This window comes from Manis javanica, chromosome 11 (assembly GCF_040802235.1).
Source record: "Manis javanica isolate MJ-LG chromosome 11, MJ_LKY, whole genome shotgun sequence".
NCBI classification, from domain to species: Eukaryota; Metazoa; Chordata; class Mammalia; order Pholidota; family Manidae; genus Manis; species Manis javanica.
The window spans coordinates 31609756-31681844 of record NC_133166.1 but is presented as its reverse complement, the minus strand read 5'-3'; the positions used below and the strand labels follow the sequence as shown (position 1 = coordinate 31681844).

Here is a 72089-nt window from a genome sequence, read left to right as displayed (position 1 = left end):
AGTCAAGGTTCCCTGAGGGCGCCGGGAAATTCAGTGCTCTTCACACGCTACGGACAAGAATCAGGCAGGGTAGAAAAAAGGCGAATTTCTTCCCCAGAGTCCTGGTGACAAAACCACGTAGAAGGGAAGGAGGGTAGTATATATCGGGTGCGGGATAGGGAGTCAGGGAACAAAGAGACAGGAGGAAGGGGAGACAGTCACACCAACGCAGGCTCAGAAGGGCGCTCCGACTTTACGCAAGTGTCCCGCATTTCCACCGTGCTCAGGTCCCGTTACGCCACTGGCTTGGCCTCAGAGCCTTCACGAATATGGCTTTGCGCACTGCGGCGAGGCTGCGCCGCAACCAAACTTGCCCGGTGCCTCTTCCCCGCCTCCCTGCGCGGATTGGTGGCAGGCGGCACCCAGACTACTGATTGGGTAGTGAAGGAGCCATTCGGGACGGCTCTGGTGGGTTCGCCTGCCCCGGAGTGATAAGTTCGGCTTCAGACACGCCTTAGCGCCAGCAGCGAGCCGGAGCTCTATGGAGGTGGCGGCGAGTACCGGGTGGTGGCTGCAGCAGCGACTCCTCTGAGCTGAAAGTTTCAAGTCGTTCCCGACTCCTTCCTCCCCTTCCCTCCCCCTTTTTTGTTTTCCGTTCCCCTCCCCTCCCTCCCCGTCCCCGACGACCGGATCCTGAGGAGGCAGCTGCTGTGGCAGCTGCTGAGTTCTTGGTGAAGGTGAGTGGAGCCACCGCCGCCGAGTAGTGTGTTCCAAAATGGCCGCCGTGCCCCGGCCGCTTCTTCTTGAGCGGCACAAAATGGCGGCCGCAGGCGGAGCCGGGCGGGGCGACCCTTTCTAACGTTTCCACTGCACAGTGGGCACAGTGGGCGAACAATTCCTGTTCGCTTTTATTCTCCCTTTCCCGTTGTTGACGGAATAGAAGGAATCCGACAGATCTGGCTTGTTGCAGTTGGGGGCCGTCCCGTGCGGAGCCGAGCCTGGGGTCGGGGCGGGCCGAGGCGCGGGTGTGCTGCGACGGCAGGGAGCGTGGCGGGGCAGCGCGCGCCGCGACGGGGAGGGACGCGGGCCGGCGGAGAAGGCCCGGCCGTTGGCGCGGGACCAGCCGAGGCACAGGAGTCCCGGGGCCTGGCCTCCCTATGGGGAGGTATGTGGAGCCTCTGTGTCGGCCGGGAGCGAAGGGCCCTCCCAGCGGGCCCCGCCTGGGACGGGAGAGGGAGAACAAGGACTTAGGTCCTTCCGTCCGGAGGCAAGGGAACGGAGAGGCGTCTGTCAGTCCCTTGGGGGTTTACGGGGCGGGAGGGAGCCGGCTTGGAGGCGGCTGGTGGGCAGGAGGCCGCCCTCCTGCCTGGAGAACAAAGAGCCGGGCGTGGGGGCGGCCTCCGCTCCCCCCCACCCCCGACCGAGGCTTGTTCCCGGCGGCTTCGCAGGAAGGTTGTCGGAAGCACTTCCCTAAGTCAAGCTTGGGTGGGAGGAATCCGCTGCTCTTTTGTTCCAGGAAGGGAAAAAGCGGGCCGGAGGTTCCTGTTGCCATGTTGTAGCCCTCGTCTTCGCCTGCTTAGTGCCAGCCACTGTCCACCCCGTCCCTCTCGCAACTTCGCGGATGCCCTCCGTGCGGGGGAGTTTAAAGAATGGACAGTGAAGAAGACTGCTAAGCAGTCTTCACCTAACTCTGAACCAGTCTGTGGGCTCATCTCAGATTCAGTAAAAACTACTGCATTTTCCACATAATATTTAATAAGTCTGCGTTGATAAGAGAATTTTCTGTTGGGTTTCTGTTTCTGTACTCACTTTTAAGGGAAGTACAGTGGATTTTTCAGAGATTAGTCCTTAGCTGAGATGTTCTTGGTTCTATGAAGGTTCTTTGCATTTTTGAACACAAGGAAATTTTCAGGTGGCCAAACAAAATTAAATTTCAATGTCTATTTTTCTTTGAGTGCATTCTATTTTTAGTCTTGTGAGATCTGCAATGCAGTGAAAGTTAAATTAACTGCAGTGCTAGGATCTGAAATAAGTCATAACTGAAGGAGGATTTATAGAATTGTATGTTAACAATATCTAATTTTGGTACTCTTTCTCTCATTCTAGGTTTTTCGTTTCTCCCATCCTCTTCCCTCCCCACCCCAATCCATTAATATTATTCTTTTGAAGATTCTTCGTTGTTAAGCCGCCAAAGTGGAGAGTGCGATTGCAGAAGGGGGTGCTTCTCGTTTCAGGTGTGTGTAGATTTAGTTTTGGCAGTTGCTAGGGAGAAAAACCAAAAGAATGGCCACCCTAAATAATTCTAAGTTAGTGTGCTGCAAGTTTAATTCGTAATGTGTACATTTTTAAAAAGTACTTGAAGTTTCCCTGCCTTCTACTAACTGCCATCTGAAGAATGAATGTCAATTACTTGGTGTTCCATTAGTCCCAAGTTCAGTCTTCATCTGTGGTGTAATTTCTGAAATACAAAATAATTAAAAGACCCACTAGCTTTTAAGTGAGACAAGACGTAATTGGGGTATGTGTATATATATATTTTTTATGTTTTTTCTTTTAAACAGTGCTTCTTCGGGCGGAGGAGGAAGTAGGGGTGCACCTCAGCACTATCCCAAGACTGCTGGCAACAGGTATGTATAAAAAGCATGCAAAAACAGTATTTTATAAAAATCAGATTCACAGATTAATAGTTTTTTGCTAGCAGTATAGTTATGGCAGCAGATGTCAGGAGTCCTAATCTTACGCATGGCATGGTTCTGTTACATATCCTAAAATTAGAGTACCAGTTCTTGATTATTCTTTAGCCAAATCATTTGATGTGAGTTAAAGCTCTCAAACTATTTTATCTTCTTACTCTTTGGATTATTGTTTTCACTGATGTTATTTCTGAAACCAGTTTATTTTCCATACTGACTGGGTACAGCAAGGCAGTGTGAATGCATCATGGTCATAGACATTAGAAAATACTGGTTCTAGAGGTGTGGCTTCTGGACCGGCAACATTGGCATCACTTGGGAGCTTATTAGGAATGCATATTATCAGGCCCTATACGCAGACCCCCTAAAGCAGAAATTGGGAGTAGGCCTAGCAGTCTGTTCACTCAGCCCATCAGATGTTTATGGTACACACTGTTGTTTAAGAATCACTGATGGTGAGTTACTTAGTTGTTAGCAAAGTCGAGAAGAACTTAATTGCCTTTTCTATTTAGAAGAATTTCTTAGTGGTAAGGTATTTGATAGATGTGCCTGGATTCTGTTTAAATTATCTTAATTATAAATGTCAATTTTCACTAGCGAGTTCCTGGGGAAAACCCCAGGGCAAAACGCTCAGAAATGGATTCCTGCACGAAGCACTAGACGAGATGACAACTCCGCAGCAAACAACTCCGCAAATGAAAAAGAACGACATGATGCAATCTTCAGGAAAGTAAGAGGGTAAGTTTATAGGTCTATCCTTTTACTAAAAGGGAAGCAGAATGGTTTGGCTGTATTACTTTTGTGTGTGGTGCTATATCACTCAGAAGGTATTGTCAATGCCCAAAGTACCTATTTAATGAATGTCAGTGTTGACAGTTTTATCTTGATGAGCAGCATATCAGTATTTTGGGACTTAGAGTTGGTTTTGGACATTGAGCTAAAATCCAGAAGCCTTTTATGCTGCCACTTCATGTGCCTGCTGTGGCACAGAACATAATGGTCTTAACTCCTGGAGCTAGCTTTGAATAATAAGGCTCTTGCTCTCGGTTTTGAGGATTTGAGAAAGATTTCTTGAACAGCTGGGGACCCCAGTAGGGTAACGAAGTTTGCTTCAACATCATCTTGGTTGGATGGGTTAGAAAATGAGTCTTTATTAAAGAGCTAATGTAATTAAAAAGATTAACATAATTTAAAAAGCTGTTTCTCAATTCAGTGCTTCGAGTATTAGCTGACACAGTGTCGTCGTTTTTTTCCCAGCATACTAAATAAGCTTACTCCTGAAAAGTTTGACAAGCTATGCCTTGAGCTCCTCAATGTGGGTGTAGAGTCTAAACTCATCCTTAAAGGGGTCATACTGCTGGTAAGTGAAATGTTGGCTTTGACTGAAAGAGAGAGGAAAATACTAAGCAAACCCAAGCTTTTCCTTGGTATCATTGCTTAACAATGAGGTGTGAGCTAGATAAATGGACTTTTAAGTAATGATGGTGTTAAAAAAAACTACCAACTTAATGGCATCAGATTTAAGAGGTGAATTTTAAATTGTTCAGCCACGCTGGAAGAATGAAATAGGGGCTTACCAGCTGACTCTCCCAGGGTTTTTTGTTCTTCCCTCTGGAAAACATCATTTTGGTCTTGGAAATGAAATTGTATGATAGTTGGTATAAGATTAGATTCTGGTGTCTATAGTTTTGATATCCAAGATATTTTCAAATCCTGAGCAGGAGGGGTGTGGCTAATATGAGATCTGTATAAATTGGACCTTTCTGGTACACTGTAATAGTCAACATGTAAGTGCCTCTTATTTTCGGCTGTATGCAAAGCACTTCATATGCATTGTCTAATCTAGTTCATGTAGTAACTCTTACGGAAGAGGTGCTCTTATTCCCAAATTGTAAATGGGTCATTGACAATTGGTCAGTAAGGAATTTATTGAGAGATTTAAGACTCTCAATAAGACTCTCTTAAGACTGCAGGGGGAAGTATTACAAAGGAAGGGTTCTTCCCAAAAATTGTCATATTGAGTAAAAAACTTGTTTTTTACATTGTCCTTCAGATTGTGGACAAAGCCCTAGAAGAGCCAAAGTATAGCTCATTGTATGCTCAGCTATGTCTGCGGTTGGCAGAAGATGCACCAAACTTTGATGGCCCAGCAGCAGAGGGTCAGCCAGGACAGAAGCAAAGCACAGTAAGCGGTAGTGTTTGCTTGCTTATTTTAAAGTTGGTTTGGAAGATTTCATTAACAAAACCTGCCAAATGTCTTTATTATTTCCATTAGACATTCAGACGCCTCCTAATTTCCAAATTACAAGATGAATTTGAAAATCGAACCAGAAATGTTGATGGTGAGAATTTATTATGTTTAATGCTAAGTAGTACTTTGTATTTTCAACTTGATACTGAATGTTGACTTTTTTTCTTTTGTATTTTCTTCAGTCTATGATAAGCGTGAAAATCCCCTCCTCCCTGAGGAGGAGGAACAGAGAGCTATTGCTAAGATCAAGATGTTGGGGAACATCAAATTCATTGGAGAACTTGGAAAGCTTGATCTTATTCATGAATCTATCCTTCATAAGTGCATCAAAACAGTAAGTTTCACTGGGAATTTAGACTTAATCACTGTGTGCATCATTATTAAGGGGAAATTGTGATTGCTTTGTACCATCTGAGTATGTTGGTAGGCTAGTTAACAATTTTGCTGGCCATGTAAAACATTTATTTACATGTTGTAAATGTTGGGAGTATGTAGTGTTTTGCATGGAAGGGTAGAAGTTACCTACATTGAAATTGCTTATTTGGAGGGATTTCTTCATAGAAAAAAAAAAAGAAAGTACTATACTCCTCCCTACTGTAGGAATTACTAAGTCAGTGCAAACATGAGGGAAAGTACTTCATCTAAACCAAGTAAGATATTGTCAACATCTGGCATTTTACTTCTTTTGGTAGCTTTTGGAAAAGAAGAAGAGAGTCCAACTCAAAGATATGGGAGAGGATTTGGAGTGCCTCTGTCAGATAATGAGGACAGTGGGACCTAGATTAGACCATGAACGAGCCAAGGTATGTGTGTTGCTGACAGAAACGGTGTGAGTAGCTTGTCTTACTTATACTCAGCTTCCTTGTGGTATTATAGGGCATAGCTATATTTAGTCATTAACCTTGATTGTAATTCAGAAGTCTTAAAAGCCCTTATATATACATTTGCCATAGTTCTTTTCTTCCTAATCAATGTATTTTTCTTTTATTAGTCCTTAATGGATCAGTACTTTGCCCGAATGTGTTCCTTGATGTTAAGTAAGGAATTGCCAGCGAGGATTCGTTTCCTGCTGCAGGTAAAACTGGTTTCTTTAAATGTGTTGTTCGTAAAGCTGAGTTTCCATTCAGGAATACTGAAACGAAACTATTCTTAAATTAAAGGACACCGTAGAGTTGCGAGAACACCACTGGGTTCCTCGCAAGGCTTTTCTTGACAATGGACCAAAGACGATCAATCAAATCCGTCAAGATGCAGTAAAAGTAAGATAGTTACTGTTTTCTTCTTGAAATCACTGGGTTAAATAACTTCATAGTAGCACAAGGATCCTTAATGCTTATTTGAGACTTACTGGTAGAGCTTAATGTATTTAGTGTCTTGAATGCCATTTTTAGAGAAAGCTCTACAGAAATTATATAAATAGCACTCTAATAGTCTAGAAGTTCGTGTTTTCCCTAGTGTAAGAATTTTAGTTTTTTGCAGAAGTGTCCAGAATCAAATGTTTATTCCCTTTATTTCAAAAGGATTTAGGGGTGTTTATTCCTGCTCCTATGGCTCAAGGGATGAGAAGTGACTTCTTTCTGGAGGGGCCGTTCATGCCGCCCAGGATGAAAATGGATAGGGACCCACTTGGAGGACTTGCTGATATGTTTGGACAAATGCCAGGTGATTATGAACAAAACTGTGGTTTGGTTAAGTTAAAATTCAGTTTAGTATTTTTTATAATAATAGAGTTGTAAAGAATTGTCCATGAATGTATTTTAAGGTAGCGGAATTGGTACTGGTCCAGGAGTTATCCAGGATAGATTTTCACCCACCATGGGGCGTCATCGTTCAAATCAACTCTTCAATGGCCACGGGGGACACATCATGCCTCCCACCCAGTCGCAGTTTGGAGAGATGGGAGGCAAGTTTATGAAAAGCCAGGTGAGAAAACATTTAAGAATGTTAAGGCAACAAGTGTTAGATCATGAAATGTGTGTGATTTTGGCTTTTTTAAAGTGTGGGTGTTTTAGTGTCTTTTTTTCCTAAACCGTATTTACCCCCGTGATGGTTACTTCAAGCTGGGCAAAATGCTTATCTTTTAAGATGAGTAAAATATTAGTAAAATCACATCACTTTATTTGACAGGTTAGTTGGGTTTGGTTTTTGTTTTGTTTTGTTTTTTTAATTCTTCCCTGTTGAATCTTTTACTTTCTCTGGAGAAAATTCAATTTAGTTCTCCTTATGGCTTATGGAACCCTTATTATCTAGACTTTCTTTCTTCTTTTCTGTAATAGGGGCTAAGCCAGCTCTACCATAACCAGAGTCAGGGACTCTTATCCCAGCTGCAAGGACAGTCGAAGGATATGCCACCTCGGTTTTCTAAGAAAGGACAGCTTAATGCAGATGAGGTACATTTGCCTATGTTACTTATATGCCGTAGTCTGTCGATTCAGAAATCTATTGCCCGATGATTATAAAAAGACGCGTTATTAAGAGGACTTAATGCTGGAGTTCTTTAAACTTTCATTCTTTTCTGTACTTCTTTTTCTTTTCTTTGGCTGTCCAGCGTCCTATGAGTGAAGATTATGAGATATGAGGGCAAGCCTCTTAAAAGTATTCAGTTAGAGCAAGGGAAACGATTGTCAAGATTTTGATTGTGATTTCTCTGTACATTACTTAAATACATCTTCCAAACTAATTAGAATTTTCTGGTTTTTAATATTTTGGTGATGCTTATCCAAGGAGAATTCTGTACAAATATAAATAGTATCTTACTCTTGAGTGGGTCAGATCTTTTTAAGTTTTCTTGCCAGAAATGAAACATGTTAACTGGAGTGAAGCCTTCCCAGTTACTTGAGAAACTGACATTTGTACCCTAGATTCTATAGTGTTTTCTACATACTGCATTAATTTAGAATTTGGAATGAAGTGTATTTAGTTTGCTAACTGCATGTTGTTAATTTGGGTATCTGTTCTGATTTGTTTTTAATTCTAGATTAGCCTGAGGCCTGCTCAGTCATTCCTAATGAATAAAAATCAAGTGCCAAAGCTTCAGCCCCAGATAACTATGATTCCTCCTAGTGCACAACCACCACGCACTCAAACACCACCTCTGGGACAGGTATGAACTGTGGTGTGGCAACATTTCTAAAGGTTTTTTTGGTGTTTTGTGTATTCTATGGGCTTTTTTTTTAAAAAAAGTTCACTAAACATTTTTTCCTATTACACTGTTGGTTTTAGACACCTCAGCTCGGTCTCAAAACTAATCCACCACTTATCCAGGAAAAGCCTGCCAAGACTAGTAAAAAGCCACCACCATCAAAGGAAGAACTACTTAAACTAACTGTAAGTGTTCAATAATCCCACAGTCTAATTCATGGAGTAAATTTGAGGTAAGAAGACATTGTAAAAGATACTTGGGTTGTGTTTTCAGGAAACTGTTGTGACAGAATATCTGAATAGTGGAAACACAAATGAAGCTGTCAATGGTGTGAGAGAAATGAGGGCTCCTAAACATTTTCTTCCTGAGATGTTAAGCAAAGTAATCATCCTGTCACTGGATAGAAGCGATGAAGATAAAGAAAAAGCAAGTTCTTTGATCAGTTTACTCAAGCAGGAAGGGATAGCCACAAGTGACAACTTCATGCAGGTGGGGCACTTCTCGGATTCTGTAAGAGTTCTCCTTCAATTTGAATTTGAGAACTAAGCTGTGTTCTGTATTTCTTCTAAGGCTTTCCTGAATGTACTGGACCAGTGCCCTAAACTAGAGGTTGACATCCCCTTGGTGAAATCATACTTAGCACAGTTTGCAGCTCGTGCCATCATTTCAGAGCTGGTGAGCATTTCAGAACTAGCTCAACCACTGGAAAGTGGCACCCATTTTCCTCTCTTCTTACTTTGTCTTCAGCAATTAGCTAAGTTACAAGATCGAGAATGGTTAACCGAACTTTTTCAACAAAGCAAGGTCAATATGCAGAAAATGCTCCCAGGTAAGAGAATGCCAGGGAATTTTTTATATATACATTATGTATATACATACACATACCACACACACACATAAACTGATTCTAGAGATTTCTTAGTCCCATGATTGGATTTATGTAGGTCAGACATGTAATTATCCTCTCCAGATAAGCATGACCATTACCACAGGTAGACTTCATCTTTATTTTAAAAAGAGAGGTTATTATGATTTAACTACTTCCCTTTGGTCTATAGTTTTTGCTGGGTTCTTTATTCTATATGAATCTTACACATTTGGGAAATCATTTGTAAAGCTCTTTTCTAGACCAGTCACATAAAATGAACTAGCTGATGATGGAAATGCCTTTGTCTCTTCAGAAATTGATCAGAATAAGGACCGCATGTTGGAGATTTTGGAAGGAAAGGGACTGAGTTTCTTATTCCCACTTCTCAAATTGGAGAAGGAACTGTTGAAGCAAATAAAGTTGGATCCATCCCCTCAAACCATATATAAATGGATTAAAGATAACATCTCTCCCAGACTTCATGTAGATAAAGGATTTGTGAACATCTTAATGACTAGGTAAGATAAAGTTGTGGTCATCTACCTACAATACAAAGTTAGGCCTTATTTACTAGAGAAAGGTCCACAGTGCAAGGGACTAAGAATTGTCTGTTTCAAAGTTTTTGGGTTCTTAAAAGATCTCTTTCTGTTATGCAGCTTCTTACAGTATATTTCTAGTGAAGTAAACCCACCCAGTGATGAAACAGATTCTTCCTCTGCTCCTTCCAAAGAACAGTTAGAGCAAGAGAAACAACTGCTGCTTTCTTTCAAGCCAGTAATGCAGAAATTCCTTCATGATCACGTTGATCTGCAAGTCAGTGCCCTATATGCCCTTCAGGTGCACTGCTACAACAGCAACTTCCCAAAAGGTGAGGGGACAGATACCAGAAGACTGGTGAGTACAGGGCACTTCAACAGCACACTGAATTGATGGGGTTATGTTTTCTCTTCTAGGCATGTTACTCCGTTTTTTTGTTCACTTCTATGACATGGAAATTATTGAAGAAGAAGCCTTCTTGGCTTGGAAAGAAGATATAACCCAAGAGTTTCCGGGGAAAGGCAAGGCTTTGTTCCAGGTAAATAATTTGTTAGAAATTTGGCCATTTCTTTGCTTTTTAAACTTTAATGATCATTTAAAACTCGAATACAGGCAAAATAGTCCTAGTAGTTTGTATATACATACCATTCTGCACTGTATAAGCTTTTTTAAGGTAGGCATGAAAGGCTTTAATCCTAATGTTGGGTAAGATGTTAAAAGTAGCTGACTTTATTTTAGAAGTAAAGGTACTTGAAAGATTGAGTTTAAGCTTTTAAAATGTTAGAGGAGATAAGAAAAATCAGAAGTGATCTCCCCTTTACCATCTTACTAAGTGGAATTCTGGCCTAGGGGCAGAACTTTATACCTTGGGGTTTTAAACTCAGTGCACATTAATAATCTGAAGAGTGGTTTGGGATAAGTCCTGGAACCTGCCTTTAGAGATTCTGATTTATTGGGTCTGTGTGTGGTACACAACCCAGATGATTTCGTACACTAGTGTCCCTGGAGACCAGAGAACAATGGTTTTATGGTATCTAGGTTCACATTAGCTTTATGAGGATCATCCTGTAGCAAGTTAGTCTTTGCCCTGTTCTTAAGGTATCTGATCCAGCAGTTCTGGGGTGGGGCTTGAAGTGTGTTTGGGAATCTTCCTTACTCCGCAGTACTGCTGACAAGCAGGCTCAGCAAGAGCCACTCCCACACTGAAATCTGAAATTGTAATTAGAGCAGTGTCAAAAATGACACTTCACTAGCCGTAAATGACTTACATGTTACCCAGGTACAAATAAACCACTTCTCAAATACTAATATACAATTAATTTATTTGTAGTATGTTCTAGAGGCTATTTTTGCGATTGTGAAAGGAGTCCTATCTGTTATTGGGTGGGTTGCTAGTTTGATCCTGAAGACTATTTGAAGTTTTCATCTTTTAATTAAGTACTACTAATTTTGTTAAATTCTAAATTAAATCACAGGTGAATCAGTGGTTAACCTGGCTAGAAACTGCTGAAGAAGAAGAATCAGAGGAAGAAGCTGACTAAAGAACCAGCCAAAGCCTTAAATTGTGCAAAACATACTGTTGCTATGATGTAACTGCATTTGACCTAACCACTGCGAAAATTCATTCCGCTGTAATGTTTTCACAATATTTAAAGCAGAAGCACGTCAGTTAGGATTTCCTTCTGCGTAAGGTTTTTTTGTAGTGTATGTCTTAATCATAGTCTACCATCAAATATTTTAGGAGTATCTTTAATGTTTAGATAGTATATTAGCAGCATGCAATAATTACATCATAAGTTCTCAAGCAGAGGCAGTCTATTGCAAGGACCTTCTTTGCTGCCAGTTATCATAGGCTGTTTTAAGTTAGAAAACTGAATAGCAACACTGAATACTGTAGAAATGCACTTTGCTCAGTAATACTTGAGTTGTTGCAATATTTGATTATCCATTTGGTTGTTACAGAAAAATTCTTAACTGTAATTGATGGTTGTTGCCGTAATAGTATATTGCCTGTATTTCTACCTCTAGTAATGGGCTTTATGTGCTAGATTTTAATATCCTTGAGCCTGGGCAAGTGCACAAGTCTTTTTAAAAGAAACATGGTTTACTTGCACAAAACTGATCAGTTTTGAGAGATCGTTAATGCCCTTGAAGTGGTTTTTGTGGGTGTGAAACAAATGGTGAGAATTTGAATTGGTCCCTCTTATTATAGTATTGAAATTAAGTCTACTTAATTTATCAAGTCATGTTCATGCCCTGATTTTATATACTTGTATCTATCAATAAACATTGTGATACTTGATGCAGTTGCACAATATGTGATTTTTAAGTAAGACCCACATATTTATGAGGAATTGTTTGCTTTGTAGGTTAGGAGACCAGTTTTAGCTTGAAGATTTACAGAACTTTAAACTTCATGAGACACAAAATTCAAGGTGGTTATTCAAGGATCAGATTACTTACTAGAAGACCTCAGTCAGTAACTGCTGTTAAGGAAGGCAGTGCTGAGGTCAGGTCTCCTGAATTCTGGGCACTACTACTACATAGCAACAAACTTGCTGAAACACACTGATCTCTGAGACGCAGACCACCCTCATGGCCAAGACAAGCACAGGTATTCTGCAGGTGGAGCTGCCAGGAATGGCCCCTGCCTGGGAAGTTTTCTAGAAGCCCTGTGCTAGCCCAGTGAAGTTTGCTGCTGCCTAATCCAACTGAAGCTCTACATGGAAGTTGAAGATGTGTTTTTAGGAACCACTAAAACATGTTTATGCACCCAACTAATTGCTGATGAGCCCTAGTAGGAACGTGACTATTCTGGGCTTGCTTTGGCTTGGATAGAGGCTCTTGAAGTACTACTGGAGACCAGTTGCTGTCTTACTGCCTATGAACAAGCAGTACTTGGCTTGGGGAGAGCCCCTAGGCAGACAATAATAAACATGCTGCTGACCCTGATAGAACCTTCACTGTCTAATGTGCTACCTGTTTATTCTTCAAGAGGGTTGTGGATAGAACCAGTTTTCTATTTGAGTGAGAAAAGTGAGCCAAGCCCTTCCTGTATTCTCACAGTTTCTTCAGTGACACAACAGATGTGTAGCTTTTAGTAGGTAACTGAGTATCATGGAATTCAGGCTAAGCATAAACTAATGTAAACTAAAGAACTTGAAACTTACTGTGTGAGTCTGTATAAATAAATATTCCTGGCCCTCTGCCCAACCCTCCTCACCAAGGGGGAAATTGATTTCTTTTAACCCAGCAAATAACAGTTTGTGGTTAGGGAGGTAGGTCTTGAGTTTACAGACAGAATTCTCCCAATGAGCTGAGGAATTGAGCCAAAGGAAGTCAGACCTGTTGTGCAGTGGTTTTTCATTGGTCACAGTAGTAGGGCTTTCATCCACCCCCATTCTTCCAAGAACAATTCAGATACCCCTTAAAAGAGAGTTCATCTGTTCCAAAGACACTGAATGGCATATTTTATAATGTGCCATACCATAGAAAACTATTTGGATGTATTAAGCATGTACTTTCTATGAATGACTATGCTACTAGTATTAGCATACAAATATGCACTGAGTTGCCTTAAATAGGAGCTTCCATGTATTTTTATATCTGTTATAATTACTGCCCCAGACTTCTGCTTTTGTTTTATATATATGTCAGAGCTGTTTGAAAGGGTTGTCTATTCACTTGACCAGTTCCTTTTCTTCCCTTTCTCAAACAGGCTGCACTCTACTCCTACAGCACTTTATCAACAACAATGCCAGTGTTAGGTTCAGCCGGTGGCCATCATCTTGTAGACAGCACGTGACTTAAGTCATTCCTTGAGACTCCTTTCTAGGACACCACATTCTTAAGTTTTCTTTCTACCTCGCTGGCTGTTCTCCATCTTCAGTGGCTAATATCTGATCTCAAAAAGACAAAACACCTTTTCAGTTGCTTGACTGTCAAACCCTTCCTCCAGTTTATCATAAAATCTTGCTGGTTCTCCCTTCAAAACACTAGAAATCAGACTTCTCTTCAGCTGCCACTCTCACTTCTCACCTAGATAGCACAATAGCCTTAACTGGACTCATTTCATCCATGTGCTCCTTCAGCTGCCAGGGGAAGAGGAATCCTTTAAAAATAAATAGAAATAAGCCCTGCTTGGTAACAAACCCACCAAATAGCTTTCCACCTAGTTAGATTTTTAAGTCAAAAATACTAAATGTTGTCTACACAGCCCTACATCTGATCTAGTCCCCCCTCCTCCCTGACTTTACACATACTCTTACTTTTCTGATCTAATTTCTTGTGCCTGGCCCTTGCTCATTGTCCCACCACACTGCCCCCTTGCAGCTCCTGGGACATGCCAAGTGTTGGAGATTTTCTGTTCCTACTTTCCCCCAGATAACTGGCTGGCTAGCTCTCTCCCCTTCATCAGGTCTTGGCCCAAATGTCACTTTCATAGTGAGGCCTCCACTGCCCACCCTATTTAAAAAATGTAACCCTGGACACATACTCCCCTACTCCTCTTTCCTGCTTTAAATATCTCCATGTCTACTATTAGTATATGACTACTGCATTTAAGTCTGACTCCTTCCTGAATGTGAGACTGAGATTTTGGACTGGACTACTTATTCACTCACTGCTGTATCCCTTGAACAGTGCCTAGCACACAGTAAGCACTCAAACATTTGTTGAACTAGATAAAAAATACAGCTATCCTACATTGCAGGATCTGGACACAGAAGGATGAAGTAATGGAAAGGACTCCGACTTGATTTCTAGATAGATGCAGGGTTCATTCCTACTACTTAGTAGCAGTGTGACTTTAGGCACTAAATTTTACCATTCTGAGTCTTGATTTCTTTTGAAAATGGGGCTAATGCTTAAGGATTCCCACGAGAACTGAATAATGTAGCACGTGGAAGTCACTAGCAGACAGCCTCGCACACAGTCCTGCAATATGTGAATCCACGTCTCAATGTTCGCCGTAGCTTTTCCAACCAAGACTTATCCCTTGAACTGCCCTGAGCTTGCAGTCACCAGCTAAGTCTAATAGGCATTTCTCAGTCTTCTTATTTGACATATAGAAAGTATAAGACAGCTGACCACTCTGTGTCCTCCTTTGCTTCCCTCTCAGGCTTCTCAGTCTCCTCTGAGGCTCTCTTCTAGTCTGGTGCATGAATGTTACTGTCCAGCTTTCCCCCCTCAATACCACCACTCACTCCCGTAGCTTCAGTGACCGTCTGTGTGCTGCTGATGACCATCTATAGCTTGAGTCCAAACCTCTTTCCAAAATATCATACTTGGGCTCCTAACCAGCTCCTGACTTTTCGAAAACTCTGAGTGTTCTACAAGCAGTTCAAACCCATCATGCCCATCGCTAACTCTCCTGAAAAACCAGCACTTCCCCTCTCCTGGCTCTGAATACTCCCATCCAAGCCCAAAACATGAGTCATTGTTGGCCCCTCCTTCCTCTCAAAAAATCCATTTTACTCCCATTATAGCTACTGAGACCATTCGCCTCTCCCCATCTGCACCACCCAGGTCCAAGTGCCATCTTACGTCTGAGCAGCAATCCCTGCTTCTCAGCTTACTCTCCTAGTCCATTCTCCACACTGAAGTCAGGAGTCTTTCTTAAAGTCGGGCCCTTACTTTGCGCTTCAGTGGCTCCTAGTAGTCCTCAGAATAAATTTCAAATTCCTTAGTCTAACAAGGCATCTACTGAGTCATCTGCTGTTTGCCCACTTGTACATTTTTTTTGCCATGTTGTTTTTGGACCTTTGCACAGGCTGTTCCCTCTGCCTGGAAATTGTTCTCTTTACTATTACCACTTCTTTTCTCCCCTTCCTCTAGGTTATTCTTATTCATCCTTCAGGTATTAGCATAAATGCCCCATGTTTGGAAAATGCCTTCCTCTGCCAAAGGCTGAGTTAGGAGTTGGTGCTCATCAGGGTTCTTGGTTGCAAAGAAGAGAAACCCTTCTGGACAAACTAAGTAAAAAGGGAATTTATTGGAACTCCACTTAATTTACTGGTCCATAGGAAGCCCAGAGAACCAGGCTTCAAAGTAAGGGAGGCTGGGTAGCCTGAACCACAGCAGTAGCCTGCCTAGGACAGCTGCAGCCCCCATCAAACCCTGGGGCCTCCCCTGTCAGTATCTGAATGAATTCCCCAGTGACACTGTCCTGGTTCAGCGCCCCGGGCAGAAGCCCACAGGTGACAGCTGGATCATGTGTCTCTGCCTTGCTGCCCCGGTTTCCTTTAGCAGAGCAAGGGTCATGCTTTCTTGGGCCCCTGTGGTATCAAGCATGCCCTGACTCCCACCAAGATGTACAGTGTGGGGGCAAAAAACAGAACTTTGGAAGGAATTTGGGTACAGCCAACAAGAAAAGGTAACTGTCTACCATAGGCCTCTGTATGCCACTTCCCCAGCCAGCACTTATTACGCTTCAGCTTCACTGTGACCACCTGCTGACTGCCTGTCTTCCCACCGTATTGAGAAGACAGCCATGGGAAGGCTCTCCTACTGCTCTGTTCCTGGTGCGAGCACAGTGCTGAGCACGTATTAGGGGTCAGTTAATGGACACCGAATGCAACAAGGAATCAGGTTGTGTGGAACTGACTTGTATGCAGTTGGGGTGTGGGGGAGAAGGTGTGGCTCTTAAAGAATACAAAATCCAGGGTCCAGAGAGAGTCCTGTGTAAGAGGAAGGCCTTGAAATTTAAGCTTTACTGACTACAGGGTAACTGAATAAGTAACTATTTATTATATAATTCTAACTACAGTCATTCATTCAGAATTATATATACCTATATGTATTCCTATATTCATCTCATAAGTATATATGTGTGTGTGTGTGCATACATAGGTAATTATTACAGTAATTTTTGTACCTATCTACACCAGCCCACTAGACAGAAACTAAAAACAGGGTAGTTATAAGTAAACGCTTGCTGGAGTGACAGTTTTTTCTCATAGCTGCCCTTCCCTTACCATTTCCCAGTGCTCCCACTCCAATGACAAGGCACCCAGTTCCCCACTTGAAGTTAACCCAGTCATCTGTACCCGTGGAAGGGAAGGTCTCAGAGCTGTAAAGGCACTGGGACCTGGCCAGGAGCCCCTTGTCAAGTGGGGAAGACAGATGCAGATCGTGTGGCCTGGGGGTAGGTGAGATGTGAGTAAACGGCTACCTGAGCTGAGAGAAGGAAACATCCAGGAGACTGAGCACAGGGCAAAGGGGGGCAGAAATAGGACACTGGAGTCACACACGCTGCCCAGACCCACAGAATGTCCTGGTGCCCTACCTCACTTGGAGTTTAGTCGAGAATGGCAGAGCCAGACCACCAAGCAAGATGCTGTCTCTGTAGCGCCCTCTGCTGGGCTGCCAGGAGAAGACACCCTTCCCCCCTTGGCAGGCGGATACCAGAGTATTAATCCTGTACATCCCAAGGGAAAGAAGACCAAGACCTATTGGACATCCTTATAATGCAGGGTGGGGTGAGGATTTTGGCCTCAGCTCTGTCCTCTGTCAACTGTGGGTAATGCAATGATTTGATTGATAAGCAGTGAATCCTTGAAGGCTGCTTAGGTCTGCATGGGACATGCAGTCAGAGCAGTGCCTGAATCCCAGCTTCCCCATTCATTAATTCCATAAGTTAGGCCAACCACTTCAGTTCTTCGGGCTTTGTTTTCCTTATCTGTCAAACAATCCTGGGTTTGCCCACCTCCTAGGGTCACTGCAAGGAGCCATATAGACAGGTAAAGAAAGTCAGTACCAGACAGTGTGGGAATGCTCTGTAAGACCATTCAACTCATAAACACTGACTGAGTGCCAACTGGATGCCAAACACACTTCTAGGGCTAGGGACAGAACAGTGAAAGACAGAGCCTTACAGAGCAAACGTTCTTGGGATGGGAGAGAGGGAATAAACAAATACACTGTATTAGCAAAATGCAGTGGATGTGGGGAAAGGGATGAGAGTAAGTGAGAGCGAGGGCTGAAGGGCTACCTGAAAGAGGGTGCTCAGGGACGGCCTTAAGAGGCAGTGACCAAGAAGCTGATAACCAAAGAAAGCGAAGGAGTGAACTCTGCAAAGCTCTCAGGAAAGAACCTGCCCTGCAGCGGGAAGCAAAGCCGCAGGGCCTGCAGGAGGAACTCAGAGGAGCGCCTGAGAACAGGAGGTGGCCAGGGCGGCCGAGCAGAGAGCAGGAACTCCAGGCTGGGGAGGAGCAGGGGCGGCACACGGCACTAGCCAGACACAGGGAGGACCTCGCCTTTTAGTCTAAGTGGAATTGACTGTCTTGAAGGATTACTCTTATTGTTTATTAATAATATAAACCCCTCATTGATATTATCCATGGCTATTCTATGGCATATTATTATGATTATTCTAGCTGACATTTCTTAAACATTTAGTATACGCCAGGCTGGACTGGACATATTAGATTACTCATTCCATTTAATCTTTCCAGCCCTCCTGATGCAGGTATTTTTCTATCTCTATAGACTTATGAGAAAACTGAGGCTTGGAGAAGTTAAGCACCTTGCCCGAGATCTTCAATTTACTCAACAAGTAGTTATGAGCGCCTCCTGCAAGTTCTTTCCACACACCTCAAAGTCACAGGGTTGTGCTTTGAACCTGCACCGCATCACAGAGGCCAGCCCTCGTCACCGCTATGCTGAATTGCATGTTGGGAGACAGAGGAAGAGGAAAGAAAGGAAGAGACTCACCCCAGAGGGTGATCTCCTCCTTGCGGAAGTGTGTAGTGAGCCGGGTGAGCACATGCAGGAGCCTCTGAGGGCTGGGCCATAGGACCTGATGTGAGGAACAGTCAGCTTCCAAATCCCCCCATTATAGGTTGAGTCATGTCCCCCACTCCCAAAAGATATGTTGAAGTCCTAATTTCAGGTTCCTGTGAATGTGATCTTATTTGGAAATCAGTCTTTGCGGATGTAATCAAGTTAAGGTGAGGTCATTAGGGTGGGCCCTAATATGATAGTGTCCTTATAAGGGGGAAGATGAGATACTACAGATACACAGGGGGAACAGCACATGATGACAAAGCAGAGACTGGGGTCATGTCTCTAGAAGGCCTTGGAAGAGGCCCCATGCAGGTAGGGGTCCCTGAAGCATAAGCTTCTTTAACTTTATGGAACCTCTGCCTGAAAAAAAAGTCCAGAAACCGTAAAGGAAAATGTTGAATTTGTCTATTAATCTGTGTGCCTCAATATAAAGGACAAACTAAGACAAATAGTTGCAATACTCACAATAAAAGATTAACCACCAAAAACTCCTAAATAGGAAAAAAGGCTTTCTTGAGCTCTGTGTGCCTGGCCCACAGTATACATTACTGCATTCGATTATCAGAACAATCCTGAGATGGAGACATTGTCATCCCAATTTAAACAGTAGAAAACTGAGGCTAAGGAGATGAAAATTGCATTCAAATAAAACTACCATCCAAAGTCACAGAGTCTGCATTGGAAGAGCTAGAATTCAGTTTGCTGACTCTAGAGCCCTGTAGGGACCCAGAGCAGGCCTCTCCAAGATGTGCCACTTAGGTATGCAGACTATTTTGAGCTGAAAACCACCGCTCAAAAGATTCAGGAAGATACTTTGACTTCCTTTCCCCACCCACCATAACTGAATAAAAAGAATTTAAATGGAGGAACTGCTACAGGAGGAGAGCTGTCACCATAGAGAACTACATTATAATATAAACTAAGGGTGACAGACAGGAAGGAATGTGACATAGACTTAAAATTCCTCCCTGTGCCCCCCTGTTTCTGTGTGGCCCATTGTAGCTCCAGGCCAGAGGGGGTTCCCGGCTCCAGGAAAGTTCACTCTGGATTCAGTGAGATTGAAAAATGACAACAAAAATTTGGGAGTAACAGGGTTTATACTAAGCTTTATTCTCGTGGACAGGGTAAGTGCTAAAATCATGTCCACATCTGGCAAGCCTGCAATTCCCCTCAGCCTCCACCTGTGCCAGCCAGGCCTCTCCACTGGCTAGAGCACAGGTGGAGCTCTTTATACAGCAACACAGGCAATAATGGCTGACTGCCAACATGTGGGCAAGCATGCACATACACTGTAGGCCAAGTATTACATCATTGCACGTGCACAGGGGGTGAGGAGATTAGGATCAGGTGAGGATCCTGGCCATGGAACTTCCATTTTCCTATACCCATCAAGTATTTGTTTACCAAACATTTATTCTTTTCATATTCCTTTTCCTTTGAAGTCTCAGACCCCTACCAGCTTCTCCTTGGTTCAGATGACATATATACCTCATTCTCCCTGACTGTCTTTGGAACCCATCCCTATGGCTTTCCCACTGGTATGCAATTAAGCTTTGCTATTCCTCCTGTCAATCTGTCTCATGTCAGTTTGATTATTAGACCAGCTGGAACCTTGAAGGGTAGAGGAAAATTCTTCCTCCCCAACAGCTCATATATTTTCTGTTAAGATATGATCAAAATTGGAGATTTCAAAAAGTGGGAAAAATATAACATACCATAGATGCCAGCACAGTTTTTCATCCCCAAATTACCCCCAAAAGAGGTAGTGGCCTTACAGTTTAGCTCTAACCATGTTTTCAATTACAGAAAGCCCTCTTAATCACTTGCACACAGATGTACACTGTTTGGGGATGAAATATTAACCTGAAATAGTCCAACCAATGCTAGTTACTGATGTTTATGGAGGCCCTCTGCTGGCATTGGTGTAAAAAAAAACAAAAAAAAAACCAGAGAAATTTAACTCAGATTTAATCATTATTTCTGGGGACATGATCACATGATTGAAAAAGCAAAAGTCAAAAAAAAAAGCGTTTTAAGGATGGCTTAAAAAGTCGGTACACTAAATGGAGAAGGAAAATACCCACTTACAGGACAATCAGAAACCAGGTGTCCCAGTGTGAGGCAAGTGGGCACTTGTAGTTGTGGGTCACATTTCAGGCAAACAAATCCTCAAGCCTGGATTTCATAAGATGCCAGGGAAAGGAAGGTAATGTTCTCTTGAAAACCATGTTACATAGTTTTAAAAAGGCTGAAGACCAACACCCCAAGGATTTTGTGATGTATCTAAATAACATTTTATGAAATGTGGAGAAAAGCACTAGTTCTTAATCAATGTTTTACATAATATGATTTTTAAATGTTTATAATGAAGTTAATAAATATTATTAGTAGACATTAAATTATTTCACCTATATCCCAGAAATATATAAACTTAAGTCAGTCAAAACCCTTTGGGGCAGTGAGAGAACCTTTATAGTGGGAATGTAGTCATGCTATACTTGGGCATATATGATATTTGGGGCTCAAAACAGAATTTTTGCTTTATTTGTGGAAATGATGACCAGTGAATATTAAGGCCCCCATGTAACATAGACACTGCAGTGTCTAACCACACTACTTTAAAAAATCATAACATCTACCATGTGCCATTGAAAGACAAGGTTACATACACAACGCTTCACACTCCAGCAGGGCCCCAGAGAAGGGGCACCCTAGCCTCATGTTCCAGGAGTGACCTTGCTCTAGTAGTTATGCCCCCTCCCCCAGAAAGGATGTATGCGTTACCCAAGCTGCAGGAGACAATACCTGCCAGTGGCCCCACTCTATGTAGTTTAAACTGGTTAGCCATCTTCTCATTGTGCCTCACTGACACTTCTGTGCACCAGAAGCCAGAGGGCCCCTGGTCATCCATCCTTGATCCTGACCCCTGAGCTTCCCTAAACATCTGCTACTCTGTCCCAATTCCCCACCCTCTGATCTCTTGAGCCCTTCCCCCACCCCCAGAGGCCCACCCCCAGGGTCTATCTTCAGCAAATGTTCCTGTGTCCTCCCATCTCTCTCTGAACATTCCTGTCACTTTCCAGCTCTGAAGGAAACTTGGCTGTCAGGCAACTGTGTCTGAGGAGGTTTTTCCCTTTGCACTAGGTGAAACCTTGACCTAGAAGGGGGAAGGTTCTTGACTCTGACTGAGAACGAGTTCTCAAGCTAGTCGATGAGCGTAGGTAAGGAAGGAATTCACTAAAGTGAGAGGAGCATCAAATGGCAGCAGCTGTGCAAGAAGCAGGGAGCAAGGAAGAGCACAGGAAGGAAAGGGAAGCTTACTGAACTTCAGCTCAACATAGAGCAGATCCCCTGCCAACTCCTGAAGCCAGGGTCACCTGGCATCCAGCACCTGCTTGAATCTGCACAGCATTGGAACTAAGCCCCTACCACCCCAGGATTTGGGGGAGCCTGCAGAGCACTGGATAGAGTGAGACTATGTTCTGAGAATTTACCCAAGGCAAAGAAAGATTTTGGGGCAGGTGGCTAAAGAGCATGATCATATAGCTGCGTCCTGTCTGAGTTACCCAGGCAATATGAACTGGCAAGCTTAAATCAGAGATCTCAGTAGCCCCTCCCTACTTGTCTAAGTAGGACAGAGAGAGTAAAGACTTGAGAGAGCTTAAGTCTAGAAAACTGAATGAAATAACAAAGTAACAAAAATTCTTACCACTGGGAAAAGGGGTTTCTTATTAATCTCCCTAGTTGAGCAGAGAGAAGGCCTTAAGACAAAGCACACACTCAAAGAAATAGGGAGTGTGGGCAACCTCAGAGAAGAGGTATGCTTAAAGGCTTAGGATTCTATCTTTAAAGGATTTCAAGAATGGGGCAAAGGGCCAGAGGGTGTAGGTGCAACATCTGATCTCATAATATCTATTTCCAGTGAGAGATGTTATGTCATCATCCATAGTCCTCTAGATATTCTGTAAGATAAACTCAACACAAGGAATTAATTGATCCTGTTCTCCAGGATAGTGGTTACCCTCAAGCAGTGGAAACATACCATTTAGGACTACTTGCCCTGCTTTAAAATAGGGTAGGTTATTGGTTGATTACTATAAAATATTTTAGGAGCGGATGATTAAAGATGGCTGTGTGAGAGGTGAGACAGAGGCTTCCTCCTAAAACTGCATATAATATGAAAATGTAATTAATACAACTAATGCTGAGAGAGCAACAGGAAAGAGGGCTGGTCCAGACTCCATACACCTAGAGAAAAGAGCAGACCTCATGGAACAAGGTAACATACCAAAGCTGTGGCCCGGTGGGACCCAAGCCCTTCCCCGACCCCAGCTCACGGGATGGAGGAAGAGAAACTGAGCAGGGAGGGAGTGGAGGCCTGGGATTGCTGAATACCTAACTTCAGAGATCTGCTCTGGGAGCACAAACTTACATTTCATGGTACTTTCATGATACTCTCGTGATTATGGGGTTGGAAAGCTAAGACAGGCAGAATTCCTGGAGAGACTGAGACTCCAGTCACTTGTGAAAAGCAGGGATCCATATGCGGCTACTCTGGGACAAAAGCTGATACCTGTGTGCTCAGCCCACTGGTTCAGGCAGTGGAGATAGGCATAGCAGTCAGGAAGCAGGAGACAGTTCTTTCCTCCCCCCAGGCACCAATCCCGCTCCCCTGTAACCCCCAACATTGCTTCAGGGGCTAAGCAGCTCCAGAGAGTAGAGCTTCTGGACACTAGAGGGTGCCATACACAAATATGAAACACCAAAGGAACCTGGTACAGAGTACAATTAAATCAACCCCTGAGAAAGATGACATGGACCTCATGAATCTTCCTAAAGGGAGTTCAAAATAAAAACCATTAACATGCTAATGGAGGTATGGAAATATATTCAAGAACTCAGGAATGAATTCTGGTTGGAGATCCAATTGTTGAAGACCACAATGGAGGGTATTAACAGCAGGTTGGATACGGTGGAGGAGACGATAAATGAAATAGGAAGTAGAGAAGACGAATACAAAGAAGCTGAGGTACAGAGAGAAAAAAGGATCTCTAAGAATGAAAGAATATTGAGAGAACTCTGTGACCAATCCAAAAAAACAATATTAGCATTATAGGGGTACCAGAAGAAGAAGAGGAGAGAGAAAGGGATAGAAAGTGTCTTTGAGGAGGTAATCATTGAAAACATCCCCAATCTGGGGAAGGAGACAGTCTCTGAGGCCATGGAGGTGCACAGATCTCCCAACACAAGGGACACAAGGAAAACAACACCAAAACATTAAAATGGCAAAAAATCAAGGATAAGGACAGACTGTTAAAAGCAGCCAGAGAGAAAAATAAGATCACATACAAAGGAAAGCCCACCAGGATAACATCAGACTTCTCAGCAGAAACCTTACAGGCCAGAAGGGAGTGGCACGATGTATTTAATGCAATGAAGCAGAAGGACCTGGAACCAAGATTACTTGATCCAGCAACATTATCATTTAAATTTGAAGGAGGGATTAAACAATTTCCAGATAAGCAAAAGCTGAGAGAATTTACCTCCCACAAACCATCTCTACAGTCTATTTTGGAGGGACTGCTATAGATGGAAGTGTTCCTAAGGTTTAATAGCTGTCAGCAGAGGTAATAAAACCACACTAAAGAAAGTAGAACAGCTAATTACTAAACAAATACAAAATTAAATTAACTATCCCCAAATTCTATCAAGGGATAGACAAAGAGGACAGAATATGATACCTAATATATAAAGAATGGAGGAGGAAGAAAATGGAGGAGAAAAAGAAAAGAAACCTTAGGTTGTGTTTGTAATAGCATATTAAGTGAGTTAAGTTAGACTCTTAGATAGTAAGGAAGTTAGCCTTGAACCTTTGATTACCATGAATCTAAAGTCTACAAGGGCAATAAATACATACCTATTGATAATCATCCTAAAAGTAAATGGACTGAATGCACCAAAGACATAGAGTCATTGAATGGATAAAAAAACAACACCCATCTATATGATGCCTACAAGAGACTCACTTTAAACCCAAAGACAAACACAGACTAAAAGTGAAGGGATGGAAAAAGATTTTTCAGGCAACTAATAGAAAAAAGCAGGTGTTGCAGTACTTGTATCAGACAAAATAGACTTCAAAACAAAAAAGTCACAAGAGACAAAGATGGACAATACATAATGATAAAGGGGTCAATCCAACAAGAAGATATAACCATTATAAATATCTATGCTCCCCAAACAGGAGCACCTACATATGTGAAACAAATACTAACTGAATTAAAAGGGGAAATAGAATGCAATGCATTCATTCTAGAGATTTCAACCTCCACTCACTCAGAAGGACAGATCAACCAAACAGAAAATAAGTAAGGACACAGAGGCACTGAACAACACATTAGAACAGATGGACCTAACAGACATCTACAGAACTCTGCACCCAAGAGCAGCAGAATACACATTCTTCTCAAGTGCACATGGAACATTTTCAAGAATAGATCATATACTAGGCCACAAAAAGAGCCTCAGTAAATTCAAAAAGATTGAAATTGTACCAACCAGTTTCTCAGACCACAAAGGTATGAAACTAGAAATAAATTATGCAAAGAAAATGAAAAATACCAAAAACACATGGAGGCTTCACAACATGCTCCTAAATAACCAATGGATCAATGACCAAATAAAAACAGAGATCAAGCAATATATGGAGACAAATGACAACAATAATTTAACATGGCAAAATCTGTGGGATGCAGCAAAAGCTGTGCTAAGAGGAAAGTATATTGCAAAACAGGCCTACCTCAAGAAAGAAGAACAATCCTATATAAGCAGTCTAAACTCACAAATAATGAAACTAGAAAAAGAAGAACAAATGAAGCCCAAAGTCAGTAGAAGGAGGGACATAATAAAGATTAGAGCAGAAATAAATAAAATTGAGAAAACTAAAACAACAGAAAGAATCAATGAAAGCAAGAGTGGGTTCTTCGAGAAAATAAACAAAATAGATAACCCCCTAGCAAGACTTATCAAGAAAAAAAGAGTCTACACACATAAACAGAATCAGAAATGAGAATGGAAAAATCACTATGGACACCACAGAAATATAAAGAATTATTAGAGAATGTTATGAAAAATTATATGCTAACAAACTGGATAACCTAGAAGAAATGGACAACTTTCCAGAAAAATACAACCTTCCAAGACTGACCCAGAAAGAAACAGAAAATCTGAACAGACCAATTACCAGTAACGAAATTGAACTGGTAATCAAAAACCCACCTAAGAACAAAATTCCTGGACCAGATGGCTTCACTGCTGAATTTTATCAAACATTTAGTGAAGACCTAATACCCATCCTCCTTAAAGTTTTCCAAAGAGTAGAAGAAAGGGAATACTTCCAAACTCATTCTATGAGGACAGTATCACTCTAATGCCAAAACCAGGCAAAGACCCCATAAAAAAAGAAAATTACAGACCAATATCCCTGATGAATATAGATGCAAAAATACTCAAAAAAATATTAGCAAACTAAATTAAAAAATACATAAAAAAAATCATCCACCATGATCAAGTAGGATTTATTCCAGGGATGCAAGGATGGTACAACATTAGAAAATCCATCAACATCATCTACCACATCAACAAGAACCACATGATCATCTCCATAGATGCTGAAAAAACATTAGACAAAATTCAACATCCATTCATGATAAAAACTCTCAACAAAATGGATATAGAGGGCAAGTACGTCAACATAATAAAGGCCATATATGACAAACCCACAGCCAACATTATACTTAACAGTGAGAAGCTGAAAGCTTTTCCTTTAAGATCAGGAACAAGACAAGGGTGCCCACTTTCTCCACTTCTATTCAACTTAGTACTGGAGGTCCTAGCCATGGCAATCAGACAACACAAAGAAATAAAAGGCATCCAAATTGACAAGGAAGAAAATGAACTGTCCCTGTTTGCAGATGATATGATATTGTATATAAACAACCCTAAAGAATCCACTCCAAACCTACTAGATCTAATATCTGAATTCAGCAAAGTTGCAGGATACAAAATTAATATACAGAAATCTGTGGCATAACTATACACTAACAATGAACTAGCAGAGAGAGAAATCAGGAAAACAAATCCATTCACAATTGCATCAAAAAGAATAAAATACCTAGGAATAAACCTAACCAAGGAAGTGAAAGGCCTATACCCTGAAAACTACAAGACACTCTCAAGAGAAATTAAAGAAGATACCAATAAATGAAAACTCATCCCTTGCTCATGGATAGGAAAATTAATATTGTCAAAATGGCCATCCTGCCTAAAGCAATCTATAGATTCAATGCAATTCCTATCAAAATACCAACAGCATTCTTCAACAAACTAGAGAAAATTGTTCTAAAATTCATATGGAACCACAAAAGACCTTGAATAGCCAAAGCAATTCTGAGAAGGAAGAATAAAGCTGGGGGCATTACATGCCCCAACTTCAAGCTCTACTACAAAGCCACAGTAATCAAAACAATTTGGTACTGGCACAAGAACAGACCCACAGACCAATGGAGCAGACTAGAGGGCCCTGATATAAACCTAACCATATATGGTCAATTAATATATGATAAAGGAGCCATGGACATACAATGAGGAAATGACAGCCTCTTCAACAGCTGGTGTTGGCAAAACTGGACAGCTACATGCAAGAGAATGAAACTGGGTTATTGTTTAACCCCATACACAAAAGTAAACTCAAAATGGATTAAAGACTTGTATGTAAGTCATGAAACTATAAAACTCTCTGAAGACAACATAGGCAAACATCTACTGAATATAAGCATGAACAACTTCTTCCTGAATGCATCTCTTCAAGCAAGGGAAACAAAAGCAAAAATGAACTCATGGGACTACATCAAACTAAAAGGTTTCTGTAAGATAAATTCTAGCTGGAATAAGCAGGCAAAGAGAAGCAACAAAGGGCCAGGTAATTTATTTAAATACCCCTGGGTTGAGGTTCTGTGGCCTTCTTGTCACAGGCCAGAGAAGTCACAGGCCAGGGAGGTGGGGGGCTTATACGGGATTAGGAGGGGGAGGAGTGGGCAAGCTATCCTAGGGGGCGTGGAGAGGTATGATTGGCTAAAGGTGACATAATAGACAACTAGAAACTTTTTTTCCTTCCAAGAGGGAGGAGGCTGACATCCAGGTCTTAGTTGGCACATCAGGATGGAATTCAGGGAGAGCTGTCCCCTTTCTATATACGGCACGGACTTTGAGGTCTGGTCTGTTCTCCTCCTATGGCATCTCTCTGTTCTGTTTGCATGTCCTTGTTTTTCCTTTCTTCAGCCTAACATTCCAGCCTTTTGGTCATAATGGGCGACGACTCAATCTGGCTACTTCCAGCTGACAAGGGGTGTCGTGGGGGTTTGAGGCTGGTATTAGGCTGAAGGAGGGGGTTCAGTGGGAAGAGGTGCGTAAAGGTGAAGTAACATCTGGTTGGTGGCAACTCGGGTCATCTGGGTTAGCTGCTGTTGGAGGAACTTGAGGACACAAGGGGCAACTAAGAGTAAACCACAAACTTTTATTAAGGGGCCCAGTAAGGGCCTTAGCCAGGCCATTATGGGGGACTGGAATTCTGGATCGAGTTTACATCTCAATGACTAGTATTAGGATTTAGTATAGATAAGACTGCATTATTGAAACAATACTTTTCTCTAAAATCACCTTCATTTTTATTAGAAGTAGCTAGATTAAGAAAATAATTAACAGTTGGCTTGATTATTTGCGTAAGTGCAGCAAGAAGAGCAATTGATTACAGAGGTTCTTTTAAATATGTTTTGCTGGAACTTTTTGTAAGGAATTTCAGATTGAACTTTTAAAGGCCTCTCTAGGCCAGAAAGCCAAGTAAGACTTGCCCTCAGGTTTTGCCTGTGGTACTTGTAGATTTGGGTGAATTCCTCTCCTCGAGGTTAAGACATGGTGAGGTTCCTGAACCTGCCAGGAAGTGACCTTCCTTACTCACCTGGTAAGGCTGCTGGGAACCCTGTAAGCAAGGTACCAGGCTAGTTCTTCCAAGGGACTTTGTTGGCTCTATAAAGCCAACCTTAGTTCCTTAAAGCTGTTCATATCTGAGCTTACACACATGTCTCTCAGGTATGACATTCCATATATTCAAAGCCTTGATAGTATAACCAGTGTTTTTAATTGGTCCTCTTACAAGGAAAGCAGGTTCTTATTGAACTTATACAAATAAACATTACTGCCATGAAATATAAAAGTAGTCACTGAGAGTTTTTAAATTCTGGAGGGATCAGGTAGAGAGAAAGATAAAGTTTCAATTCTGCTTATAAAGATTAGTAAACTGTTGTCAGCTTAAGAGAAAAAGCTTAAAACACTTTATCAGCAATATGTGAAACAAAAAGCCACAAAATCATCTTCCTTAGTTTACTTAATCTTAGATTACTAATACCTGTTCTGCTGAAATCTAGTTTTTTTACTAGTTTAGGAGTAATAAAACAGTGAATATAGATGACAGAAGACTTATAAATGACAATGGTTAAAGATATGATGACAGCTTACCGTAAGACAGTTGTTATAAAGAAATTTGGATATTTCTGTAACACAAAACATTCAGTAACAAAGTTTAGTATCATTCCTTTTGACAGTGCCCTCCAGGCAATTAAGCAGGTAATTATATATCAGATAAATAAGCCAAATTAGCCAAATACTTTCTCCAATGAGAAAAAGTTTTTCTGACATGTTCTAGGGGCTCTCTGGAAAATATCAGAGTTAACTAGAGGCAAAATCACTTTTTAAAATTTGATTTTGGGAAGTTGTTAAAAGTTTTAAGACAATTCCTTAAATAGGACCATAGGTTGCTATGAAGCAACACTTATCTAATTAACTAGAATGACAACAAAGTACTTCAAAGGCAAATAAAGAAGGTTACACAGTTGTTATCAAAGTTTAGCTTTTAGTCCTTTTAATATTAAGATTTCATTTTCTTAAAGACTCTGACAACTCACTGAGACTTTAAGCATAAGAAACTGCTTTGATAAAACAATTAGAACTTTCTGTAATCTTTCAATATTAAGAGCAGAGTTAAGAAAACTTTAACTTTTTAACTGAAAACAAAATTGTAATTTTGCTGTGTACTTGATACTGAGACTCATTTGCTTTAATTTTATATAGCATGACTATATTAAAATCTTCTACAAACTTTTCACAACTTTCTTTTATCAAAAGACATATTTTTTAGCATGCAGAAATGTTTTCCTTACTACTTTAAGTAGTTTTGATTAGAACTTAAAACTATTACTTTAACTTTCAGTGAACACTGAAAAATAGGCTACTGTAAACTGTTACACTATCATTTTTCAGATTGATACATTTATGAACATATATTATCATTTTTGGAAATGTGCTTTATAGCACAATTTCTTACCAGGCACAAAATATGTCTATATAACTTATCAAACTTTAAGAATTTTGGTTACTATAAAAATTCTCAGGCTGTTTGCATATATATATATATATATATATATATATATATATATATATATATATATATATATACTGTTATACATTAATACAGTATTATTATTAAGATATTTATTTGCTAGGCTTGTTTACTTATTTTTAGCAACTATGCTAGATTACTTACAAAACTTTTACTGACTGGTAGACAAAGCCAAGCCTTTAAGCATTTTATTCTTAAAAGATTTAGCAGATAACATTGACTTAAATGACCTTAGGTAAACTTAGGCAGCTGATAACAACAAGGACATCCCTGCCTCAGCTAAACTCAAATTAGCATTAATGCTTAACATTTTTTACTAGATTCTCTGGAAGTTCCAGAATGCCCAATCTTCACAAGTGCTTGTTTTTAAATAAAATATTTTTCATCTATACACCTAGACACACAAACGTACAAACTGAGATACGACTACAGTCAGCAACACTTTTCATATAAAAACATATACACAGATAGACAAACCGATACAAAGACTTGAGTCACTGATATCCAATTGCCGTCTCTCTTCTCAGCTTCTTGTCTGTGGCTTCTGGAACTAGAGAGTGGGAGGGGCGTGTTCTGGCGGGGGGAAGAAGGTGGTGAAGGTGGAAGGAAAGGGGGAGGGGGTGGTGCAGCCACTGGAAGAGGAGAGCAGGACAATGGCATGGTTGAGAATGCAGGACTTTAAGATGGAGGCGACACCTGTGAAGACAAAGGACTTAAAGATGGTGGTGGAGAGAGGGGGAGGGGATTGCGAGCTGAGGGAGGTGGGCGACTGAGGTTTTCTGGTGGATCTGAAAAGGAAGGACTGAGCAGAGTAAGAAGCTGACAATCTTTAACTGGACATCGGGCTAGGAGAACCTGAGTTATAGAACACTTAACATAAAGGTTTTGACGGGAGTGCAAAGTCCAAAAAGCCTGCACATATGGGATTTCATTCTACTTTCTGCTCCGGTGTCAACAATTAGTTAAGTCGGTGAGGAGGCTAAAATCAAAAGTTCCCTCAGGGGGCCAGCGAGATTGGTTGTCCAAGGGATACTGAGGCCCAGCCTCAGAGCAAAGGAAGACTAACTTCCGTTTGCGAACTTCCCAGGACAAACAGAGAGTAGCCAGATTAGAAATGAGACACTGCAGTGGGGTCTGAGCCTCTGCTTTCAAGGACTGGTTCCCCATGTCTGCGCCCATTTCCCAAAAAAAAATCCCACTGAGAGAAGCGCCCAGCGTCCCAAGCACACCAAGTCAGGGGAGACGGCCTGGGAGCCTGGATGAGGGACGTCTGCCCCACCACAGGACCAGGGGCGAGTATCCCAGATACTCGCAATGGATGGGCTGAATGCCCAGACCTGGATGTAGCTACGATTTCAGACGGACTAGGCGAAACGGAGTTAGGAAGGGAAGCAGACCATGGGAAACTGAGGGACTCAGTAGAAAATAGTCCACGCAGCAGAGAGCAGGCTGAGGACCCGGGTTGGGGAAGGAGGGGGCAGGGCTGCCGGTGGCTGGTTGGGGCCCTGCGCTCACGCTCCTTCCCAGGTTTTGGCACCATATGTAAGATACATTCTAGCTGGAATAAGCAGGCAAAGAGAGGCAACAAAGGGCCAGGTAATTTATTTAAATACCCCCAGGTGAGGTTCTGTGGCCTTCTTGTCACAGGCCAGAGAAGTCACACCCGGTTAGGGAGGTGGGGTGCTTATACGGGATTAGGAGGGGGAGGAGTGGGCAAGCTATCCTAGGGGGCGTGGAGAGGTATGATTGGCTAAAGGTGACATAATACTTTCCATATACTGCACAGACTTTGGGGTCTGGTCTGTTCTCCTCCTATGGCATCTCTCTGTTCTGTTTGCATGTCCTTGTTTTTCCTTTCTCCAGCCTAACAGTTTCTGTACAGCACCATCAGCAGAACAAAAAGGCATCCTACAGTATGGGAGAATATATTTGTAAATGACATCTCCAACAAGGGGTTAACATCCAAAATATGTAAAGAACTCACATACCTCATCACCCAAAAAGCAAATAACCTGATTAACAAATGGGCGGAGGATATGAAGAGACAGTTTTCGAAAGAAGAAATTCAGATGGCCAACAGACACATGAAAAGATGCTCCACATCACTAATCATCAGGGAAATGCAAATTAAAACCACAATGAGATATCACCTCACACCAGTAAGGATGGCCAGCATCGAAAAGACTAAGAACAACAAATGCTGGCAAGGATGTGGAGAAAGGGGAACCCTCCTACATTGCTGGTGGAAATGTAAGCTAGTTCAACCATTGTGGAAAGCAGTATGGAGGTTCCTCACAAAACTAAAAATAGAAATACCATTTGATCCAGGAATCCCACTCCTTGGAATTTACCCAAAGAATACAACTTCTCAAATTCAAAAAGACATATGCACCCCTATGTTTATCGCAGCACTATTTACAATAGCCAAGAAATGGAAGCAACCTAAGTGTCCATCAGTAGATGAATGGATAAAGAAGATGTAGCACATATACACAATGGAATACTATTCGGCCATAAGAAAGAAACAAATCCTACCATTTGCAACAACATGGATTGAGCTGGAGGACATTATGCTCAGTGAAATTAGCCACGCAGAGAAAGACAAATGACAAATGCTCATTTGTGGAGTATAAAAATGAAGCAAAACTGAAGGAACAAAATAGCAGCAGACTCACAGACTCCAAGAATGAACTAGTGGTTACCAAAGGGGAGGTGTGGAGGGCAGGTGGGGAGGGAGAGAGAAGGGGATTGAGGGGTATTATGTTTAGTACACATGGTGTGGGTGATCACGGGGAGAACAGTGTAGCACAGAGAAGGCACATAGTGGATCTGTGGCATCTTACTACACTGATGGACAGTGACTGCATTGGGGTATGGGTGGGGACTTGATAATAAGGGTAAATGTAGTAACCACATTGTTTTTTCATGTGAAACCTTCATAAGAATGTATATCAATCATAACTTAATTTAAAAAATGTTAGGAATCTTACCTCCTAACTCCCTGGTTTTTAAAATGGAATCTTAGCCTTAAGATGGAGTCCCTCCTGTTCTTACTATACTGTTTATATCTTGGCATTTTTCATCATAGGCAGGAAATTAATCATGATGCTTGTCCCATGTCCCTCCTCTACCTCGTCCTGATGCCATCACTTCCCCTACTGTCTTCCCTGTCATGACAGTGGCCTGGGCCAGCCTCCACCTGGCTTCCCACCAGTGCTTGCCAACCACTTCTGCTGTCCTTTCTTCCAGAGACTCAGATCTTTTGAAGTTTGTGCTATCAGACTTTACTGCCTCCCTGGTATGCTCACTTTCCTGCTCTTTAAAATAACTATTTCATATCTTCTCTTTCACTAAGAGAATGACTCTCCCCTCCTCTTTCTCCATCTCTCTATACCCTTGCCAGACCCTTCAGCCCCAGTGAAAACACTTTTTGAGTGTTCCCCAGCATGGGGGCATTGAGTAGCAAGTACAACCTCGCTACTCAAAGTGTTGTCTCTGGACCAGTATTACTGGGAGCTTAGACTTGCAAAACACCTTGTCCCACGCTGGACCTACTGAATTGGAATCCCCAGGTGATTTATCAGTCCATTAAAGTTTGAGGAGCCCTGGTCCACAGTCTAATATAGGCCCCCTTACTGACCACCAAGGATTGTACTGTATCCCCCACTGTGACAGCCTGGGACTCTGCATCGACTTCATTGAGAGCAATTCCATCCTTCCATATTGAAATTACTGACTTGAATTGCCTCAATGCATGACTTCCCTCTTTTTACTATGGATGAGGGGTTCTAGCTCTTTCAAGAGTCCAAACCCTCTTCCTGTTCTTGGACTCCATTCCTTGGGACAAAATAACAGTATGGCACTTGCTGTCCTTGCCACAGGGAACAAGGGGCCACTGGCCATAACACAACTGTCACTGGGAATCAATGCCAACTCATATGACAACAGATCTGCCTTGAATAAGGGTTAGGGACAAGATCAGCTGTTTGAAGTGTGATTCCAGCAGGAAGAGTCCTTGAGTTTTCTTGGAGAATCAGAAGGTGGAAACACAATTTGTGTAAACCATGAAAAATAAGGATGTGCATCATTCCAATGCCAGAGTTCAGACTCAGCTGACAAGAGGATTACAGGGGCTGAAGCAAGGTTTTGACATCCTCTCAACCAGCCCTAGCATTTGTCCCTCACTCAACTGCTTGCTGCCCAGAAAGTGGTGATGTGCCCTTCTCCCGCCTCCTTGGCCTGGGAAGCCTCCTTCACATAGCTTCAGCTGCCACTCCAAGCTGGAAGCAGGAGGAGAGATAAGTGAGGAGCATGTCTGCACACAAGCACAGATGCACACTTGGGGCCAGGACAATCCCGCAGCAGGTTGAGGCAGGAAATGAAGTCTCCACTTCTTTCCAGTTAAGGAAATCAGAGCACTAGCTCCCAGTGGAGAAATCAAAGTAGCATTGTTTCAAGAAACAAAACAGTCCAAGAGAGAACAAAGGTTTTGGCATTGGTCCCTCTCAGGAGAGGATGCTATCATAGACACTTTACTCTGCTTAGATGAATCCAGCTTGCCCGAAACTAAAGACCAATTTACAGGTTGGTTTATTAGGATCATGCTCAAGAGCAGCAATGTTCCAGTAGTTTGACTAACACTCAGTGCCTTCACAGTTGTAAAAGTAAGAGCAAATTATGCTTGGCCCCCTGGAAAAGCAGATGAAGAAGCTATAATCCCTGTCCTTGATTGAGTTCATCATCCGGTGGGGACACATGACCAGATCATTTTAATCAATAGTCTGGTGTCAGCCAGGACAGAGCGGGGGGTCCACTTTCTATAGGAGCTCACAATAGGTAATGCTCAAATTACAAGCCTAAAACACCAGAAGAGGGTTAAATACATCATTCAACACTATCATATGTGGGAATGGAAGGGGGTGAAACTGAGAAAGGAGACACAGAAAGCCTCTGATGGGGTAAAGGGATTAGATAATTAGCATATGTATTCTTCCATAGCATGATAAAACCAATGAATGAAGCTGAGTCTGACAATACTGATCTTCTGATTGAACTGTGTAAGGTTGGAGGCACCAGAGGGAGGGGTGAGCGTGTTGGACACTGATGACCAACACGCTGGTGTTGGTGCTGGTGATAGGCTGCAGGCTGTTGATGATTGGCTCCACCCAAACCAGTGAACACACTGACATCTAGTTAATTTGATTTGCCTGCAGCAAGCACCTTCTCTGTGTTCCAATGCTCTGTAGTGAGCATCAAGACTGACTAGTACTTCTCTAACATACCCAAAAGACCAGAGCATCTACCTTTAGGAAACTACCTTTAGGAAAAAACTGTACTGGCTTATGCTTCAAATTCTAGTTTTAGGAGCCAATACTAGTTTCCTTTAAAAGGTCTTTCTTGCTTGTCGGCTACTTTATTCTCCCAGGGAGGAAACTGTTCATTAGTGGAATCAAAACAAGGGATACCTAAGCTCCAGGAAAGTCATTTTCCTGGGAACTAAATTTTTTTTCTTAAGAGGAACTGGGAAAAGTTAAGAATTTTTAAAAGGTTGACCTATGAAAGAGTAACTGACCTAGTCCCCACTTGGTCTAAACAAGGACTAGTGAGCTTGGTGAACAAGTACCAGACATTCAGAACCGATGTGATCACAGGGAGGACTTTACTGGGAATTTGTCCCATGCCCATCACTCAACTTGCCTTGATAATCCTCACAACAATCTTGAGTTAGGTATAGTCTCCTGCTGTAAGAGAATTCAGTTGCCCACTTAGGAAACCTCTTGTTAATAAAGAGTCATTTCAGCAGAGGAAGTGATTTAGCGTCAGAGTCAGAATAAGAAAGTGGTTTTTCTTGCCTAAATTTAAACAAAATTTATTTTAAAAATTAATGGTTCTAATTATGGTTGAGGCACTTGGTATAGAATAGCTTGGTCTAGGGCCTCTAGTATCTGGGTCTGAATGAACATGAAAGCCACTGTAAATCACGTTCTCTAATTGTGATAGATCCAACCGAGGCTTTCAAAACGTTCAGTGTAGAAGTAGCTTGTTTCAGATGAGGAAAGTGGCCTACCGAGAGGCAACCAGCCCAAGGTCGCATGGTCTGCAGGTGTCACAAAGGGAGATTCTGCTCCAGGATTCCTGGCTCCCAGTGTCTGCCCTTGGCAGCCGACCCTCGCTGCCTCCTGACGCGGCTCTGCTCAGGGGAATCCGGCTGATTTCCGCTTGAAGATGGCCACTCGGGGGGATCCCGAGCTTCCCTCCTCCCACTGACACAACCTACGGCTGCATATGGAACAATTTCCTCTGGGAAAAAAAAACGAAGAGCTAGAGGAATGACTATTTCACAACAGAAAAATGAGGAAAAAAACCCACATGGAAGCAGGTAGGAAAGGCTGACCCAGCCTCCCCATAACACGCCCCCCAGTCCCCCAGGCCCTGCGCAGCGGCCCAGAACGGGGAGGGAGCCCCAAACCCGGGGCTTCCCCGGGGAGCAACGGTTTGTAACCTCCCTGGAGTGCCCCAACTTTTAAGGCCTGCATCTGAGAGACGAGCCCCCAAAACACCTAGCTTACAAAACCAACAGGGCTCGTGCCCGAGAAGATGTGAGGGGCTGCGGCGAACTGAGGACCGTCTCTTAAAGGACGTGCACGTAGACTCACTCACCGCAGGGCCTGGAGAAGCAGCAGCCTCGGAAAAGCGCCCAGACTCCTGAGGGCACCTCATTTACTGATCATCAAGCACGGACTGAGGGGCAGGGCCTGCTGGGATACCCTCCAGTGGGGAAGCTGGTGGGCGCCATCTTCCTGTCTCTCTGGGTCCTGCTCCAGCTGCGGGTGCCATCGGGTTTCACTCTAGGCTCCCCCCTTCCCTTGGGCGCCATCTTCACGCTGCGTTGGTAACGGTGGCGGGTGCTATCGTTTTTTCTTTTCTTCTCTGTCTTTGGTGGGCGCCCCCCGACCTGCGATGCTTCTGCCTAGCTGGGCACTACCCCCAGCTGTGCTCCAGAGGGCTGGGACCTCACGTTTATATGTAACAAACTGGACAACGCAGGCAGAAAGGAGACAGGAGACCTAGATTCTAGTTGGAACCTCACCTTTAGTAGCTGCGTGAACTTCTCAATCTCAGGCCTTCACCTTTCAAAGGAGGATATACACCTTGCCTCCCTTAGTCCAGTTCCTAGAGCTGCACGGTAACCCCCACCGCTTACAACCCCTCCCTTAACCCTCCACGTGGTCAGTCCTTCAGGTCATCCAGGGTCTCTGTCCTTCCGGAGACCTTGCCTCAACTTGGTCCTTCCTTGTTCTCCTACAACCTGTGCAAACATCATCCCATTTTTCACACCATGGGGACAGTGAAGGGATCTTCTCCATTAGATTCTGGAGGTCAGACAGACATTGTGTCGTACCATTCTCAATGCCTAATCTAATGTATTTAATTCATCACCAAATTAATTGCAGCTCTTTTACAAACTAGTGCTACATAAAAATATTACTCTTGTTAACCACTAAATATTTAAAAATAAAAATTAAATTAGTTTTAGTTTTTTTTGTATCTTCAAAAAAACTCCACAAATCTCCAAAGAAATGACAAAGGTTTTGAGTAAACAAACTTTGACTCAATTCAGGTCCTTCCAAATATTTGCATAGTTTATTTATATTAAATCTTCATATGAAATTGAACCAAATAAAAATGACACAAAATTACCCATAAAAGTTGGCAAAAGAAGTTTATTATGTGGCATAGGTGGGTCTTTGAATTCCAGTAACAGAAAAGCATTTTTCCACTCTTACTCAACCTAACAAATTATATATTTGTGATTTTATCTACGTGGCTTGCAGTATCACACTATTAAAGAAAACCTGCCTCTCATTTGTACTTTGGTGCAATTATACAGTAGATACCTCTTCCTCCAGAAAATAAAAATATTCTTGATCTAAATTTAAAATGAAACAAGTTTCTTGCACCACTTGGTAAAAGACTGCAATAAAAATCAAAACAGTAAGCCACTTAACAAAGATGATGAGATGTCTGCTACAGTTTCAGTCAAACCTCTGCAGGAATGATTTACCAGCTGGCTTCATCTGCCCGGCAGTTTTCACACATGACAGGCGGAACTGTGCCATGGATAGTCACATTCTTCATTTGCTCAAAGGACTCAAATATTGGACTCTAGCATGGGAAATGTCTCTTGGGGCTTAGTAATATACAAATGAATAGAAAAAAAATAGCCTTAGGAAAAATTTCACAATTGTTTGACTAAACAACTCAAACGTTTTTATCACAGCTTTCATATATTAAAAAAGTTTCCTCCAGAGATGACGCTTATTTCTGAAATAAACCCTAGTCACTGTCATCCGATCCACGTTCTGAGCCTCGATCCGAGGCCTCGTTGTTGGATCCCTCGGGTTCCGATTCATTTCCAGAGCCTCGGCCAGAACCCTCGTTATCAGATGCTCTCTCTGAATCGCGATCTGACTCGGCACTTGGAGAGGCTGGGCGGGAGTCCACCTCCGAGCCTCCCGAGTGGCTTCTCCCGGACCGCACAGACTCGTTGTCAGACGGTTCGGAGCCCGAGGGCCGCCTCTTTCCGGCTGGCTGGTCACTGTCTGAATCCTCATCGGACCGCTGTCTTCGGGGCCTGCGGGGGCTGCCAGCCTCGCTGCCGGACCTGTGCTGGTTCTCATCGGAATCACTCTCGGAAGAGGTGCGCTGGTTCCGCGGTTCCCCCTCGTCTGTGTCGCTGTTGCTGTTGCGGGGGTGTCTGCCAAAGACAAGCGCTGGTTAGACTCCCAGGCTCCGGCCTGTGGGCGCCCTCACAAGCAGAGAATGGGCTTTTGAAAAATAAGGGCATTTAATGTTCTATTGTTTTTATCTGGATGGTGTTCACAGAGGTGTTCATTTTGTGACATTTGTTTTGTGTACTTTATGTAAATGTGATTATTTCACAATAAAGGATAAAAAATGGAAAAAAGAATGAGGCACTTTAGTGAGCAGACAACACTATATAACAGTGAAGGATGACTTTCACTGGGTTCTATCAGGTATCTTTCATCAGAATGAAATATTTCTCAACGTCATGTCTAAAATTATGAAAAGAAAGGTTTGCATTTGCTTATCTTTATACACAAGTTCATAGCAGCAGAGGTGAAACCCAGGATCTCACCTGGCTATACAGATGTTGAAAAATTAACCCTCTCCCAGGGTGAATGAGTGAGACACTTCCCTGTCCGATTACCGTCTGTGCTATCAGGATACCTGAAGAGCAAAGTCACCATTCCTATCCTAGTGCCACAGCACTAGGGCCCTCCACTGTGACTAGACTTACCCAAGACGGGAAGCTGGGGCTAAAGGGTTCTGCTGCTTGTTTACTTGTGCTCGAGTTCCCCCTACTTATCAGTTGCTATGTTAAAGGTAAGGGGATTATGCTTATGCTCGGAATGGTGGTGGCACCAGGGAATTTTGGCTTCCTGGAGGCTCTGGAGCAAACATTCCCTTTACCACCGTGGCAGCTGCTCACCACCCCCAGACTTTTGGAGAAGAGGAAACACTTCTCTGCTGGCATATTCCTCAGTTTGAATTTACATGGCAATATTAGAAGAAAGGAATATTAAATCCTATGGGGTTCAGTCTACTAAGGGTGAAGGAGGTGAAATATATTCACCTCCCTGCAGAAATAAAAACATCTTTGCAGACTGAAGAAAGGCTCCTTGTGCCCACATCTGAAAGAAGAAACCTCGACACACATTATGGAACTCAGGTCACTGAGAGTTGAACCTGCAGAGTGACTAGAAGAAGACACTGTATGTTGATCCTTTATATATACCAAAGGCCAGCAGGCCCCCAGGGCCCTGTGCGCTCCATCTACTTGGCCGAATAAACAAATGTGTCATGATGGTCAGGACAAAGTTTAACTGAGGCAAGTGGCTCAAATCAACTTAATCAACTTGGCCTTGACCTCAGGTGTAGGTTGGCAGCAGCTCAGCCTCTCACATTGAACTTTCTGCCTAAACCATATGTTTCATTGCTCTGCTCAAGCATGGCTCTAGCCAATGGCCCAGGGCAAGGCCATGGGCAAGAGCAAGCAGTACTCTTGGGAGAAGGAGTCCGAATTTGTATCAGCCAATGTCTTCAGGGAAAAGCGGACTGCAAGTCTTTACTTATGGTTCCCTACAGACATCTACCCTCCAAGGTCAGCTTCCCCAGCACCCTTAGCCCCCTCAACACGCTAACCTCTCACCTCTGCCTCTCCTCTAATCAGCCAGGAGTCTATTCTAAGACTCAACTCAAAAAGCCTATTATTTTTTAATAGAAACATTTCTGACATCCCCTACCATTCCAACTCCAGATTAGGTGTGGTTCCTGGACAGCAATAAAGGAAAAACTTAGTGATAACACTTATGCCACTATAATGTTTATCCATTATTCTCCACTACCTATGAAGCATAACATCCCCAGGGGCATGGTCTATGCCTATCTTCTGTATCCCAACACATAGCACACTCTCTCACAGAATAGATGTTCCAAAGTCTGTTGAATGAGTGAATGAAACAGCCTAAGAAGAACACGGTGTGGTATAGATCAGGAATCCTAGTCTAGGAATCCAAATTGGTAAGGGGGCACCTCAAGCTGGAGGGAGGGGAAGGTCAAGAAAGTCCCTATCTCCATGTGGCCAGGATCAGGCAACCCACTCATCACACTGCTCCCAGCCAGTCGGTAGTAGTGTAGCAGAATGATATACTGTGTTTAGGAGGATGTCACCTGGGAAATTGCAGCTAATATCCACGAAAAAATGAGATTTCAGAACAGGTTTTCTTTTCTGAGGGACCAGCACACAGTAGGACAAAATGAAAGGGTTAGAGTAAGATATGCCAAGGTTTCTTCCAGCTTTACAGTTCTAAGAAGCTGAGTAAAGCCATGGCACAGCAACAGCTCTCAGTTACCTTTCCTCAAAAGATATACCAAGGGAAAAATTCCTACCCTTCATCAGCAATTTTAAGTTTATCCTCATCTGAAGAATCATCACTGGATGATATTATGGCTTTGGATTTTATTTTTCCCTTCATTGAAGGAGGCAGACGCTCTGGCTTGGACTAAAGAAAGAAGAAAAATAACAGATCAGTCAAGACTCTCACATTAGGACATCTTGTTAAACTGGGTTTGTACTGTAGTGATACAATCAAACAGCAACCAATAAACAAGCATCTGTGCTTGAAGAAATTGCAGGGAGAGAAAGCATGCTAATGTCCTGCAACCCTATGTCTACAGGGGATAGAAAACCCAGTACTGTGTATAAACTTACAGCCTTCTTCTTCTCTGCTCTTGATGGACGGCGCTTTTTCAGTCTGGGGCCATTTTCTGTTTCATCATCGTCAGATCCTTCTTCTCCCTTTGGAGGTCTTAGGTAGTGAACACCAAGAGAAAGTTTGTCAGGATTCACTCATGCCTATAAAGTTGAAGACTACTTTGCATCAAAACATTGTCCATTCTGAACACACTACTCTGAGTGCTGTCCTCGACCACAGCGGGCACTCCTCAACGGCAGATGCCGTAACTTACCCTTGTTGCAGATGGCTCGGTAGTCTGTAAAAAGCATGTATTTGTGCCACATCTGCCAACTAATTTATTCACTGTTGAGCCCCTTATTAATCTAAGATAAGCTTGAATCTTCCACTTGGTAGAATGATAAAGGATGTGAGGCAAGACCAGACTCCAGACCTCAGTATCTTTCTCCTCCTTCTTCCTTCCCAAGTGCTCACTCTAGGCTTGCTCATGCCTCAGCACAGCTTCAGCTCCACAGGTCTGTATTTAAATGAATTCATCAGGTTCTTTCCCAAATATAATCAGCCATGGGAAGGGAAGAACAAGTCTAGGTAAGGTAGCCAATCAGCGGTTCTTGGACAAGGAAGCACCACGAGAGAGGAAAGGGACAGCTTAGGGGTACCTCCAGGTGAGGGATGGGCCTGGCACCACATATCTTAATAGCCGATGGCACTGGGAAGATAAGAACACCCTTCTTTAGCACTAATTAACATTTTATATGTCCAGGAAAACCATGAGGGGGGCATCACAATTACCATTTCACAGAGGGGACACTGAGGCTTGGTAAACTTTCTAACACTGCACATGGACAGTTAGTGGGGATGCACCAGGCTTTCTCATTCTAAATTGCATACATTTTCCAATTAATATTACAAAAAAGACATAAGAAAGGCAGTTATGACTAATGTATAGCTCTCAGAAGGCAAGCTGGGGAGGTATGTGGGGATTCCAAGTACTTGGGATTTTGTACTGGAGTCTATTTTAGGATTAAAACAGGAAGTGGGGAACCAAAAGGCTTCATTGTCTCGGAAGATCAAGTGATTATCAGGTATTCTCAAATTCTAAATGTAAGAAAGATTCAGAAGGCAAAAGGTCTTCTGCCACCTTTATAAGGTTATTTAAAACACATTAATGATAATACCTTCTCCTCTTCTTCTTCTTTCTTTCACCACTCTCCTCTTCTTCACCTTCCTGTTCACTTCCACTACCCTTCCTTCTCTTCTTCTTTTTGGATATAGGCAGGTCATCATCGGTGTCGTCATTGACAAACTCATCAAACTCCCCTCCCTTCTTAGAACGCTGAAATTCAAACAGGTGACAGTCAGTTCTTTCCTGCCTGGGGAAGTGTGGCTGGAATGCTATGGTCTAGAGAGAGGCCTTATCCTATTATCTGGCAAACAAAGGATGTTTTACCAAGTCACAGAGAAATGTTTGGTAAGGCCCATATTTTAAAGACTTCTAATTAGGATGAATGTCTCAAGTGGCAAAAATCAGCAACTACTTAGGTAACTGCAAGGTAAAATGTACTGAGCTAACATTGGAATGCATTTTTAAACACTGGATACCATTTAAAGCTCTCTGTTGGAAGACTGTCTCTTAACAAAGGAGGAAGTCAAATCTAAGGACTAAGTACTGAGTGAATATAGCCAATTATCTCCATTTCTGAAAGTCAAGACAGACTGGTGCCATCAGAGTTAGTAGGAGCCGTATCTTACCCGTCCACCACCACCACCTCTCTTCTTTTCTTTTGCTGCTTCAGACTCTCCAGTAAACATAAGGATATTTTTGGTCTTCTCTACATACTGGGCCCGCTGTTCCAGAAGTTTCTTTTGCTCTTCCTTTTCTCGGAGACGTTTTTCTTCCTATGAGGTAAAAAGCATAGGAAAAAACTTCACCAGAATGTTCTTAGGATGAAAAAAATCATAGCTACCATCAGAAGGGAATTTTTTAACATACAAAGTATATAAAGGCACACAATTTTCTAATCGTAGTATAATTAAACACACAATACCTGTTCTTTGAGAAGTTTCTGCCTTAGCAGTTCTTTTTCTTGCTCTTGTTTGGCCCGCAGCTCCCTCTCTTCTTCATCCTGTTTGCGTGCCCGGGCCACATGGTACTGGGCCTGGCTCAGCAAGTCAGAGCATTGTCTAGGACAGTTCAGATTTAGAGAAATATGCATGCAGCTGGTATATATTTTTGTTCAAAAACTCAAAGCATCTGTTTTCCTTACATAAATTAAAAAGTCTGAAGCAGGACCGTTAGCTGATATTTATGAGAAGACTTAATCAGTAAAATTAACTTAGTTTCTCATAAGCCAATATTGTCAACTGCATTAAGTTTCCAAAGCATAAAAGTTTTCCCAAAGCACAGCTGAAAAGATTTCCAATATTATCTTTACACATGACTCAAAGAGTCAGGAATCATATTTTGATTCTGGTGACATAGCTGATGTTAGTGAAATAGATAGAAAAGAATTTTCCTAGCTGACTTAAGCACTTGCACTAAATCAGTTCTGCCATATTTCCTGAAAGAATCCTTAGGAAAAAGTCTTGGTCCAGGCTAAGAGTCCCAGAGAGGAGTGTGAAAGACTGATCCCAGGAAGGCCAGTAACCTGTTCACTACTGCATCACTCTCCCAGCCCACATGGATATCACCGACATACCCAAAGTCACCTTCTAAAGTAGTTAACATTACCTGGCTTCTGTAGCAGCAAGGGCCAAATCGAATCTCATTTTATCTCCCACTTTACTCAAGTAACTGAAGTATCTAAATAGAATGGAAAAATAAAATACCTTACTTGACAAAAAAATTCTAATGAAATAGGCCCTTTAGATTTTAATCTGTTCTACAAAAATAGTCTGAGAAAAGGCTTACATACTGATTGACTTGCATGAATGTATTTAATACTCAAAGAGCTATCATCTCAATAGGAAAATTATATATGCAACTCTTTTAAAAAAAAGAATCTCATCAATATACTACTAAATACATTGACTAAAAGAGAAGCTCATTAAGGTATGCAGTTATATTTAATGTTATCAGTAAATTCACAAATAACTAAAAATCAGTTCAAGCAATTAGTATTTTAATTAGTACTAAACACTAAACGGACTAACTATGTCAGCATGGAGGTTAAGAGGCATAGACCATGAAGGCACTTACACTCTATGGGCAAAGCAAGAAAGCTTAAACAAGAATTCAAATAAGGTTGGACAGAACCTGAAGAGGTATCAGGTTTTAATTTTACCACACACTAATTACCAAGTAAATACTATAAAGTTCCACATTGAGCTGAGTTGAAAAAACCTACTTTTACCACACACTAATTACTAAGTATAAATACTATAAAGTTCCACATTGAGCTGAGTTGAAAAAACCTACTTAAGAGGAAAGGCCTTAATCATACATAGCTCAATGTAAGTCAATAAAAAGACACACTTGGATACCAAGTAAAACCAACGTAAGTAGAGTCCAAAATTTCAAGTAGGTAAGATGCTGAGTTGTATTATTGTCAAATTAATGAAAAATTTAGGGCAAGCTTGCAAAGCTAGCCAGCCAGTCCTAGGGGTCAGTTTATGGGACAGGCTCCTAAGTACGGTCTGGTGCCACCTGGTGGCAGCTGTCTGCTTTGGCTTAAAAATAGAGGGATTGATTCTGATAGAAAATGAATTCCCTTTTGAGGGAAGTGATTTTCAGCACCTTTTGAGACATGGGTTTAAGGAAACAAAGCACTTCAGAGGTTGTTTCTACAAAGTCTTTACCTGTGTGCAAGCTCCAGTTCTTTCACAGCATTAAGTACTTCCTTCAGATTACTCTTTTCATCTTTCAGGACAGAGGTAGCTAATCTTTGCAGGACCAAGGCCACATTAAACATAAGAACTGTATCACTGGGTGCCACATGTCTAGCCTATAAAAAAAAAGGCAAATCTTTCATATATTCTAATAATATAGGAAGGACTTTAGTCAAATAGAGGGTTAGGTATATGAACATGCACAAAACAGAATTTAAAATAATACAATGCAGCACAGAACTGGATGAGAATAATAACAAGTTCTTTTTACCTTCAGCAAAGTCTGTTTGCATTCCTGTAACTTGCCACACTTGAAGAGGGCCCGAGCCAAATACAGCAGAACTTCAGTGTTCTGGTGCTTATAGAACTTTCTGAGGCAGTTTTCATACTATAATACAACAAAAAGTTAATTAAGATACAACAGGATTAAATTACATTGTCATTTTGTAACAAATTTTCAAGTGATTTGAAAGCTCAATGAAAAGGTATTTCACCCTTTCAATGGTTAATTTCAAAGAATAACTGAGTGACTTTTGACATTCACCAGGTTACATTTTCACAACATAGAAATCTAATCATAAGAAAAAGTAGAGACTCAAAATAATTGTTACATTTGAAAACTGGACCAACACTAAAAGGAGAAACAGACTGGAAGACTGGAAGGCCCTTTTCATCTTTAGTAATACTATCTAGAATCAGCTTATTAACGATTTACTAGAAGTCATACACTTAGCTTCTATGGGTTATGCTCTCTGCCACCTTCCTTTAGGATTGGTGGAACCTACTGACAATGAGCATGAGAAATTGCAGTTTTATTTAACTTCTTGGTAAAACCAGTATAGCAACACGGGTATTAATTTTTCCATGAACATGTCACTTTTTTACCACGGAACATATCTTGTCATAGGAAAGAGCTTTTTCATGGAAGATGGCTAGAAAGCTTCCCCTGAATACACTAGTTATTAATTTGTTATACTTTTTCTATTTGAGTGCTTGAACTTGAAATAAGAGTCATACTCAGCATCTATAGTATATTAAAAAGTAAAAAGGTATTTAAAAAGTATTTTTAAAAGGCAACACTATTATTCTGCAGATCAGGAAGGCTGACCTCCAAAAATATGGCCTCTGAGACTACCATATACAATTTGGGCTCTTCAAGTCCTTTGACTAATGCCTTTCCAATATTCTGAACTCAATAATAACCACCTTTCTTAGAAAAAAAATGAACCACTTCCCAGAGCCTGGACTGCTCTTGTCTTCTCCTTTTGGTAAGGAGTTGGTTTTTTCTGACCATAGTATTTCCCATAGAGCCTTAGAGCCTTTTTACTTTTTAATATACTATAGACGCTGAGTATAACTCTTATTTCAAGTTCAAGCACTCAACAAATAGAAAAAGTATAACAAAATCCTATAGTCATGAAAACTTTCCCCCACAGAGCTTTTTTCTCTTTTTAAAATGTCATTTAGCCTTTCTGAAACTCAGTTCTCCTTTCTGAGAAATTAAAGGGTAAAATAAGCAAATGAATATTAAGTACTACAATCTTCTGGGTACTTACTGATCTGGCAGGTGTGTCAATGCCAAGTATGCTGCCAAGTATTTTTAATACTAGATCCTCACAAAATTCTATGAGATTAACTATCTATATTTTACAGACAGAGAAACTGGACCAGAGAGGATACCCTTTGCCTAAGGCATGCAACGAGTGGCAGAACCAGGATGTACATCTCTGTCTGGACATCAAAGACTGGCCTTAATATTATATAATTATAAATGTTCAAAGAGACACAGTATAACAAGAGGTAGCATGCAGCCTCATAGCAGGGCTATATAATTAAGAAAATATGTGCTTAACAATGAACATGATACTAAAATATCTTGCAAGGTAAGACATTACCATCTGAACAGCACTGATATATTGCTTTTGTTCCACATAGATATGTGCTAGGTTCAACCACACATCACTGATATCTGCTGTTGCTTCTCTTACTTGGGCAAATACATCACGAGCTTCACGGAAATATCCTTTGTGGGCCAAAACAGCTCCTAAAATTATGAAAAGGCCTCACATTTAATAATTTTCTCATTGAAGCCAGAAAAACAACTGAAAGTCCTGTTTTAAAATAGTTCATAAAACCTTTAGTACATCTAACATCTAGGGAGAAATTCTGATCTTTAAACATTCCTCCAAAAGCATTCATTTCACAAATCATTATGGATATGCAAATCTTATAATCACCTATGCCATTAGCAGCATACAGATTCTTCGCATCATTTCTGAGTACTTGTTTGTAGATGGCGAGGGCACGATCTTGATGACGCTTTTCCTATAAAAAGAAACAAACATTTTTTTTTAATTCAAACTAGAATCAAACAACTATCACTTTTGTTCTAAAGAGACAAAAAGAAATTACCTTTTCTCGATCTCGAGTGGGCTGATGCAAAGTTTGGAGCCAGACATTGCCAAGGGCTAGCATAGAGTAAGTGTCACTCTGTGTAGCTGGTTGTTTTAATATCCTCTCAAATTTCTTCTGGCCTGGGCCCCACTCTTGTTTCGCCAAATGAAGATTACCAATCAAAGACCAAGCATCTGGATGGTCCTGAAACACATATATAAAAAGAAGCAAATCTGCAATTTGGATTCAGAGAGATCAATCATCTTTCCACAGTAACTGATTACTGAAGAGGTCTACAAGCTACATTTACAATGGCATTTTTCAAACTGACAGCTTAAAGAGATCAGTGAATTGTAAAATCAATTTACTGTGTAGTTATCAGCATAAGTGATGCAATGAAATACAATGTGGTAAAAATATCAGTGTACTGTACATGGCAAAGAGTACATAACGATTTGCAAAACTTTCAGTTGTTCACACACACACGTGTATATGAGGCTATGATGGGAGATCTATTTCTTATAGTGGGTCATCATCAAAAACTGTAGATGACTCCTGTACTGACACACCTCATTTTGTTGTACTTTGCCTTACTGTCCTTTGCAGATACTGTGTCTTTACCAATTGGAGATTGTGACAACCCTGTGTCGAGCAAGTCTATAGGCACCATTTCTCCAACAGGATTTACTCACTTCATGTCTCTGTCACATTTTGGAAATTCTTGTGATATTATAAACGTTTTTAGTATTATTATATTTGTTATGGTGATCTGTGATCAGTGATGTTCAGCTGATGAACAGTTGATTACCATTGTAGTTATTTTTGGGTGCCATGAACCATGCCTATATAAGATGGTAAACTTAACTGATAAATGTTGCATGTGTTCTGACTACTCTGCCAACCAGGAGTTTCCCCATCTCGCTCTCTCTCCTCAGGCCTCCTTATTCCCTGAGACACAACACTGAAATTAGGTCAATTAATAACCCTACAATGGCCTCTAACTGTTCAAAAGAAAGGAACAGTTGCATTTCTCACTTTAAATCAAAAGCTAAAAAATGACTAAGCTTAAGACATGTGGAAAGCTGAAACACACTGAAAGCTAAGTTAGACAGGCTAACTGAAACAGGTGAGTTATAAATGCAAAGGAAAAGTTCTAAAGGAAATGCTACTCCAGTGAATACATGATTGATAAGAAAGTGAAGCAGCCTTATTGCTGATGTGGAGGAAATTTCAGTGGTCTGGACAGAAGATCAAACCAACCATGACATTCCCTTAAGCCAAAGCCTAATCCAGAACAAAGGCCTGTCATTAATTCTATGAAGGCTGAGTGAGATAAGGAAGCTGTAGAAGCTAGCTAGTCTGAAGCTAGCAGAGGCTGGTTCATGAGGCCTAAGGAAAGAACCACCTATATAACATCAAAGTGCAAGGTGAAGCAGCAAGTACTGATGTAGAAGCTGCAGCAGGTTATCCAGATCTAGCTAAGATCATGAATGAAGGTGGTTACACTTAATAACAGATTCTCAATGTAGATGAAACAGCCTTATATTGGTAGAGATGCCATCTAGGACTTTCATAGCTGGAGAAAAGTCAGTGCTTGGCTTCAAAGCTTCAAGGGACATGCTGACTCTTATTAGGGGCTCATGCAACTGGCTACCTTGAGTTGAAGATGCTCATTTACCATTCCTAAAGTCCTTAAGAATTATGCTAAATCTACTCTGCTTGCGTTCTATAAATGGAACAACAAAGTCTGGATGACTCACATCTGTCATCGTTCATTAAATATTTAAAGCCCTCTGTTGAGACCTACTGCTCAGAAAAAAAGATCTCTTTCAAAATATGACTGCTCATTGACAATGCATCTGGTCACCCAAGAGTGCTGATGGAGATGGACAGTGAGATGAATGTTGTTTTCATGCCTGCTAACACAACATCCATTCTGCAGCCCATGAATTAAGGAATAATTTCAACTTCAAGTCTTATTATTTAAGAAAAACATTTTGTAAGGCTATAGCTGCCATAGATAGTGATACCTCTGATGGATGTGAGCAGAGTCAACTGAAAACCTTCTGAAAAGGATTTAGCATTCTAGAGGCCAGTAAGAACATTCATGATTCATGGGAAGCGGTCAAAATATCGACATTAACAGGAGTTTGGAAGAGGTTTATTCCAACCCTCATGGATGACTTTGAGGGGTTCATGACTTTAGTGGAGGAAACAACTGCAATTGCAGTGGAAACAGCGAGAGAACTAGAGTTTAAAGTGAAGTCTGAAGATGTGGCTGAATTGCTTCAATCCCATGACAATACTTGAATGGGTGAGGTGTTGCTTCTTATATATAAGCAAAGAAAATGATTTTTTGAGATGAAATCTACTCCTTCAACAAGTTTTGGTGATGATGCTGTGAAGATTGTTGAAATGACAGTAAAGAATTTAGAAAACTACATGAACTTAGTTGATAAAACAGGAGCATTGTTTGGGAGGATTGACTCCAATTTTGAAAGAAGTTCTACCATGGGTAAAATGCTATCAAACAGCATTGTAGGCTGCAGAGAATTTTCTGCAAAAGGAAGATTCAGTTGAAGGAGCAAACTTCATTTTCATTTCAAGAAATTGCCACAGTCAGCCCAGCCTTCAGCAACCAGCACCCTGATCAGTCAGCAGCCCTTAACACTGAGGCAAGACCCTCCACCAGCAAAAAGATTATGGCTCACTGAAAGCTCAGATGATGGTTAGCATTTTTTGGAAATAAAAGTATTTTTAAATGTTTTTGTAGATGTAATGCAATTGCACACTTAATAAACTACTGTACTGTGTAAACATAACTTTTGTATGCACTAGGAAACAAGAATTAATCTGACTTGCTTTATTGTGATGCTTGCTTTATCATGGCTGTCTATAACAGAAAATGCACTATCTCTGAGCTATACTTGTTAGTATCTTTAACAAGTAAATGGGAGATGCCAAGATATTAGAAATGTGATTGCCATTAAAAGGAAAAACTGATTTACTGGGGGAACAAAGTTAAATAACTATTTTTCAAACATAAAAGTTAATATTACCAACCTGATTAATCTGAAGAGCTTCCTTGAACCAATCAGAAGCCTCATAAAAGTTTCCTTTATCTCTAGCCATGGCTCCTAGCCGCAGATAGCCTGAAAATATACATTTAAAGCTTTTATCTTTAAAATATTAGCTATAATAAAGAATCATAATTTTAAAGTCATACATTCAAAACAATTGTTTTTTATTAACACATTCATACAATGAACAGAAAGTCCCCTCAGGTGAAAGAATATCAAACAATATAACTAATAATCTAACAAGTTAAAGAGCAACTCTGTCACCTTCAAGTCTTATTGTTTGAAACCTCAGTTTTATCTCTTCCACTTCATTCCCAATGCTAGCATTCTGGTCAAAGTCCTTAACTCAAGCTGTTATTTTAAAAGCTTGGAGCTGTCTGTTTCCAATTTCTCTCTCAAGTATAGTTCTGTCAGCTTCTTTTTCTTAAAAAACTGCTTATTCTGGCAAAACAGTGAAAACATGGACTACTACGGATTACCGGTTTGAAAACCTGGTCTCTAACTGTGGTTCTTCCCTTTAAATGAACACAAATATAAGTTGTTATTTTCTCCAGTAAATGTCACTCTCCTCAAGAAACCAGTAATGGCTTACTACTGCCTATCAAATCAATTCAAATTTAGTCTAGCATTCAACTAAAATCTTACTTATTTAAAATCACTTTTGTATCCATAACAGCATGGCAGAAGCCAAATCAATAGCTCCTGATTTAACCAAGGTCAAAACATCATAGCTTCAGGTTCTTTTTAGGGAAGTACAGTATGTATATTTTTAATTAAAAACTTTTGGAATTTCATAACATCTAGGTTGTAAATACTCAAGGTAGGACATTTTTTAGTAATAATTATTTCAAGGGAAAACATTGCTCTATTATAAACAATGCAAATAAAATGTTTATATGAAATCAAAGCAGGACCATCAGAAAGGTAAATCCGTCACCAAATATGCCAAGCACTTGTTAAAAATTTAATAAATGTAGCTTACCCACTAAAGATAAGCAAGTCTAAGACACATGGTCCAACTGATTTTTAGTTGTTTATAAGTTTCTAGCATAAATTTAAGTCAAGCTGCATCTTTTTTTTTTTTAAGGCCACAATTTGCCTTGAAGAGAAGGGGATATTATAACCTTCTAAAGTTTTTACTATTGGCTCTAACAAAGATATTTTTTTCAGGCTAAATTTTTTCTGCTATAGGAATTTTAATATACAAACACAAAAAAGTTTAAAATTCTTACAGTCAACATAATTAGGATGTTCCCGTAAGATGTCTTTATATATTTTTTCTGCTTCATGGAATTCACACATTGCCTCATACAGTCTGGCTAAATTGTATGATGTTGTAACAGAAATGGCATTATAATAATGTTCATCATGCTCAGCTTCTGCCTTTGCACGATCCAATGACGCCAAAAAATATTTCTATGAGAAAGAAAATTACATTGTTAAAAGACTTAGGTGCTACATCTAAAAAAGTGTGCATTCAACTTGACAGTATTAAAAAAAGGAAGTATTTCTATTTTCCTACCTTTGCCTCTCCTAAATTTCCAAGTCTAAAGTGGAGGGCACCCACATTATTCAGAATCTCTGGGGGGACATCGGCCTGGACTTTCTCCTGAAGGATCCGTGTTGCTGTTCCATAGGCTGAAAGGGCACCCTGTATTTTCATGGTGGACAGAATAAGGTGTATATGTAAAAATGAAAGAAAGACTACACCAAGCATTAGGTAGGAGATGAAAAACATTGCTAAAATACCTGTATATCAGTCTGTTCTAAGATTTGTGCCAATTCAATCCAAGCTTCAACATCATCAGGATACTGTTCTGTGACCTTCTTCAAATGACCCTGGGATCAAACAGATTATCAACTAAAGTATTCCAACTCCCGGCTGTCAAAGTAAAGAGTGGTGGCTACTCTACCTTGCTTAATAATTCAACTGTTTTTATTTCAACTGGAACAAGCTCAGCTGACAAAACTGTTTCCATCACATTTCCACTAGCAATAAGGAGGAATAAGAGTCTAAGGATAACTAACAGAAAAGAGCTATGATTTTAAAAAACATACCTTGGCGATATCTCGTTTTTCTTGATCTTCTGAGGCAGCATAGAGCGAGCCGAGAATTTTCATAGTTTCATAATTATTAGGATAAGCTTTCAAAACTTTCTCAAAGCACTGAGATGCATTTTCTTTGTCACCTCGATAAATATACATTTGTCCCAAACCAAAAAATGGCAGCACAAAAGAGGATGAGGCAAACTGTGTGGCTTGATAGTAGTACTGGAAAGCTTGGTCATAATCTTCCTAAAAAGGAAGATCAAACAAGACCAACAAAACATATAAAAGTTTTTAAAGTCTTGCAAAACCATAAAACAAAAGAATTCGATATTTAGAAAAGATACACAATTATCTTACCTGAACATGGAATGACCTAGCGAGCTGATAGCAACTTTCTGCTTGCATAGCCTCCACCTCTGTGTTATGGAATGCATGCAGAGCCAAGTGCTGGACTTTACTATAATCCTGAACAACAAAGATTCAGAAATCAACTAAGGGAACCCCAACAACTCTAACAGCCTCAGTCATAAGGCTTCTTCAAATTTCATTTTTAAAATTTGTTAACTAAATTAACAGTAACAGCACTGTATTCAGAATTACAAATCATTTTTCTCATACCCCTTGCTTATAAATTCAGGAGAGATGGTGGGAGCTAACATTTACCCAGTACTTGACATTTGCCCATATATCTGTTACTTCATTTAATGCCCTTTGAGGTATTACCCCTATTTTTGTGATGAGAAAAACCTAAGAGAGGTTAAGTCCCTTATTCATAGCAATGGCAGCAGTGACAATTGAGTATTATTATATGCAAGCACTATGCTAGTTCTAAGCTTAGTCAAAAACCCTGCACAGAGTGTCATTACCATTTTATTGACAGGGAAACAGAAGCTTAAAGAAACAAAGTATGTTGTCTAAGGTGGAAAAGCTAGAATTTGAATTTGAGGGTTTTTTCTGACCCTAAGGGAATGTTCTGTCACATGATTCTTCCTCTATAGGGGAATTCAGCTCTGCTGAAAGCATGAGTTATGACAATCCGATTAGACCTGGCTTTCATTTGTATATCCAGCTAATCTGAGTTTCAAAATCAGTTTGTATATCAGGGGTAGGAAAAAACTTTCTGGTTTTAATAGGAATCTATTTTATTCGTTTGACTAGAAAACTGGTCTGAAGTAGAGTTTTTGTTTGGTCAATGTCCAGTTTTGACCTTTTTTTTTAACATTAGGAATAAATAATGTGACTGTAGTTTTTAACAGTAACTATTTCCCATTAGATAATTATTAAATATGCACATTACATTTAATCCTAACTACCACCCCTCAAATCCTATAAAGTAGGTATTATTACTGTTACGCAAGTGGGGAAATTAGCGTTTAGGGAACTTTATTTATTTGCCCAAAGACACATAACTATGTAATCGTGATGCCTGAATTTGAACCGAGTAATTCAAAATCCACATTTTTAGCTGTCACAACAGCTTTTTTATTATATTCATATGACTCTAGGATGAGGGTTAGGGTCAAATGTTGGGTTTATTTTGCTATGGAATCTACTTTAATTTTCCTATTTTTATTATTCTATGACTCGTGACACATCTTTTAGGGAATAAAATAGTTCATTTGAAATTTAACAATATATTAACTATTCTATTCTATTTTAAATTCCACATTCACATCTTCAGCACAAAATGAGACTTTATCTTTTTTAGTTTTTTCCTCCACAATTTTTGTCCTTAATCTACTCTGCATCCTGGCTACTTCTCTTCCCAATCAAGGACCAAGCTCAATTCTCAGCTCTCTCTGGAGGTCTCTGATAACTACTCCAGGAGTCACAAGAGCTCTCATATCTAAACCTTCTTTACCACTCAATTATTGAAGTGTCTGAGGTGTTAATAATACATTTTCTTCCAGCTAAATGATTCTTTTGTGGGGGAGACAATGTAGTGTGGTGGGCAGAGAATTAAAAGATCACATCTCAACTTTACTATCTGCTAGTGAAAGAAATTTGAGCAAGTGATGTTACTGAACTTTTCTGAGCCTCGAATTTCTTATGTATAGAAAGAGAAACAGAAATATCCTGCCCGTCTGCCTCTTCGGGCTGCTAAAGTGACAAATTGAGAAAACAGATGTATATACACTCTATAAACCTTAGGGATACATACTCAGCACAAGATGACCTCACATCACCTGGCACAGTGCTGACCACAGATCAGGTGTTCAGGAACACTCAAACAGGCTGCCTGATTTGCATACTTCACTCAAGCAATCTGTAAGGTTCTGTACATATTGATTATGTTAAGTACAAGCAAGTCTTTATCTTCAGCAGTGGAAAGGTGACTAACATTGAAAATCAAAAACTGAGTAATTTTCATTTGGTTCAAGGAACCTGTCCTAACAGCTCTAAGCACTGATTGTTGAATATATTGTTGATCACTTGAATATCAGAATTATGAGTCCTTTGTTTTTTCTGTAAAAACCAAACTGCTTTGTGTAGCTCTTTTACCTTAAATAGTAACATTCCATTTACTTGTAAGATGCATTTCCATCTTCTCCCTAAGTAGTTGCCTTTTAATACTATTACAGTTACAGGGTAAAGCTTAACTAGTAATTCATTATGAAAGGGGAGGATGCTTTCACAGCCACAGGAAGTAAAGCCTCACGGTTAACAGCAATGTAACCTTAGGCTATTAACTCTGTCTCAATTATTCATCCACAAAATGGGGATATTACCTACCTCATATGATTATATGAATTTTATATGAATTCATGGAATGCACTTTTAACCATGTTTGGCATTTAATAGCAACAATAACAGCAACATAGTATCTATTATTAATAAAGACTGATGCAGTTTTGTGCATTTTTACCTAAACTGCGATTTAACTACTTTAAAGTTCTTAGTATAACTTAATAGCTAGTTTTGATATGGCAGATTAAACTTTCATGCTTACTGTATAAACAATTTGTCAATGAAATCTTGGGTTTACTATTTATGAAACCTAAAATACCATTGCTTCTGCAGATGCAACTTTAAAACTTACATCATGATCAAAATACAAACAAATTTCACTGCCTCCTTGTTGCCTACATAAGCAGGTCCAAACTCCTCGAATCACACAGCTGCCCCACTATCTGGATCCTGTCATGAGCCCACCATATGCTAGGCTCTCATTAAACTATTTCACAGATCTGTGTCTTTCCCCTTTCAACTACCTAGTAACTTCCTCCTGAAAACCTAGTTCAAGAGCTTTTCCTTCTCAGTGAAAACCTTCCTTAACCACTTAATTACTTCCTCTTTCATTTCTCTACTACAGCCGGGTAGAGACCTTTATTTTCACATTTACATTTGCTTATGAGTCTGTGTTTTCTATGAACTGAGCTCCTTGAGTGCAGCACCACATGTTCCCGATCTCTACATCCGTATCACAGTGTGGGGTATGGCCTAACGGGTCGGTAAATATCAAATGAATGAACAAACATACAGATAAGTAATACAAACTTTCATTTGAAGAAAAAAAAACTCTTGATATTTTCAAATTTCTTTCCAAGTTAATAAAGTTCTCAATTACAACAGAAAAAAATAAAAATCAGGATTTAAAAACTAATGACTTTAAATAAATGTCTTCTACCTTTTTGAAGAAAAAGTGATTTGCCAAGTGGTTCAAAACCATAGGGTTGCTAGGATCAATAGTATAGGCTCTGGAAAGAAGCTGAACACCATTTTTGATGGAATCGGCCTAAAAGAAAAACAATGAAAGCAGGGTTGAGTGAAAGAAAACACTACTTAATTAGCATTTTTTCAAAGTTTTCTTTACAGTCCGAAGAAATAGGTTATATAAGTCTAAATTCAGATACTAAAATATAACCCTTATTTTAGTTAACCTTCACCAGGAATAAAAAATTTCAAACAGTGAGTTAAATCGTTAGACTTTAGTTTTGTTAACAAATTTGACTACAGAAGCATGCCCACTAGAAAGCACTTCTGCCTGCTGATATTTGGTGTATTTAATAAATATGCTTGATAGTAGAGTCCTAAATAATTTACGACTAATAAGGCAAATAGTAGAAAATACTCCAAGAGTACACTTTTAACAGCTTTGTTGACATATCATTCACATACTATTTATCCACTGAAAGTGTACAATTCAACTTTTTTTAGTATGTTAAGAGTGGTACAACCATTATCACAATTGAACTTTGTAACTTTTTCATCATCCCCAAAAGAAAGCCCATACCCATTAGCAGTCATTTTCCATTTATCTGCTCCCCATTCTCCACTACCCCCAGCCCTCTTCAACTGCTAATTCGCTTTCTGTCTCTATAGATTTGATTATTCTGAACATTTCATTTAAATGGGATCATACAATGCGGTCTTTTGAGCGTGGCTTATTCCACTTAGTCTATTTCATCCTTATTGTAGCACGTATTAGTACTTTACGTATTTTATTCGTAAGGTTTTAAAGTTTTGCTTCTCACATTTAAATCTTTACTCCATCTGTAAATAATTATGGCATGAGTTAGGGTTATAACTTTTGATTATCAATTGTCCATTGGTTGATCAGGCTACTTCTGTTACAATCAGGTTTCCATCTTTATGCAGGTCAGTTTGAGCTCTCTGTTCCACTGGTACTACAGTGTACTACTATCACACTAGCTTTATCACTATAGCTCTATAAGCTCTATAAATAAGTTCTCTCCCTATCTCATTGTTATTCAAAACTATTTGGCTAATCTTGATTCTTGGTGTGGGTAAAATTGTAACATTTCCAGAATATCTCACCTGGCTTTAGACATCTGCATATCAATAGGCATTCAGAGGTGGAAAGAAGTATGGCTTTAGTGCATTTGCATCATTCCTCAGGGGTGGAGAGAAGTTCCTTTCCATATCAGTGGGTAATTACCTGGGCAAGGGAGGGCTTATCTGTACCTGAGAGGTGAGGGGGAGGGCCGGTTTTGCTTCTGTTGGAGCAGGAAAGAGAGATGGCCCAGGACTGGAGTTTGTAAGCAATAAACGGGTTTTTAAACTTTATTTCTCCCTTTGACTGATTTAGGTTTTTAGAGGTATTTTGCCCTGGGATTTCCTCTCACCAGACTCACACTTGGCTTTTATGAAATTTAGATCAGATTGTCATGTTCTATGAAAACTGTTTGGATTCAAAGGGTCTCTTCCTATGACCTGAACAAAGCTGAGTTTCTGTTGTTAGGAAACATAGCTCTATGTTTCTGTGAAATGGCTATTGGAAAAGCAATAGACAGTTTCTGCCAACAACTTCTATTTCTACAATAGAATGAATGAGTGATGAATTTTCTCAAATGTTTTTTCTGCATCCAGATAAATGACCATGTTGTTATTTTTTTCAATGTTGAAATGTCCTTGTGTTCCTGTGATAAACTCTACTTGGGTGTTTGTTTTTTGCTTTTTTGGCTGTATATTCATAAACAGAATCTGGCCTTATAAATTTTCTCTCCTTACTACTTATGACTGTAAAATTCAGTTTAAAATGTATATCCTCCTAAAAAAAATTAAGATTTCCTTCATTCTCCTTTTTCTGCAGGTTTGTGTTAAGGATTATTTGTTCCTTGCAAATTTGACAAAACTTAACTGTAACACAGCCGCGGCTGATGACTGACTCAACTTCTTTATTGGTTATTGGCTTGAATTTTCCATTTCTATTGATGAGACATATTTATTAGCAAAAAGCTACTCACTGTATGACAAGTTCTTGTATCCTGTCATATTTGCTCCATGGAAACCCCTCTGGTTTTATTTCATATGTTCCTCAATCCCTTTTAATCCCCTCCTCACCAGAACACCACTTTGGATGTATATCCTAGTATGCACTATCTTATAAAACAACGTGATGTTGTTTATGTGTATTAAACAAATATAAAAAGTATACATGCTGTGAATCTCATTCTGATTATTTTTGTTTGTCAACACATTTTTAAGATAATATCCATGCTGCTAGAGGTATATCTAGGTTATTGCTCTCTCCCAAAAGCTATCCCCTAACCATGATGCCTAACTCTCTTCTCCCTATTTTCCTTCTTATCTTTCTGGGGGCTCCTCTGTTGGGGGGAAAATTGGTTTGGAGATGCAGGAAGTCAGAGTATAAGGTGATTAGAATGCAAAAGCAAAGTAACAAAGACACCACTGGAAAAGCGCAGAGAAAATGTTATAAGTGAGAGATTTATTTAAAGGAAAAAAAGGTGCACACTCAGAGAGAGGAGAGTGTGGGCTACATCAGAGAAGAGGCGCCCTCAGGTTTTAGGGTCTGGGGTTTTATAGGCGGTTGAGGATTTTCAAAGCGCGAGGGATGTGGACTTGTTAAGTGATCCCTGAATATTTATCCTTGATGAGTCATTACATCTTTCTTTTGATTAGTTTTCCAGGTAATTCTCCAAAATTAATACAAGAAATTTACTGTTGATTTCTTCCCAGAATAGCAGCTTTTTGGTCCAGGGGCATATCAATTAGGACTATTTGCCCTGCCCTCCAGGGTGGGCCAAGTTATTATTTGCTTGCTAAACGGTAGGTTAAGAATCTTACTTCCTGGATTTTTTAAAATGCAATTTTGTCTTTAAGGTGGGATCTCCCTGTTTTTATTATGCTGTTTATAGGTGGACCTTTTAGCAAGCTAGAGTAAATCTTACAATGATCTAGTTGACACAAATAAGACATGGGCTATGCTCAGATACTTCTCTTTATATCTGGGGAATATTCAAACATTCAAGGCCAAGTTGCTCTTGACCTTTTGAGCTTTAACTGATTAACTCTAACTCCAGTCTTTTCTGGCTTTCTAGTTTAACTGGTTAGCTGAGTCCTTTCTAGGGGGCTTTATGGACCTTGTTCTCTTTCCACACTGCTCATATCTATTTTCCTGCCTAACACTTAGAGATTATAGTAAATTCTTCTACATACTTATAGTTAAATGTCAGTTCTACATACTTCTCCAGGCTTTGAATTGAGACGGACAACAGCTTGTGCTATTTCATCATTGTGACAGGAACTGGAAGCCTCAAGATTTTTAAATACTGCATTTGTAATCAAATCCCCCCTTTTTAATTCATGTTATTTTGTTTAACTTTTTTCTCTTTTTCTTTTCTTGTTCAGTTCTTGCTTGAGATTTTCTGCTTTGTTAGTCTCCCACTTCTCCCCCAAAGAGCAACCTTTGGTTTTACTGATTCTAGCTGTCTTTTGGGTGGTAGACGTTTGTGGATTATTCAACAATCATTTTACCCCTCTTACTCTGCTAACATAATCCAGACTTTGTTGCCTGTGATCTTTTGATTTCAGGAAAGAAAGCTGCCTCCTCTTCTCCAACCCCCAGGAGATGAATCATGATTCATCTAAACCTGTCAAAAGAATCTATTCTTCATTTCTGGAGATTGGCCTAAGGCAGTGGTTCTCAAGGGGGGGCAATGTCATTTTTGGTTAGCAAAATTTGGAGGATGTGCTGGCAGTCTGTGGGCAGAGGTCGGGGATACTACTAAACATCCTGAAGAGTAGAACTCCCCACACTAAAGAATTATCTGGCCCCAGTGCTAACAGTGCAGAGGCTGGGAAACATGTAGGGAAGCATGATGGGGAGCTTCTTTCTCAATGTAGGGCAGAAACTTCTCTATGAGAAAGCCTTTTATCCTTTCCCTTTCCTCCCTCCTTATAAGGGTGATATAATAATGAAATGTCTGGAGATGCAGCAGCTACCTTGCAACTCTGAGGTGACAGATAGGAGGAAAAGCTACATATTAAGGGAAGACAGAAAGATACAAAGCCCTGCATTTGATGATACTAAGGTGCCAAATCTGAGACTTTAGACAGCTGGTTTATTAAACAATAAAAACCCTTATGTTAAGTCATTTCAGTATGCTTTCTGTTACTTGCAATCAAAAGCATTCCAAACTGATAAACAGTCTACAATCCCTTATCTGAGATGCTGAAATCAAAAACCTCTAAAAAAAAACAAAAGTATTTTGTAATCTTGGAGCAAGCTCATTTGGTAGCAAAACGTTAAGTGTGAGGCTATCCTATTAGTATGAATAGTCATTCATTTTGCCATAGAAATATAAATTTGCATTTGGGGCTATGTCCTAATAACTGATGTGTTACATATTATGCAGTGCAGGCACCATTATTACATTTCTATAATCTGAAATCTTGACTTCCAAAACACACTGGCCTTAAGAAGTTTAGATAAGGATCTAACAAATTAGTCAGAAGAGAGATAATTTTTTCACTCACATACCTCTTTATTGTTGAGTTCTAGAACAGCCAGTCCAACCAATGCTCCTACACATTTGGAATTGAGTTCCAGGGCTCTACTGAATGCCAGACGAGCTTTCTCCAGTTTGCTAAGTTTCACAAAGCAATGGCCCATTCCTAAACGAACTTCAGCTAAAAAAATAAAATCAAGTCACTTAATCTGTCAGACTACCATACTATTAGGTTTCGAAAGAAAAAAATGCTTAAACATTCTGTTTATGAACTGGAAAACTCCAGAATTAATCTCAGTACAACTATGCTGTAAAATATTTTGGTGTATCACAAACTTAGTTTCACTGGAGGTTAGACCTCTCTCCCCAACGCCCTTGCCCCGCATCATGGATACCTCTCTCACCACAGAACAGAACACGTTTAACAATACTTGTATTTTTCCTCTCTTCCAATATTCCTGGCTATACTGTACCTTCCATATCTAATTTTCAAAGAGCAACTTTTAAACAGAGGATGAAAAGCTTCATTAAGGCCCTACACATTGTGACTGACTACAGGCACATACTGTCAGTCCCTTCAGTTATGCTTATATACAGGTCATGCCAAAACACAACTCTGTTCCTATCTAAGGCCAACCTCTCCACTGGTCACTAGATCCTGCTCTTTCTCATCTTTTAAGGACACCGGTCCAGCAACCCTCCCTTATTTCTCCTGTGTCAAGTGTTCCCTCCCCACTAAATCATCATCCACTTACATTCTCCCATCTTAAAAAAGAAATCCTCTCTTGCTTCCATTTCCCTTTCCGTTGTTAAGCCATTCCTATTTATTCCTTGATAGCAAAACTTGAGAAATCTAATTACACTTGCTGCCTCCAATAACTTCCATTCTGTTTTCTCTTGAATCCATTCCAAAAGGATCTCACTCCCACCATTCTAGTAAAACTGCTTTTATCAAGGTCACTAATGTTTTGTAGGCTGCTAAATCTAACTATCTGGGTCCCTGTTTTACTTGCCCTAACAACAGAATCTGACACTGTCTGACACCCTCTCCTTCTGCAAAGATTTTACATTTGACCTCAAGGTCGTTGCACCTTTCCTCCTACAGTTCTGGCTGTTCTTTCTCATTTCTCTGACCTCTAAATGGCACACTTCCCTAGGGCTTCATCCTTGGATCTCTTTTCTATCTACACTGCTCCCCTGGGGATCTCACACAGTTTCATGGCTACTATGCACCACCTGATGTTGACAACTTCCAAATTAATGACTTGGGCCTGGACCTCTTTCCTGAACTCCAGCCCTCCTAGCATTTCAAACTTCTCAGGTCTAAAACAAATTCTTCTTGAACTATTTTCCAACTGCTGTAAATGAACTTCACTCTGCCAATTGCTTATGCAAAGGAGTTGCCTTTGACTCCACCTTTGTCTCATATAGCACACCTACCCCACTGGTTCTTCCTTCAAAATATATTTAGAATTTAACCATTTGCACCTCCACTATTACCACCCTAGAGCAAGTCACACTCATCTCTGAGCTGCATGACTGCACAGTCTTCCACCTGGTCTCCTTATTTCTATCTTTGCCCCTATGTCCCACTCTATAGTCTCAACCCAGAAGCTCAAATTATCCTTTTAAATATAAGTCAGATCATGTTACTCACTCCTCTGTAGCCCTCCAGTGGTTTCCTATGTCTCTCAGAGTAAAAGCTAAAGTCCTTATAATAATCCATGATGCACGTGATTGCCCCCTGGTTATATCTTTGACCCCAGTTCTTACTATTTCTCCTCCTCATTCTCTCTCTCTCTCTCCCTTCCAGCCACACTGGCTTCCTCCCTGTTCCTCAAACTTCCCAGGCCCATTCTTTCCTCAGGATCTTTGTACCGCCTATTCCCTCTCTCTGAGAGTAATCTCAAATTATCCTTTTAAATATAAGTCAGATCATGTTACTCACTCCTCTGTAGCCCTCCAGTGGTTTCCTATGTCTCTCAGAGTAAAAGCTAAAGTCCTTATAATAATCCATGATGCACGTGATTGCCCCCTGGTTATATCTTTGACCCCAGTTCTTACTATTTCTCCTCCTCATTCTCTCTCTCTCTCTCCCTTCCAGCCACACTGGCTTCCTCCCTGTTCCTCAAACTTCCCAGGCCCATTCTTTCCTCAGGATCTTTGTACCGCCTATTCCCTCTCTCTGAGAGTAATCTCAAATTATCCTTTTAAATATAAGTCAGATCATGTTACTCACTCCTCTGTAGCCCTCCAGTGGTTTCCTATGTCTCTCAGAGTAAAAGCTAAAGTCCTTATAATAATCCATGATGCACGTGATTGCCCCCTGGTTATATCTTTGACCCCAGTTCTTACTATTTCTCCTCCTCATTCTCTCTCTCTCTCTCCCTTCCAGCCACACTGGCTTCCTCCCTGTTCCTCAAACTTCCCAGGCCCATTCTTTCCTCAGGATCTTTGTACCGCCTATTCCCTCTCTCTGAGAGTAATCTTCTTCCATATATCTGTAACCCTCTTATTAGTTTTTTTAGGTCTTTATGCAAATGTTACTATTTCAGTGATACATTTACCTGCTCACCCTTTCCAAGCCCACTGCCTTCTCATACCCACTCCTTTCTGCTGTGTACTTTTCCTTTGCCCTTTCCAATATCTGACAGTATGTATTCTACTCATTTTATCTTCCTCACTGGAAAATGAATTACATGAGGACAGGGACTTTTGCCTTTGGTTCATTGCTGCATTCCCTGGGTCTAGAAGAACACCTTTCACATAGTTGGTACTCGGTAAAATTTGCTAAATGAATGGGATTTTGAAAAGAAAAATAGCATAGGGCAAAAAAATTATAATATGATCTACTATTCAGCTTGTTAACCAGACATAGTATTTTTTAAAAACCTTCAATTCTGGTTTCTCAAAAAACTAAAAATAGAAATATCATATGATGCAGCAATTCCATTTGTGGGAATTTAACCTAGGAAAACAAAATCACTAATTCAGAAGGATATATGCACCTCTAAATTTTTCTCAGCCTTATTTACAAATAATGGAAAACCAAAACTGGAAAGCCAAAGTATGGAAACAACCTAAAGATGAATGGAAAAAAAGCTGCCATACATGAATAAATGGAATATTACTCAGCCATAAAAAAGAATGAAATCTTGCCATTTGTGACAACATAGATGGACCTAAAAGGTATTATGCTAAGTGAATTAAGTCAGATGGAGAAAGACAAATACCATATGATTTCACTAATATGTGGACTCTAAAAAACAAAATAATGAACAAAGCTGTAATAGACTCATAAACACAAACAGACTGGTTACCATAGAAGAGAGAGATGGGAAGATGGTTGAAATAAGGGAAGGGGAAAAAATTAGTGAACATGTTTGGTATCTTGATCTGAGTGATGGTTACATGAGTGTACACATGTCAAAATTCATGAAACTGTACACTAAGATTTGTGCATTTTATTGTCTGTACCTCAATTTAAAAAATTTCAACAATCCTATCATATTTTTTCATGACTAATTTTCATAAGCAACTGTCAAATCCTCAATATTTTAAGTTGGATAATACACGGCTTAGACCTAAAGTTCTTCTCTTACCTGGACATCCTGGGTTAGTACGTAATGCTTTCTTATAGTAAGCAAGAGCTCCTCTATAGTCTTTCTTGTTGAATGAAATGCAAGCTTTACCTGTAATGATTTTTAAAAATAAACATGCATTGATTAAAGAACCCAAGTCTCACATGCTGTACACTAACTACCTAAATCAGATACATCTCTCAGTAAGAAATACTGAGATTTCATATCAAAACTTGTTTTCCATAAGGGCATATAAATTTATGCCTATAGATACAACAGTTCTGTCTTTAGGTTAAACGTTATAAAACGATAATTAAAATAGCTTAGAATTGTCCAAAGAGAGATTGTTTACTGACTTTTAGAAGTGAATAACAAATTATTCTTAACTGGTATATATTTTATTTCTGTAATTTCAACAGAAACAATGATCTGTTACAAATAGTTTCATTTTTACTAAGATAAAGCTCTTCAACTTTGTGGTCCAGACCAGTTACTAAGGAGCTATTATAAACAGACATATTCTAGGCAAGTGCTGAAAAATATAGATTTCTAAGATGACTGCAGAAAATGACTTACCAAGAAGGGCTGGAATATTATTTGGAGACTGGTTGAGTACAAAGTGAAACTGTGCATCAGCCTGATCCATTTTGTCACCTTCAAGTAGGCAGAAACAGGCTCTTCCCAACAAATGGTTCTGAAAAAGTAGTGCATCATCTTTACTTCAAGACTTTAACATGAATGTGTACATTAAAATGAAAACCATCTAAGGAGGTGGAGCATCACACAAATTCCTGTATCAACTGTAATATATTTTAACTACCAATAAGCAATTCTTAATTACAAATTGAGAAATTATCCTAAAATGCAAATCTTTGGTGACAGGGAAAATGACAAAAAGAAAAGTTAGAACTCCTTAAAATATGCTTGAAACTCACCTGGAGATGTTGGAATTACTAACTCAACATATGGATAAGTTTTGTGTGTTAAATTTGCCCACATTATTTCAACAGTACAAGGACTAAAGTAATTCTAATTTTAATGAGAAATATCTCTTCTTTTTGACTATTTATATTAACTATGTTATTTTAAGAAAAGTTAAAAATCTGTTGCCCATCACATACATTTTGCTTTCATAAATTCAAAGAAATCTGACTTCTTTACCTGATCATACATAATAATTTTATCAGCCATTGTATACAAGAGGGTTGCCTGGGTAATAAGATCTTTTTTATTGTCCTTATTCTTTTCCTTCCTAGCCTGTTGTACATAATAAGCAGCCAATGTATCCAAGCAAGTCATCTGGTCTTTTTCATGGTCTCTGTAGTCCAAATTGCCATCAATCCGTGCTGCTTCCAACAACTTTACAAACTCTTCTGTTTTTCCTTGCTTGTAGTATTCCAGCTATAAAGCAAAGAATCAAATTAGAATTACTAAAACATACGTTGTACAAAAATGCTTATAGCAGCTTTATTTGTAATAGCCCCGAACTGGAAACAACCCAAATGCTGATCAACAGGTGAATGGACAAACAAGCTGAGGTATATCTGTACAATGGATACTGCTCAGCAATAAAAAGAAAGGACCTACTGATACATGCTACAACATGGATATATCTCAAAATACGCCAAGCGAAATAAGCCAGACCAAAAAGAGTATATACGGTATGATTCTATTTATATAAAACTACAGGAAACACAAACTAAACTTTAACAACAAAAAACATATCTGGGGTAAAAAACAAAAACAGATCAGGGGTTGCCTGGGGACTGTGGGAGGTAGGTGAGAGTTTGGAGGAAAATTTTTGGCAGTGATGACGTACACATTATCTTGATTGTGGTGACGATTTCATGGGTGTATACATATGCTAAAGCTTCTCAAGTAGTAAACATTAAATATGTGTAGTTTATGACAGGTGACTTACACCTAAGAAAGCTGTTTAAAAAGATTACAATCACTACAAATATTTCCAGTTCACTTCTTCCCTAGCAATAGTTGATTTCAAACTAACTCTGAGCCCAAGAGAAAGCAATATTAAGACATAAAAGGAATTCTAAACGGAAAACTTGGAATCTGGTTCTAGATCTATCAAAAATGATTTGACTTTGGGCCTGTTTAATAACTTCCCTCGGTATGTGTTCCATAATTAATAATAAAAGTTATATCCATCATTTGTCAACCACTTACTATATGGCCACATACTCTGCCAGGAGCTTCATACACATTAATCTGTACAACCACCTTGAAGTGAATACTAACATTCTCATAAAAAAGCAAGTGCAATAGATAGATCATTTGTGTAAGGTCACATAGCTAGTAAGCAGCCAAGATGAAATTTGAACAAAGGCCTCTCTAATCCCAAAGCCTACATTCTTTCATCTGTAATAACCTATAATCCACAATCTTTCAACAATTTATCTTACCACAGCTGCCCTGCTGATTCTCCAATATTTCAATTTTTTGTGTAAGTGCTGCTAATGGAGACATTTGTATTAAAAAAAAAATGTGTGACAAAAGCATGAATGGTTTTTTCCTTCACAGACTAGGAAAACTTAGCACTTCATGTAGGAAGGCACTGTTTGTCACTGAAAGTACTTTGCTGTAAATCCATATCTGAGAAACTCTTGGAATTAGGTTTGGGCACTGGATACAAGCCCAATTCCAGACCTACTTATCTGACCCTTCAAGACAATATTAGGAGCCTCTTCTGTATCTTTATGAAAGAGACCAGTGGCACCCCTTGCTTTGGAATAATGATTATAGTACTTAACTATATTATATAACTGTAATAGTTTACTATAATGTTCCCATAAAAAGGAAACATCATTATACAATGGGGGCTGGGGAAGGGGGAGGGTGTTAGAATTTCAGGCTCTCTGAGTGATTTTTCTGGGTATCTCCAGTAGTATTTATGTTATGGAAGGGACCAAATGGGATAAAAAACTTAAGCTCGAGATAAACTTCATCCAAGAGGGCTTTTTTGTGAGTTAGCCTGGAACCTAATCACCTTTTAGAGTATTTTGGGAGAAATGTTTTATTGTTACAGGAAACAATGTAAGGTAGAAATGTTTGCATAATGGCACCTTGTTTTTTGTGGGCATCTTACCTATAATAATCACTAAATAATCAAACACTCAATATAGAATTAGGTATATTTAACTTAAATGCATTTCCTTTACCAGTATGTATTAATTTGTCAGTGGAGTAGCACATTATTTAGGAAACTGGCATTTTTGTCCTACAGATGATAATACAATTAACTTCCATACATACGGTACAATTAATTTATTTATCACACACTCAAGCTGGCTATTACTGTATCTGAAAACAGAAACCACATGCTTTTCCCAATCAACATTTTAAAAAATACATAACATGAATACTGACCGCCAAAGCAATCCATATGTGCAGTTGTGTGTGCTCCTGTTTCAGAATACTGATAACTTCATCCCCCTCTGGTAACTGATCGAAGTCAAGTTCAATGACCTAAAACAGAAAATGTAGATTTTAACTCCTGGTTTGTTTATTTGTTTGTTTTAATTTACATTTCTCCTTTGACTGATGCTTTTCTTTAATATACATGAATATGATATCTCTAAGGTTGTGTTCACTTTCAACAGAGCTGAGCAAGTGTATGTTAAGAAATGTTTAAGGAACACATGCAAGTAGGTTATATAGTAATATTAAAGTAAAAACATAGAGTAGCAAACAAATCTTGCTAATTGTCCTCAAATCACCAGAACTACAAAATACTACAAAAGCTTTGCTTACTCAAAAATAACAAACAAAACCCTGCTTAACCATATAATGCAGGTAAAGTGCAGATGAGCAGCCCACAGACTCATGCCATAGGTCTGACACCTTTCTCAGCACAATTCTAGAGGCAATGCAAAGTTGAATGCCACTGTACACATTAATCATGGAGGCAGCATTTGTGTGTCACAGACACCCCTGAATGTGGGCACCAAAATAACAGGAGGAAATGTTCTGGAATTAGACAGCAGTGATGGTTACACAACTTTATGAATATTACTAAAAACCCTGGATTTTACAGTGAGTGAATTATATCTCAATACTGTGTTTCAATCATACAAACAAAAGTAAGAGTAGGCGATATCCAGTGAGACAATACGAATGCTGAGAGCTGTACTCAGACAAGCCATACGCCACTCATGACTGAAGCGCGGAAAGGAAGGGGGTAATTCTATTAGCACACAGGAGCGTCTGTATCGTGGAGGTCTCTACTTCGCTGATGGAGCCTTGTGTGGCGGACACAGCGCACCCTGACAGACGCGAGTTTCTAAGGGAGAGAGTGACATCCCAGAGAAAGATACTTGGTGTGGGCAGTAGACAGACGGCGGTGACACCAGCGCCCACCTTTGATCTGTGAGGTGCTCTGCAGTTTATCGGGGACCCTCACACCCCAACACCCGTGAATCAGGAAAAGAGCAGAGTACTGTCAAATACGAACAGGTTGGAGGGGAACTTTCATGAACTCCTTGGGGTGGACCCGAGGCCGCGGGGACATGGTGTTCCCCGCCTGGGAGGGCGCAAGAGCTGGGGAAGGAGGTGATCAGAGCTTCGGCTGGGGATTTCGATCTGACTCCGGGAGGAGAGGGTGCTCTCGCTTCCGAAATGAAATCGAGAGAAAGGGAGAGGAGGGGACCGTCCAAATTCACGGCTCCAACCCTCCCCCATACTAGGCACTTACCTCGTCGGTGTCCCGGAGGGGGATCTCGATGGAGCCCCGCGACATGATGCGGTCAGAAGGCCAGCGGGCGTCTCGCCCCGCCGCTCCTCAGCCGGGGTTCCTGGCTTCTGCCAGTCCAGAGGCTAGCGGCGGCTTGAGGGCTGGTCGTGACTGCCGCCCCGCGGCGCCGCCGGAGCCAAACCTTCTCCTTCCCGTCAGCCGCTTAAACAACGAGCCGCAGACAGCGTCCGGCCACTTCCAGCAGCCCCGCCCCCTGCCCCGGAAGCAGTCCCCGCTGGGGGGCTCTGTCCGACGCCGTCCTCTGTCTGCGGTTTCGGTGTTACCGGGACTGTAGGACTATGGCTTCGCGTAGCGAACCGTCACCTCTGTGGGCCTGCGGCTTCTGAGTCCAACTTGCGCCGTGCCGCGCGCTGGACTTCACGCGTCACAGGCGTACCCGCCGGGGCAACAAAGGAGGCGCGTTCGGGGCCTAGTGCGAGACCAACGGCCAATTCTAGCAGCCCTCTCCACGGGCCGAGCCTGTCTTGGCCCTTGGAGGGTGGGCCTGGCCAATCTTGTTTTCTTAAGATTGCCATGAGTAATTATTTCGTTCCTCAACCCAGTCATTGGTTGATAGTCAATAGCAGCTATTAGGTGTGAGTCATACCTGTACTACCTTTGTGATCACTTTTAAGTACAGTTGTTATAACGAATTCTGTAATCAGTGCGATAGTTCATGTATTGTGTGTGTGTGTTTTGAAGCATGTGAGAATCTGGTGGATTTGTGATTTCAATAAAATTGTTGAAGAATTTGATTAAGCCTACAATCAATGTTTTGATTATATTACAGAATTTGATTAAATAGGTTTTAATTACCGTTTTCATTAAATTATATAATTAAATCTGCTTGCAAGCAATGTTTTGATTGGATCAGAGAAGGATCTGATTAAGTAAATTTGTAAACAGTGGCAGTTTTACTTCCCAAGTGTCTCTCAAATGTACCGTCTTTTCATCTCCACCATCTCTCTAGCCCAAACCAATATTATTTTCCTTCCTGGATTATTGCAGTTGCCTCCTATTTAACTCAATACTTCATCCACTATGGCCCCAGAGTTCAATCTAGCTTCAGCATGTTACACATTTATATTTAAAAAATACCAACTTGTTTGTGTTTCCTCCCACCTCCCTCAAAGCCTTTAAGTGGAAGCTTTGTTAAATTTATGTTTTGATTAGTTGCATAACAATTTCAATGTTTGGAGCTGAGCAGTCCAATACAAAAATAATGCTAACTAGGTAGGTAATTAAAATTTTCTAGTAGCTGCATTAAAAAAAAGTAGATGGAATTAATTTTAGTGGTATGTTTTATTTAACCCAATATATCCAAAATAAATATAATTTCGACACATAATCAATATAAAAACTGAGACAAATGTTTCATACTAAATCTTGGAAATCCAAGATTAATTTGAATTTTAATTAAATATTTTTAATTAATTAAAAAATAAATTTAAATTCAGCTCGGTTGCATCTTTCATCTGGTGAGTGTACACTATATTGAGAGCTCAGCACAGTATTTCTAGGAAACACTGTTTAGTACATTTTAAGGTGTATCAAGTGAGCATTAAACAAAAATACATGTAGACTTCCTAGTGCATTGTATATATGGCCATTGGAAAAGTAGTATAAAGAAGAATTCTGGTACAAACAACTGAGTGAATGAAATGTCATTTTTCAAGATAGGAATGATTAGTGGAGGAGTCCCTTTGGGTGAGGGTAGATCACTTTGCCCTGACTCTGATATCTCTGAGACAGATAATCAGACAAGCAGTTGGATATACAGATAAGAAACTCAGAAGACAGTGTCTGAGCTGGAGAAATAAGTGTGAGAGCTGCTGGCATACAGACGAAATTTTTTTTTTTTTTTGAGAGGGCATCTCTCATATTTATTGATCAAATGGTTGTTAACAACAATAAAATTCTGTATAGGGGAGTCAATGCTCAATGCACAATCATTAATCCACCCCAAGCCTAATTTTTGTCAGTCTCCAATCTTCTGAAGCATAACGAACAAGTTCTTAGATGGTGAACAAATTCTTAGATAGTGAATAAGTTCTTACATGGTGAACAGTACAAGGGCAGTCATCACAGAAACTTTCAGTTTTGATCACGCATTGTGAACTATAAACAATCAGGTCACATATGAATATTTGTTTGATTTTTATACTTGATTTATATGTGGTCCCATGTTTCTCCCTTTATTATTATTATTATTTTTTTTAATAAAATGCTGAAGTGGTAGGTAGATGCAAGATAAGGTAGAAAACATAGTTTAGTGTTGTAAGAGAGCAAATGTAGATGATCAGGTGTGTGCCTGTAGACTATGTGTTAATCCAAGCTAGACAAGGGCAATAAAACATCCATGGATGCAGAAGATTTCTCTCAAAACAGGGGGGGGTGAGGTTCTAAGCCTCACCTCTGATCCCCAATTTCTCACCTGATGGCGCCCCTGCGACTGTGCCTGTCTTAGGTTGTTCCTCCCTTGAGGAATCTTACCCGTCTCTGGCTATCCAGTCATCTTCCGGGGCCATACAGGGAAATGTAAAGTTGGTAAGTGAGAGAGAGGCCATATTGTTTGAAAAGGTTAGCTTTTTTACTTCTTTGCAGATTTATGCCCTGTGGCTTCTATGCTCAGTATTTGTCTTGAGGTATCTTTACCACTTGGAGGAATTATGATACTTGGTAAATTCGATATGAGGCACGAATTCTATTTAAGGGTTGTAATTAGAAAGGAAGAAGAAAAGCTATAGAAGTAGCAGGCAGAAGAAAACATGGGAAGATTGATTATTTCTTTGACATATCTTCTTGTAGAGTAACTTCAGCATGTATAGGTTTTAAACTACTAATTAAATTGCACACACACATTAACATAATAGGAATACAGTTACATAACCAAAGCAGATCTATAATTACCAGCCATCTCCAGTGAAACCAAGAAAACCAGTTAGGCATCCTAGGCATTTGTGAAAATTTATCTATGATATGATGGATATTGTCCGACTGTACTTGAACAGTCTGAGAGAAATCAGACAAATTAAAACAACCCATCCCTGGGAACTGTTCATATCCCATATGTTCTTTTAACAGTAGATAGTCTGTAGTTGTAAGATTTTGGAGTGCTATAACTTGCACTTCTCCTAATTCTTGGTTGAGTT

The 72089-nt window shown here is 40.3% G+C and overlaps 2 protein-coding genes and 1 non-coding gene across 4 annotated transcripts; 2 read left to right on the top strand and 1 right to left on the bottom strand.

The window, feature by feature from the left end:
* Positions 1-754: 754 nt before the first annotated feature.
* On the top strand, positions 755-11772 carry EIF4G2 (eukaryotic translation initiation factor 4 gamma 2). The gene is made up of 22 exons (XM_073217716.1): positions 755-809; positions 920-1144; positions 2165-2213; positions 2541-2606; positions 3270-3410; positions 3930-4032; positions 4726-4857; positions 4948-5014; positions 5106-5257; positions 5616-5726; positions 5915-5998; positions 6084-6182; positions 6444-6585; positions 6686-6846; positions 7901-8026; positions 8146-8250; positions 8339-8554; positions 8636-8894; positions 9247-9451; positions 9590-9801; positions 9887-10008; positions 10946-11772. Exons 1-22 carry the CDS (start codon positions 755-757, stop codon positions 11009-11011), a joined length of 2898 nt encoding a protein of 965 aa, XP_073073817.1. The 3' UTR covers positions 11012-11772.
* Positions 7366-7507, top strand: LOC118973909 (small nucleolar RNA SNORD97). Its single transcript, XR_005063433.2, has one exon. It is a non-coding gene; the product is annotated as a small nucleolar RNA SNORD97 (small nucleolar RNA).
* A 25700-nt stretch (positions 11773-37472) lies between the features above and the next one.
* CTR9 (CTR9 homolog, Paf1/RNA polymerase II complex component) lies at positions 37473-69609 on the bottom strand. 2 transcript variants are annotated; one of them, XM_073216194.1, is made up of 25 exons: positions 68899-69609; positions 67575-67673; positions 65352-65591; positions 64767-64884; positions 64212-64301; positions 60642-60790; positions 56025-56132; positions 52754-52861; positions 52406-52642; positions 52097-52186; positions 51870-51998; positions 51580-51763; positions 50331-50419; positions 47286-47471; positions 47111-47198; positions 46862-46917; positions 45145-45261; positions 44844-44989; positions 43777-43848; positions 43094-43229; positions 42798-42944; positions 42224-42381; positions 41063-41159; positions 40741-40853; positions 37473-38524 (listed from the first exon to the last, which is right to left on the bottom strand). In XM_073216194.1, exons 1-25 carry the CDS (start codon positions 68941-68943, stop codon positions 38104-38106), a joined length of 3423 nt encoding a protein of 1140 aa, XP_073072295.1. In that variant the 5' UTR covers positions 68944-69609; the 3' UTR covers positions 37473-38103. The 2 variants fall into 2 exon arrangements, with proteins under 2 accessions (XP_073072295.1, XP_073072294.1); XM_073216193.1 differs by having other exon boundaries at positions 46769-46917; positions 68899-69605.
* Positions 69610-72089: the final 2480 nt, after the last annotated feature.

Coding starts and splice junctions, on each gene's coding strand:
- EIF4G2 (XM_073217716.1), top strand. CDS start 755: ATGGCCGCCGTGCCCCGGCCGCTTCTTCTTGAGCGGCACAAAATGGCG. Junction 5,999..6,083: donor GGATTCGTTTCCTGCTGCAG/GTAAAACTGGTT, acceptor CTTAAATTAAAG/GACACCGTAGAGTTGCGAGA. Junction 9,452..9,589: donor GTGAACATCTTAATGACTAG/GTAAGATAAAGT, acceptor TCTGTTATGCAG/CTTCTTACAGTATATTTCTA.
- CTR9 (XM_073216193.1), bottom strand. CDS start 68,943: ATGTCGCGGGGCTCCATCGAGATCCCCCTCCGGGACACCGACGAG. Junction 64,302..64,766: donor TAATATTCCAGCCCTTCTTG/GTAAGTCATTTT, acceptor AAATCATTACAG/GTAAAGCTTGCATTTCATTC. Junction 42,945..43,093: donor AGAAACTTCTCAAAGAACAG/GTATTGTGTGTT, acceptor TTTACCTCATAG/GAAGAAAAACGTCTCCGAGA.